We start from the raw sequence: 60948 nt of genomic DNA on the forward strand, positions 1-60948 counted from the left end.
ATATTTGAAAGACCTATACTGGTGTTCCTCTTTAATCCTTTTCTGCCTTTTCTTAATCACTCTTTTTTTTTATTGGTCTTTCTAAAGACCAGCTTTAATTTTTATTGATTTTCTCTATTGTTTCTCTGATTCCAACTTATTTCTGATCTTACATTACTTTCTTCTATCTGCTTTGGGTTTTATTTTCTCATTTTTTCTAGGAGTAGGTCTTTTTTTTTTATGTTTTTATTTTTTTATTTTTGAGACAGAGAGAGGCAAAGCATGAGCAGGGGAGGGGCAGAGAGTGAGGTAGACACAGAATCCGAAGTAGGCTCCAGGCTCTGCACTGTCAGCACAGAGCCCGACGCGGGGCTCGAACCCACGGACTGTGAGATCATGACCTGAGCCGAAGCCGGATGCCCAACCGACTGAGCCACCCAGGCGCCCCTAGGAGTAGATCTTAAATCACTGATTTGAGACCTTTCCCCTTCTCTAATATAAATATTTAATGCTAAAGATTTCCCTCTGAAAACTGCTTCAGTTGCAACCTAAGCATTTTGATACACTGTACTTTTGTTTTCACTTAAGTGAAAATATTTTTAAATATTCCATGTAATTTTTAATTATAGTTTGTATTGTTGATTTTTATTTTGAAGATTTTCCAGGTGTCTATTATTCATTACTAGTTTAGTTTCATTGTAGTCAAAGAACAAATTTAGTATGATTTTAATTCTTATAAATACTAAGTTTGTCCTATGGACCAGAATAGAATCTGTCTTGGTAAATATCCTATGTGCACTCCAGAAGAACATGTACTCTGCTCTTACTGCATGAATTACTCTATGCATATCATCTAGGTCAAAGCGGTTGATTGTATTCTCAACTCTTCTATATCCTTACTAATACTGGAATACTGAAATATCCTATTATAATTATTGGATTTATTTCTCCTTTCTAGTTTTGTTGGGTTTTTTCCTTCATTTATTATGAAGCTCTCTAAGAACATAAACATTGAGGATTGTAAGCAAAAAATTAATAACATTTCGAAGACCTGAACAACATGGTTCACCAACTTGTCTTAGTTGACATTTATAAAATGAAGCTGCCCACTATTTGCACTTCTCATCAAAAAAATAAGTATAAGGAGACATATACAAAAATATTCATTGCATCACTGATTATAATAGGAAAAATAAGAACTAATTTTCCCAGAAGTAGAGAAACCAGATACACAAACTAATTTACTCATATGAGATAACTGTTTCTTGTCCGGAGGAGATAAATATTATAGTTGGAACTATGCTAATGGCAAAGGCGTAAGAGATTGTGGTTTTTACATAGTGGGGATATAGGCTATTTTTGTATAACTGAGTGTTGGACATGATGATAGGTAGAAGTAGGATAAATATTGCAGTGAGTATAAATGAGGTAAATAAGTTTATTACTTTTATTTGGAGTTGCACCAATTTTTTGGTTCCACACTATAAAGTAGCTGAAATGAATAAATCATATCTTCATGTATTGGTCAAATCTGAGAAACAAAATGTTGAATGTATGAAGAAAGTTGCAAAAGGATACATACATTATGATGAAGTTCAGCTTCACAAAGTCTATCAAATGAATTGTTTCTTAACAAAAAGGAAGCACACAATATAATCATGCATACCAAAAATATATTTGATAAAATTCAAAGGGCTCTTTTAATAAAATTACTATGTAAAAGAGGAATGTAAAATAGTTAATACAATGTGAAAAATATGTATTTCAAACCCTAGAGCAGCCAACTAAAAAAAAGCAAACAGAGATATATAACTAATTAAACATAGATAATAGTGGAAGTAAGTTGTATTCATAGTGAATACTGAATTAATCCAAGAGAAGATAGAAGGGGAAAAAGTAACAAAGAAGAAATAAGTGAAAAGTTAGTAAAATGGTAGCTTTTAAATCCTGCCATATAAAAAAATACATTATGTATAAATGGTTTAAAAACCAATTAAAAGACATAGATTGAAGGACTGAAGGAAAATTATTAAGATCAAACTATATTTTGTCCACCAGAAATTAACTTTAACTATAAAAACAGAATTTACAAGTAAAAGGACAGTACAAGATATTCCAGGAAATGCTAATCAAAAGAAATGAATCACTTTTAGAAGACAAATTAGACCTTCTATAAATGAACACTAACAGGTGTAAAAGAGATATTACATTATGCTAATAAGGATAATTCATCAAGAGGATATAACAATCTTTAATGTGTACGTACCAAAGAACAGACCTTCAAAAAAATTATAAACAGAAAAAAGCATAAAGCAAAAAAAGAATAGAAAAATTCACAACTACAGTTGGAAACTTCAACAGTTCTAATATGAATAAAGATAGGAAATAAAACATCAGTTAAGGATACAGGATACCTAACCTAGTTGATATTTATAACATATTCTACCCAACAACAACAGAATACATAGTCTCTTTAAGCACACATGGAACATTGACCAAGATAAAACATATTCTAGCCAATACATTTTTTAAAATTTAAATCATCAAAGTGGGTTTTCTGGTCACAAAAAATGAAGCTATAAATCCACAATAGTAAGATATCTGGAAAAAATCCAAATACGTGGAAATTAAAAATATATTTCCACATAACCAGGGGCCAAATAGGAAATCACAAGAAAATATGATTCAGAAAATATGCTGAATTAGGGGCACCTGGGTGGCTCAGTCAGTTGAACATCCATTCAGTTCAGGTCATGATCTCATGGTTCATGAGTTTGAGCCCCATGTCTGGCTCTGTGCTGAAAAAAAAATTTTTTTAATATTTTTTAACGTTTATTTTTGAGAGAGACAGAGCGTGAGCAGGGGAGGGGCAGAGAGAGAGGGAGACACAGAATCCAAAGCAGGCTCCAGGCTCCGAGCTGTCAGCACACAGCCAGAGTTGTGACTTGAACTCAGCCAACTGTGAGATCATGACCTGAGTTGAAGTCAGATGCTTAACCAACTGAACGACCCAGGCGCTCCTAAAAAAATTTTTAATGAAAATATGAATTAAATGAAATAAAAACACAATGGAACAGAATGTGTGGGGCATAGACAAAGCAGGGCTTAGAAGATAATACATAGCTCATATAAAAAAAGAAGAAGTTTCAAATCAATTACCCGAATATTTACACTAAAAACTAGAAAAATAAAAAAGCAGAAGAAAATAAGAAATCAATAAATTTGAAAAACAGACAACAATGGAGAAAATCCAAGAAACTGAGAGCCAATTGTTTGAAAAGATCAATAAAGTTGAAAATCACCCAAATAAAAACAAATACAAATTATCAATATTGGGAAATTATAGCTGCATTCATCAAAATGAATGAACTTCTGTAATATATTATCCAATGAAAAAAGTCATTTATATAAAAACTGAAAAATGAAAATTTAAATTGCATAAATTTGAGTCAGATACAAATGTAGACAAGCATTGGAATATTAATGACGAAAATCAGAAATATAGTTACATTAACAGGAAGAGAATGATGTATTAGGATGGGGCTTTGTTTCTCAAGGCAGGAGGTTTTTTTCTTTATTGTTATTAGTGAAAACAAAAAAACTACCAACCTGTTTTCTAAATATTTAAACAATAAATCTGATTTTTAAAGTCATGAAATTCCTTAATAAGAACTAGCAACATTCAAACTGTCAAAATACATTCATAATTAAGCAAAGACTAAGAGAACTTTTTTTTTCCTTCTCCAGACATAAGCTTCTGCTACAAATAGTCTGACAAAACAGCCCAGACCTTACAAGATGCTTCCTTTTCTTACAGAGAGAGATACTACATAGTAACAATACACCACTGAAATAAACCATAAATATTGAAACCTCTAAGCTGGATGAGAGATTCAGTGCTGGCAATATTCTTTACTTAGAATCTCTTCTTAAAGGGGTATATTTTTATTTTCCCCCAACTCAACCTACCCACTCAATAAGAAAAACAGGGAGATCAAATGTTTGAATGATAAAGACTGAACTTTAAGTTTTATATTAGCCATAAAACTATAAATCAAAAAAGAAACATTCAAATGTTCAGTATGGCTTGCTTTTTATAAGTATTTGTTTTTCAAAAGAATCTGAGATGTAAGCTCAGCATGTTCATTTCCCCACAACTACGAAAATGTATCCTAGTAAAGAGGCTGATCCTAAGCTTGACAAAAAAAATTCTAGGTAAATTTTTTTATCAAAAGACACTTTTTCAGCAAAGAATACAAAGAGAAGTTTATGCAGAACTGCCCTTAATCTTCTGAGAAGTGACATCAGCAACTAGAAAAAAGTCGAAGCAAAGAGCAAAACTGGTAAGATATGAAAACTTTTGTGAACAAACGTTCTGGTATTTGAAGGAATAAACATGACAGTATGAAAAGAGTAAATGTAATTTAAATCAATGCCAATTTAATGGGGCCATTTTTTCTCTGAAAGTGTATTGGTTATCCCAAGAAAGATGTAAGCAATGACATGTGCTAACAATCCAATAGTGTGGTCTATGTGAAACACTCCATGACATGATAGCATCTATGTGTGAATAGGGACATGAACAAGTAATAATATCATCGGACAGAGGATTCCTCTAGCCATGTTGCTACTACTTCTATTTCATCAAGGGTATGAAATCTTTCAAATCACAAACATAGACACTATAGCAGCCAAAAGGATAATCCAACATTTTGGCTACGATGGGCAGTTTAAAGAGTAGTTTCCTGAACAATGCATGTCTGGGGGGATTTTATGGGCAGGGAAGAAACCGAAGGGAGTTTACCAATGATTCATGTATACATCAACTGAGAACCTCTACCAGAATACCTCTAATTATGTTAATAATCTTCATTACCACATTTAATTTCGTAGGCCACAGTCCCATAAAATTCAAGTCCATTTACTTAATACAAAGTTTAGAAATGTCTTGAGCAATGAAGCCAGTAGGCTTCACTTCATTTACAACTTGTATTTTCAAATAACTTATGTTAAGGAAAATATCTGCAGAACTTGTGCCCTGTAGTTTCCTTTCAGCAGTCTCATGATCATTTATGAAAATAATCTCCAACCTTCATCATGAGATGGAGGAAAACCCTAATGGGCTGTGCCTGGCCAGGATGGGAAGATGACCAGCAGGACAGAGGGGGACACTGATATTTCGCATTGGTGTGCCTCTGGCCAAAGTCCAGAAGGAAAAGAGACACATGCTGCAGCAATCACTAGTGTTGACACAGGCATGAAACATCATTTATAAGAAACAAGCTCAAAAACGAATCATGCAAAAAGTCCCTCAAAGACTACCTAAACATCAGGCAAAGGAATAACTGAAACTAAGAGTAAAATAAAGACTTTTATGATTTCACTATAGAGCAATCAACTATTTTCTTACTAATTTCAAGACTACATGTTCTTTCTTGGTGAAAACATAAATCCATACGGCATAGTGGGTTTGATGAATTACCAGAACCAAGATCTAATCCCATACATGAAGTTATAAACATAATTTTAAAAGGGAACAACACTAATTTAGCCATTTATTTTTGTCATTTGTCATCTTAACTGGCTGCTTTTTCTCACCATGACAACATCAGGACTTTGACAAACTGGACTGATAATATCTTGAGCTCTCATCTATTATTTGGTGTGGGAGCATTGTTTTAAAAGAATATAGGCTATCTTAAAATAAGGCATACTTAAAATAAGTAAGCTCACTTATAACCTAGCAAAAGTGCTGTGGCCCAGCAGTTTACCGAAGCACCTGAACATAACTAAGAGTCTCCACCAATAAGGCAAAATTCCAAATATGGATGAAGTTACCAGAAAATTATCAGAAAAGCTGTTTTTCTTTTACTGCACATTTAGTTGACTAATCAGCTCTGTATCTCCATATGAAACCAGAGGATTTATAATAAAAAAGCTGGTAACACTTTTAAACCCTTGATGAAGAATATCTAGCTTTACCCCACACACAACCAAAAATACTCAAGAAATAGGACTATTTAAATTGTGGCCCCTGCATAGCTCCATCTTCCTCAGCAATGTCCTGCTCCAAAGATGAAGACTGCATTTCCCTGATTGATTATAAAGATTCCATAACCGTATGATTCCCCCAGTACAGTCTACAAATTAATCACTGTGTAAACAGCTAGACCTCTTCCCTTCCCTATGAAGAGGCAGGCATACAGAGGGCAGTTTTTCATGTATCTTTATAGCTGCCAAATCTTAAGACATGGGTGTAACGGTATTTCCACTGCACTCTGAAAGCTAATTTTAGGTGTGTATATGTGTGCAATTATTTCTCATCACGCATAGACACAAAAATGGAAAAACTAAACTCAATCTACTATATGGGGGGGGGGACTGCTCTGCAGATCCATGGCACAAATTTCTACAGGTTTCTGGGCACACATGGTGCACAGCTATTGACTAAATCTGGCCCTTGGGGCCCAAGATGAAAGAAAACACAATTAGAGATGAAATAAGCAGGTGTTTTCCTTTGTTTGTTTGCTTTTGTTATTTGAGTGGGAAGAGCAAGGTAACTTCCTATAAGGCAAAGTACACAGAAGAATTTCAAACTCTCCATCTAATTGCTTTGTCTCTTAATGACAAAGTGACTTTCTGGAAATAAATTCACCTCCAAGCCCATGGAGTACAAGGATTAAAAAAACAATGTCTTTGTTGGTCTGAGCTAAAATTAAAATACATTTGTGACACTAAATCCTACTCTGTCCTATTCCTTAAATATTAAGGGGGCATCAATGCAGAACTTACTCTAGCCCACCTTTTATTACAGATAACTAATTTTCTCGTCTCCCCAATCAGAAACAAACATCTTGAGGTCAGGAATGATATTCATTTGCGTCCCAAACACAGATCTTGCATAAATATTTATGGAATGATTTGCATCCAGCAGACACACCAAAATATCTGCAGAATGAATCAATTCAGAGTCCCGGAGGAAAATGATATGGGGACAAGATCTTTTATAGAGTCAGGATATTTGAGACAAGTGTAGTGTATTTACACAAGTAACAAATCTCGCTGGCTAGTAGTAATTTAGGAAAGGAAACAAGGTGGACATTTAAAATAAAATCCTCATGTTTCCAAACTAGAAAGGTAACACGAGGATTTTTTTTATCTTCCTCCAAATTATCCCAAATATATTGCTGTTATAGTATATAGTTTTGAAAACCCTGGGGGTCCTAATAAACACATAAAATAAAGTTGTACTATGTGTTTTTGTGTCTGTGTGTATATCATCTATATGTACAGTGGGCTGATAGCTTAAAGGCTGTCAGTGTGATGCTGAGAAAGTTTTAGGCAGAAAATGTGAAAAAAAAAATAATCCTATGCCTGAGTTCTTAGGAGGCAGCCAGTGATTGAGCACATGCAAATATAGGCATAAAAATATTTTAAATAAATTTTCTCTCCTACATATACAAAATGTATATGTATATATACATACATATATTTGTGTGTGTAAAGAGCATTGAAATGGTCATTAGAAAAACAATTAGACATCTTTACTTTTTTATTTTTTTATGTCTATTTTTGAGAGAGAGAGAGAGAGAGCATGAACGGGGGAGGGACAGAGAGAGAGAGAGGGAGGGAGGCACAGAATCCAAAGCAGGCTCCAGGCTCTGAGCTGTCAGAACAAAGACAGATGCGGGGCTTGAACTCGTTTATGAGATTATAACCTGAGCCGGAAGTCTGACGCTTAACGGACTGAGCCACCCGGGCACCCCTCCCTTACTCTTTATTTTTAATAATGACATAAAACCCTCAACATACCATTGCCCCTGCAATATTTTTAGTATTTAGGGCCTCTATAGTCTTGTAGCTAGAGACAGACCCTCTTTAACCAGCAAGGTAGTAGTCCAAGGAGGAGAGTCCCAAGGAAAAATAATTTTAGGGACAAAATTAGGAACAATCTAATTCCTACCATACCTCCATACCCAAGATTCTTCTTTCAAGTTTTTTTTAAGTTTATTTTTTTAGTATTTTTTGAGAGCATGCACATTCACAAGCAAGTAGGGGAAGGGCAGAGACAGAGAGAGGGAGACAGAGGATCTGAAGCAGGCTCCTCACTGACAGCAGAGAGTCTGTCTGAAGGGGGGGGGGGGGGCTGGAACTCACAAACCATGAGATCTTGAGCTGAAGTTGGATGCTTAATCGACTGAGGCACCCTTAAGTTTGAGAGAGAGACAGAGCCCGTGAGCACTGGAAGGGTACAGAGAGAGCAAGAGAGAATCCCAAGCAGGCTCCACACTGTCAGCACAGAGCCTGATTCAGGGATCCATCTCATGGGCCATGAAATCATGACCTGAGCCCAAATCAAGGGTCAGACACTTAATTGACTAAGCCACCCAGGTGCCCCTCAAGTTTTAAGTTCTGGAATTTGTTTTACTAAAAATGGAGTCACTGCCTTTAAAAAGCCCTATTAGGTAAAAATCATGAAAAACATTTGGGTATTTATACACACACACACACACACACACCTTGCATGCGCATACATATATATATATGTATGTGTGTGTGTGTGTATATATATACTGTTTATTTTTGAGAGAGCACGAGCAGGGGAGGGGCAAAGAGAGAGGGGGACAGAGGACCCAAAACAGGCTCTGCACTGACAGCAGCGAGCCCTACGTGGGGCTCGAACTCACAAACTGTGAGATCATGGCCTGAGCCAAAGTCGGATGCTCAACCAACTGAGCCACCCAGGTTCCCTGGGTTTTATATTTTTTAAGAGAAGTTTGTACAGTATTTCCCCAAGTTAGGAAAAATTATGAAATATTTCTATACGACAATAGACCTTTAGATCTCCATAGAAAAAATTATACTTTTATAAGCCCTGCTTTAACATAGGTTTAAAGATTTTTGTGTTGGGGCGCCTGGGTGGCTCAGTCGGTTAAGCATCCGACTTCGGCTCAGGTCATGATCTCGCGGTCCGTGAGTTCGAGCCCCGCGTCGGGCTCTGTGCTGACAGCTCAGAGCCTGGAGCCTGTTTCAGATTCTGTGACTCCCTCTCTCTGACCCTTCCCCGTTCATGCTCTGTCTCCCTCTGTCTCAAAAATAAATAAACGTTAAAAAAAAAAAAAAGATTTTTGTGAATTTATGAACACAAATATTCTAAGTCCACAAAATAAAAATTTCACACATTTAAAGTTTATCTAAAATTTATTTTTAAAAAATACCCATTTCTCCCCATGTCTCTCAAGTTGACTGCTATTCTACACCTCTGATCCTAAAATTTCCTGACACATCATCTTCTGAATTACAAAGCTCAAAATTAAAGAACACCTAACATTTGTATTACCAGCACCTTAACTTCAGAGTGTGACTGTCAATAGTCTTATATTTTCTGAGTACAGAAAAATTATTCTTAGTCACTCAGTCTACCAGAAAGTGACCAGAATTCATCTAAGACACGACGCACTTATATCTAACCCTAGAGAGCATCTCACTTCTAGAGTAAGGGAAGGAAAAGGCAGCCACGGTTATCTTAGAAAAGTTAGTTTACTAGTTTTCAAATTAAAAGATGACTGCCATAAAGTCTTATCTTGGTGTAAATTTCAGAATTATTTAATTAAGTAGCTTCAATAGATTGGTGGCTTAGGTAAACTAAGTGGAATCAGATCTCCCTGTTGTTGTGCTGCATCTGTGGTATCCTTCCCCATCGGGTAATTGGAGGTTTGCTATTAAAGGTGCAAAGCTCTTGATCCAACTCAGAATGCTAACTACAGCCACTGTGTCCTGAAGACAATTTTGGAAACACCCAAGGCAGAAAGCAGCAGCCTATGATGTTCATGCATCAGGTGCTGACATCACTGAGACGTGGGACATTGTTCTGATTTACTTCAACAAATCTTCGGAGTTTTAAGTGATTTCAAGAGACTTTAATCTCTTGCTATAATTAGTGCTTTCCACAGACTTGGCATATTATCTAACCATTATATCTCCAGCCTTAACAAATCTCACTGCCCTTTTACTTATTTGATAAAGGGCCTCCTTGTTTCCAGAGTTGGTGATTTCCACCCCTAATGTATATGCTGGTAACATTAAAAAACATATAAAATCCCCACTTTAAGCTTAAAATATGCAGAAGTTCTTTGTTCTCAGAATTCTGCACTCTCAGCAGTTCTCGAATCTTCTCAATATTAAGGGAACAGTACACAAGTAAGGAAAGTCAAAAGTTATTTCTATTTTATATTCTCGTTTTCACACTAGCTAAAAACACCACAGTTTCTGGAGAAATTATCCATATCCATATGAGATCTGGAAGACATTTTCAAGTTGGTTTCTATCTTCTGATGGCTACTGTCTTTTCCCAAAACAATTTCTTAGAAGACTAATGGATTTAAATGCTGAATACAAGAGAACAAAAGATACATATCCAACCAGCTGCCTAAACCTTTTAGTTTTCACAGCTGCCATCAGAGAAAGAAGGGAAAATATGTAGACATAATGTATAAATAACATAATTGACTAAATTTTGTTAGCAGTAATAAAGGTCTAAAAAGGGATACGGTTACACTATTTCCTAGGATATATCTAGACTTATCAGTAGATTGCTATAAACACATATAAACAGGTCAGCACTGAATTCCATATATATTTTTTTTATTTATGTTATATATATATGTTATATATATTTTATTTATATATATATATATATATATATATATATATATATATATATAAACACATACACACATACATACAGTATTTTACTCCATGCCTTTATTCATGCTGTTGTTTTTACTTTGAATGCTCTTTCTTTTTAACTCTGAAAATTCTACTAAGTCCCTAAGGTCATTTCAAATGCCACTCATCAGTGAGACCATATCCCCAAATACCAAGGCCAAATAAATTATTTCCTCATCAATGTTCCAAAAGCATTTGATACATTTCATTACAATTTATAATTAAATCTGCCACTTACACATCCCCCCACCACTGTCACCAGGGTCATAAAATATAGCATTACATAAAGCAGATACTCATTTATAGCAAACTCAATTCTCAATAAGCCTGTAAGATCTCCTACACAGGAACAACCAGCGGTCAAATGGAGGAGCAAAATTCAATACGCCTTTTTAACAGAGAATTACACAGCCATTAAAAATATGCTTACCAAAATTTGGTATATAATGATATAACGTTAGGTGAAAATAAGAACACTAAATAGCACAGAATTTTGATTTCAGTTTATGTATAAAGTATATATTTTGAATTTAAAAAAAATAAAAGAAAATACACCAAAGTATTAACCATTAAGATCACAAAATGATCAAATATATTTAACTCCTCTCTGAAAATGAAATGACTAAATGCAAAAAGACCATGCCCCCGCTTCATTCTTGAAGTAGGAGGGGAATACATCCACACGCCAGAAATTTCTGTAAAACATCCTGTAAGATAGACCAGAATGAGAAAAAGGCAAATTCTAAATTATGATATATGAAGTAAATTCCTAACTTGGAGGTAAATAGATAGCACTGCTACCCCGAGCAGAATCTCCACTATCCATTCTAAATCCTGGGGTGGCAGCGACTGCAGGGGAGAGTGGACTATGAAGTAGTGAGTAGGGAGCAAATCCTGCCAGCAGCTCCAAAGGCAGGCACCTATTCCCACAGATAGAAGGGTGGTCCTTGACACTCACACCCAGCCTACCCTTAGAAGAGTCAAGACTAAGGCAAGAGAAGCTTCCAGGGCACAAAATTTAAGGAAACACCCATTCTCAGGGTCTGCCCACCAGGCTGCTCGCTTGCCTCACACTGGTCTCTAAGTGTCTAACCAGTTGGGCCACATTAAAAAATAAAACACTGAAAAGATGCCCATCAGCATAATGGGTGAGATTACTGCCAAGAGGCTACTGCCTACTCTTTTTCTCTACACCTTTAAAAGTCGTTAGATCTCTACTAGATAAAATTTAAATAATTCTACTCTTTCTCACAGAAATTACTTAACTTCCAACATTGAACAAATATACACTTCTCCCACTCCAAACACAACCATCAATAACAGAATGAACAACAGTAACTTAAAAAAAAAAAAAAGAGGCAGCCATATGAGAGAATTTTGTAATGTAAAAGAAAATGACCAATCTAAAGGAATTTAAACAAATCCATTTTTATGAAGATTTAGAGCAAAAATCATATTATTAAATCTTAATTCAGTATTCTCAGGCAAATTTTCAAACACTGCATCTATAAAAAATAGAGACAGATGTTAAAACACACTATAAATTTACAAAAAGTATGAATACTAGCACCAGAATAAACAAATATGGATTAAAAATCCCAGAAATAACCCTAAGTATATCAAGCAATAATTGGTTTTACACGGACATTAAAAATTTCCGTATACCAACTTTAAAATCTCACTTTAAACAAAGTTCAAAGGTAATCAAATGTAAACAAAGCTAAAGGGGAAGAAACTAGAAAAATAAATTTTTAATATGATAAAGTAAATATTCTTGCAACATAAAGAGTTCCTAGGGACATCTGGGTGGCTCAGTTGGTTAAGCATTCAGTTCAGGTCATGATTTCATGGTGAGAGCAAGCCCCGCACTGGGCTCTGCACTGACAACATGGAGCCTGCTTGGTATTCTCTCTGCCCCTCCCCTGCTCATGCTCACTCTCTCCCAAAATGAATAAACTTTAAAACAAATTGTTTAAAAAGCTCCTAAAAAACAGAAGGCAAACATTCCAACAGAAAAAATATAGAATTCAACTCAACAAATATATATTAAGCCCACTGTATTCACTTGCTGGGGCTGCCATAATAAAGTACAGCACACGAGGTGCATAAACAACAGAAATTTATTTTCTCACAATTCTGGAGGCTAGATGTTCAAAACCAAGGTTTTGGCAGCACTGATTTCTTCTGAGGCCTCTCTAATTGACTTGTTGATGGCTGTCTTCTCCCAATTTCTTCACATAGACTTCCCTCTGTTTATGTCTGTGTCCAAATTTCCTCTTCTAAGGACACTAGATTAGAGCCCACCCTAATGACCTTGTTTTAACTTAATTACTAAAGAACCTCTCTCCAAATACAGTCCCATTCTGATGTACTCAGAACTTCAGCACAGGAACAGGGGGAGGAAGAAGTGGGGAGAAGGCGGAGGGAAGACAGCCTGTAAGAAGTATCTACTATTTGCCATGCAACTTTCTAGGTACATCAATGTACAAAACAGACCACAATCCTTGCCCTATGGAGCTGACTTCTACAGAGATGTCCATGAGAGATGGACAATAAGCAGTAAACGTAATGAGTTATATATTAGAAGGTGATAAGCACTATGGAAAAAAACTAAAAGCAGTTTATAGAGGATCAAGGGTGCAAGGCGAGGTGTTGCAATTTTAAAACAGGATAGTTAAGGTAGGACTCATTGAGTAGGTAACATTTTAACAAAAATAGGCAAAAGAAATGAATGGTAAATCAGACATACTTAGAAATTTTAATTTCTCAATAAACATAGGAAAAATGTTCAACTGCAATAAAGCATCATTTATCATTTAGTGAAGTCAGACAAAAACATGTTAAAAATAAACCAAAAATTGGCCATGGTGTGGGATAAAAGGTTAACAGGAATATAAATGGGTATAATCAAAAAAGAGTAAAAAAATTAAAAGAAGAAAAAATATAAAAAAGTTCCCTACATTATATCATAACCAAAGGTGAATTTCAGACAGATCAAAGATCTAAATATTAAGGCAAAAATAAAAATATAAAGTGTGTAAATTATTATAGAAGGAAACATTAATAAACACCTACATCAATTAATGATAAAGACTTTTTAAATAAAACTGAAAAAGCACAAATCGTACTACTGAGAAACGATGAAGAATTAGACCCTCTTCAACAAAGAACACCATCGACAGTATTAACTGACTGGGAGAAGAGAATTTTAACACTGAAAACCAATAATGGATTAATATCTAGAATATTTGGGAAATAGTTATACACCAAGATCAGGAAGGGAATAAAAAAAGGAAAACTTATAGATGGCCAAAGAATAACAATTATATGAAAAGCCAGAAAGGCTAACAAATGAAGATATGCTTAAACTCTCTAGTTACCAGAGAAATGCAAATTCTAATAATGAGCTACCAATCTATACAATTAAATTTACAAAAAATTCAAAGGAGGCAAACACCAAGCGTTTGGTTGACAACACTATTCAAAGGACAGACCTCATGTACTGCTGGTAGTCATTACCCCAAAACAATCTAGCAGTATCTATTTATGCTACAACCCAACAATTGTTGATTGATCTGATGATGCATCACAGATAAATCCTTGTTCCCAGAGTTCCATGAAGAAAGAAATACATGGTCATTCCCTGCGGTGCACTTTAGACAGAGAAATGAAGGTGAGTATCCACTAGCAGGAGAATGGAGTAACATGCAGATGTGTAAAAAAATATATTACCCAATAGTAAAAACTAGATGTTCTTCAATTAACTATGACGTATTATATGACACACACAGCAGCATGGATTGGTCCCAAAGGTACTGTCATGAGTGAAAAAAGAATCTAAAGTACAGTATTATTTTTGTACTATGTTTGAAATATGTAATGTTTGTAATGTGTTTAAAAACACACACACCCAAAATGTCACTAGAAATATACAAAAATACATGCATTTGAGGACATATGTCAAACATATTAGGATGTGTACCTATCAGGAGAAAGGAATGGAAGTAGCAATAAAAAAAAAAATCAAGGGGGGAAAAAAAGCATGAAATCAAAGAGAAAGGCAAGGATCAATGAAATAAGTTATGAGTTGAGAAATAATATAAACTCTATTATTTTTGCCCAATGGCCACAAAAGAGGGAAAATGAAAACTATTCCCATACAAATTTCTGAAATTAATCTTAAGTTTCAAATTTTTGGAAAGATGAATAAAATTTTAAATTAAACCTGGAAGCATAACTAGGTGAAAATAAGCATAAAAATCTTCCATAAAACGTGAGTTAAGATTTATACTGACAGTCATTAAAACAAAAAAGAAAACACACAAGTCTATAATACTTAACAGAAGATAGTATGGTTGCAGAAACAGGGGAAAAAATTCAGAAGTGGACCAAAGACTGTTAAATTTCAAGGTGTGGAAGAGTAATCTTCCTTGTGTCAAAAACTGAACAGTTTACCTATTCTCTCGGAGCCATACTCCTCCACTGCATCCACTGACTTGGAGAAACAGCCATGATACAGATGAGTTCCAGATCAATTTAAATGAATAGTTTGATTTATATTTATAACCATTTCAATAATGAAGAAGGAACCCCAGATTTCATCCAAACCCAGTGATTTTTAAGTGGTTGTCGTTAAAACAGTTCCATTTGGCCGGTTTGAATATTTATGCCTTTACAATTCCAGACAGCCTAAAGAAAGAGTGGCAGCCAGAAGCTGAGACTATCCGTTTTGGCTACTGAATACTTGATACTTGTCCAGTATGGAACCCTCCAGACTTCTTCCACCCCACTTCCCAGTACTCTAGGCATCCTTTATTTACAGGTGGTTTGCAGCTAATTATATTGGTAGAGCTCCCACTACCCTGAAAAACAAAACAAAACAAAACCCCTGCTGCTCTCAACTGGTTACATTAAATGAAGTTGAAGTGTCAGAAAATTCTTGGTATGATATACAGGAAAGAATCCAAAAACTTGGGAAAATAGTAATGCCAGAGTTCATTCATTATGAATGATCTACTCACCCACGCTCCTACATCCCCCAAGAGAATCCAGAAGATACTCAGTTGAGGAATTTAGAAATATATCGGTTGAGGAAAATACCAGTATCATTGAAAAGAGTCAGTATCTGTTCTCTGTTGAGCAAGGCTGCTGGTGATAATGCCCACAAGTAACACAGGTGCTATGATGTCAACAGGAATGATGAGATCTCAGGATGGTGTAAGGGTAGGAGCTTCATTTAACCACTCCAAGGAAAGAGAACATTGTTATTGTTACAGTGGCAGTCAGAAGTTTGAGTAGTAGTGACCTCTGGTATCAGATAATTAATGAGAGGACTAAGATGAATGAGTAGACTGCTAAGATTATACATGATTTATAGAACTCAAAAACCTGAGTCTGGTGAGCATAACCGACATGAGCCACCAAAATAGAGCAATAGCCCTCCATAAAATACTTCTGAGTTACTCCACACACCCCAAGCCACTTAAATGAAGGGGTTACTACATTCCATACATTTCCCCAAGGGAACAGGAGGCACTAGGCATAGGGATATACCTAGATCTTCAGAGGACTGTTGCATGGTAGCTTTGAGTTAATGTTAAACCCTATGAATTCAGAAAGCCACTGTGGTCAACTAATCAAAGATAAATCAAAGTCAGACATAAGCCAGTCTTACAGATAGATCAGTGTAACAATGGATTCATCCTATGATCATTTCCCCAGGTCCTTAATATAGACAGTTGAAACAGATATACTAGGAAATAGAAGAATCCTTACACTAGCTCTCTTATGAAGTAAAAAACTCTTTTATAGCGGGAAGGACAAAGTGGACACCTCGAGTACCATCTACCTAAGTAGTACATTTATAGAAACACCAGATAGCTCTGGAGAATTAGAAAGATTAGCACCACCACCAAATTCTTCAAAGTAGCTCAAGTAAGGATTTCTAACACATCCCTACTTACCCCCCACAACAGGCCTTAAAGAAGGAAAGTTTAATCAAGTGATTTTTCCAATTGAAGTTGCTGGTCCAGTTGTGGCCATTAAAGTAGTCAACCCAACTCCTATCACCTGGCATGCAGCTACTTTTCTGGCAAATTCTTTTTCTACCATCCAACAGACACAGTAGTCAAGGCAGCTTGTGCTCACTTAACAGTGACAGCAGCAACTTTCACGGTTTTGTTTCAGGGCAGGCCAACTCTCAGGTTCTGCAAAACAAAGTAATCTATAGGAACCTTGATTTTTCCCAGCTCCACAGAGTAAGGCTTTAGTGTATACTAACACACTGATGGATTCTAGAAAGCAGGAAGCATCAGATGAAATATTCATCTTGATAAGATACATGTGGCAAAGAACCTGAGAAAAATTCCATGAAAATATAGAGGTCTGAAACATCAGTGACAATTGTGGACTCCAGTGATCTGAGGCAGGTCAGGCTACTCCCTAACAAAGCAAAAGGCAAATATCCATACATTTCGTCTCCACTTCCAAAAAGCAAGTATACTGACTGCTTGGAGGGTTTCTTTGGATTCCAGAGGCAACAGGCATGGTACACTGCATTGCCACCTCCCTCTTAACCCACCCCTATGGCTAAGTTCCCAGCGACCAGCTGACTGAGGAAGATCAGATTGCTGCAGCATTATTACTCAAGTAGCCTTGCAGAGAACAATGGAGATGTAAAACGTTGTGAAGAATTTAAGATGTCCACATGCCTGATCAAAATCTTTGAAATAAGATATTTGAGGATTAGAAATGGAAAGTGTAGGAAAAGGCACATCAACAGAAGGAGCATATAGTATTTTTGACCAATCAGAAAAGGACAGTAAGAGAAAACTTACTCTGCAGAAAACTTCAGATTTTGGGTTTACATGAGTGGCAGTGGCAGGAGTGGCCATTTATCACTGATTATAAGGTTCTGTTCCTGATGCAAAACTAGCATCAGTAGGAAACAACGTTCAACAACTTAATCTAGGGTTACATGGAAACAAGGGCAACAGTGGACATTTTCTCATTGGGCAAATCAGGCAATATGATTTTGGATAACTACTAGATATGTAATACCCTTTTTAATTTATGCTTTTTAATTCAGCCAGTGTGTCTGTGACTTTCAAATAAGAACACTATGATTCAGTTAGCATCCTAAAAGGACACAAATGATTTCAAGGTCTTTGAGGAGACTTTTTAAAAAGGTTTTTCTAAAGGGTTAAGGAAATCAAAAGAGAATGGTGCAGTATCCTGGGACTAGCAACAAAAAGTGTGAAGGAACAAGGACACAGAGTGGATATTGAATCCTAGAGAGAGTAGCTGTATGACAGGACAATTCAGGACAGTTGAAGCTGTGGCCTTCAGTAGAGGGACACACCCAACTTACAGCAAGATAGCAGTGAGGGAAGACAGTAAATAAACACAGGAATCTTGCTGTCTTACCACCTTCTAATCTCCTGCCAGTGCATCCCATTGGTCAAACCTAACCGAATGCCAGAGGGCAAAACAGCCTATTGGTGCAGTCTATGAAGGTCATCCTTTGGAAAATAGAGCAGGTTGGAGAATAGTGGAGAATAAATTTGGAGGGAAAAAGTGAAAATATCTAGCACACTCTAACAGATCCTCTTATTAGTCATTCAGTTCATTTTCAGGTTTATATGGCAAAAGGTATTAGGGTTAAGATACCAAAATTTACAGCATTTTTTCATAATACTACAAAGATACAACACTGCCTAGGTAAGAGAAAGAAAATGGTCTTGAAGAGTAAGCAAGAGTATTTAGGGCTGAAGAGTACTTTGTGTGGTACTCTTTCACTCTTTCTCTAAGGAATGTCCTCCCAGTTAACAGTCCCTACATCTTCATAGTTTTGTGTGCAAAAATACAAGAATTTCAAAATCAAATTAGTTTTCTAAAGTCTGTAGGTTCTCCAGCCAAAGAAACAAACTTGATTTTTTTTATGTTTATTTATTTTTGAGAGACAGAAAGACAGAGACATAGTCTCTGGGCAGAGAGAGAGGGAGACACAAAATCTGAAGCAGGCTCCAGGGCTCTGAGTTGTCAGCACAGAAACCTACGTAGGGCTGGAACCCATGAGCGGCGAGATCATGACCTGAGACAAAAGTCAGATGCTTAACTGACTGAGCCACCCAGGTGCCCCGAAGAAAAAATAAACTTTAAACCATCTTTGTTTCTTCTTTACCTCTCACATCCAATCCATCAGCAAGACTTGGTGGCTCAACCTCCAAAATATATTCTACATATACTGTTTTCTAGTATTAAGCCTCATTACAGTAAACTATCATCACTGCTCAAATAATCTTTCAAATGAGAAAAAAGGTTAAAACAATCTTCCAGCTATTCTATGAACTATTACTCTGTTGGATTTTCCTAATAACAATCACCATTATCCAAAATCATACTGTTCATTGTTTACTTATTGTCTTCTTCTTCATAAGGTGATAAGCTCCATAAGTGCTAAAAGTTGGCCACTTTATATTCTCCAGAACCTCGGATACTGCTGGACGAACAGTAGGCACTTAATAAATTTTTGATAAATGAATAAATGAATCTTAAAGCACTCTTCAATATTGAGTTTACCAAGAAAGTCACCCTATACTTTAATTAATATGTATACTGTTGTTCTGTGTGTGTTTGTGTAGGTATTTTGGAGGAGACCATGCATTCTTTGTTTTCAGGAATCCTATGAGGTTATGAATGGACTTCACTGACGTCTAAGTTGCATGTAACTTTCAAAAGAGAAATACATTTTATTAACTATTATCCATAGTAGGATATAAAAGTGACCAATTATTTACATTTTAAGAGGTTAAAATGATAATATCCTCTTTGGTTTGTCATCATGTCCAACAGGCTATATTAGTTTTGAGCATTAAAAAGCAGGAATTAAAAACAATCAAATTAGTTATCTAAAGTCTTTTGTATGCCATGGCAGGAAAGAAATGATTCTACATGTTTCTACAGAAACAACACAGAGTCAATGACAAATTCACTAGTTTACTAATTGTCCTTACATTGGTGAAGATCCTGAGAAATAAGACACAATTCCATGCTTCCGGTAACTCAAAAATCTATGTAAGATCTAAATCAATAAAGTTAAGTACAAGGCAAGTGATAATATAACAGCACAAACAAAAACATGGGAGCACCAAAGAGGGCACTGTGTCACCTTTGTTAAGGCAGGCTTTAAAAGCTAAACTTGAGTTGAGCCAGGGTCAGGTTATAAAGGACTCCACCATGCTGAAGAGTTGGGATTTTAGCTCGCACTGAATGCAGTCTTTGACAGACATGGGCAGGTCACCTTTGTTTTAGGCACATTAGATTGACAAGATTATAAAAGGCTAATGGGACACAAGAGAAAACAAAAATCAGTTACGAGGTGATTTCTTTCACTCCCTGCAAAGGGCAAACTAGAGCAGAGTTCATCAACCTCTGTGAGGTGACTGTGAAACACAAAGCAAAACTTTCCTCTAAAGTTCAGGTCAAATAGCACATAGGCCATGAAATGTTTTTCTTCTCCTAGCATTACCATAAAAAGGCTTCAAGTTTTTGGGGGCACCTGCGTGGCTCAGTTGGTTAAACATCCAACTTTGGCTCAGGTAATGATCTCAAGGTTCATGAGTTTAAGCCTCACGTTGGATTCTCTGCTGTCAGCGCAGAGCCCACTTGGTATCTCCTCCCTCTCTCTCTCTCTCTCTCTCTATCTCTCTCTCTCTCACTCTCAAAAATAAACATTTAAAAAAAGACTACATTTTTTGGAGTGTTTTTGGGGGGCACTTCCAGAAGCCAGCTAAATGAAATCCAGTGAGAAAACCAGAAAAATTATTTTAAATTTCCCTTCTGGGGTATTTCTTCTTTCAGGTATGAGGAAACCACGTTTGCTAAGAATTACCAGGAAAACCTTTTCATTGCTCTACGTATTTCAAATGTGTCATGTGTACTTTCCAAATTAAATGGCACTACATAAAAATGGTATGAAAAATTCAAAAAAAAAAAAAGAAAGAAAGAAAGAAAGAAAGAAAGAAAGAAAGAAAGAAAGAAAGAAAGAAAGAAAAAGTGACAGAACCATCCGACTCCTCCACTCCTTTAGGAAAGAACAAACAATCCAACCTGCCCAGTTAGACAACTCCTCAAAACATCTTGCTGCTCACAAATTTCTGGAAGCCTCCTCCATTTGTGACTTTCATAGCCTCTCCACAATTCTGTACCAGGAAAACACACTTTAGTTATACTGACTTTATCATGAGTTACTTTCCCTTTTAAACTTTTCCCTGACTGGCCATTTTTCCCAGTAATATTAATCCCTTGACTCCTGAAGTTTTATCACTTGGCATTACTCACACATTTTGACTTTCTTCAAGAGCCTGTTCTTCCAACCTGACCACAGAACTAGCCAAGTACCCTGATCTTTGTATGGATCTTGAATGAGATTTAAATGAATCATAATCTAGGATTCCTTTTTCACTACAACTTGCTAGCCACACCAAACCTTCCTGAATACTGGGAAGAATATATCTAAAGAATAAAAATCATCAGAAACATACAAGAGAGAAGGAAAAAAATTAAAGCATTTGGTTTAAGCGATTTTTATTTTTATGATTGTTTTTGGATAGTCAGCTCATCATAAAAAGTTAGTACTGGGTCTCCACCTGGTGGCCAAAATTTCTATTTTTAAATTCTAAAGGACCTCATTATTTTTTGGTCTATCTTCTTGACAGTGAATTACAGAAGATAAAAGACACGATTAATTATCCTAAAAAGAATGGACAAACTCATGTAATTAATAATTCAGAAGATTATAAATTTGATAATATACAATTTAAAGGTATACTTATAAAATAAAGCCCAACAACTCAAGAATTGAGCCAAATCTCATGCAAGAAAAACAAAAACATAAGTATGTTCTGAATTGAGCACAGAATTGAGAAATTCTGTCACAGAAATTGCACTTATTATTCAGCAAATATTTATGGGGCACATATGTCGACAATTCCCCCCAAGTATAGGGACTATAGTGAAGATTAGCAAATTTCTTCCCTTCAAAGAGCTTATGTTCTACTGTGGAGAGAGAAACATTAACACATATACACCATAAGATCAGTCTGCCATCAATGTTATGACATAAAATAGAGTAAGACGATAGGGAGTTATGGAAGGGAGGATATGTTCTTTTATAGAGAAAGGTCAGGATTGGCTTCTATCAGGCAATATTGGAATAAGGGACTTGAATGAAATGAAAACTGTATACATTCCTAAGGAAAAGTATTTTAGGCCAAGGAATAGTATGCACAAAGGGTCTATGGTAGAAACATGCTTCAAGATCATTAAGTGAACAGCGTGGCCGGAGAACAGTGAGTGATGAGAAAGGCTGAAGAAGGAAAGATAGGAGAGACAGCAATTCACCAGATCTTGCACAGTCTTAGAGGCCACTCAAAGACTTTGAATTTTATTCCAAATTCGGAAGAAAGCCACTGGAGATTTTGGACCTAATCATATTGGGTTTTAATAGGCTCACTCCACCAGCTTTGTAAGACAGACTGGGTATACAGGGGAGAGGGAAAAAGAGGCAACAGGGAGACCAGTTACAAGTCTGCTGCAATAGTCCCAGTCAGACATGCAGCAGCTCTGGCTCTGGCGGTAGCAGTGCACAGAGTACAAGAGGGATGCGTTTCAGAGGCAGAACAACAGGGAGGTTTGTGAAGGAGGAGAAGAAGAGCAATCAAGGATAACATCAAAGTTTTTTTCTCATGACAAGTAGGTGAGCAGATGTCAATTACTAAGGTGAAGAACACTGGGGAACATCAGCTTTGGGAAGAAAAATAAGAATTTTAGGCATGCTAAGTGTGAATTGACTATTAGGCATCCAGTTTAAAATTTCAAATATGTGGTAGGATATATGGGTCTACAATGCAAGGGAAATACAAAAATGGAGATACAAACCCCAAGCAAGTGTTTTTTAACTTGTGTTGTTAATCAACGGGAAACCACGAATGGCTCACTCACTATAATCTACCAGAATGAGTTGAACACATGTCAAATTGATGGCAGAATAATTCAGGACATGTGGGTAAATTTTACTATTGATTAGTTTCAAAGCACCTCATACGTGTTGACCATTATATAATGTCAGGCAATATAATGTGGAAAGAAAAGTTTCAGTCACTACACAGAAGCTTTCAGTTCCGGTAAGCTGACAAGATAAATAAAAATTAAAAAAAAAAAAAAAAAAAAAAAAACATGAAACAAGCAATAAGAATGAGCAAGATAGCAGGGAAAGAAAATCCACGACGATAAGCATGAATCACATGAAGTGACAAAGGCCAGAAGGACAATGGTAGTTACATGACCAGAAGGCTAATTAGAAAACAAAACTTGTCACTTTTTTAAAAAGCTAATTACATCTAAGAATTCCATTTCACATTTAGGAAAAGTATTTCAAATAGTAAGTCACATGAACATCCCAATTCTGTAATACAGTCAAGTAAAAACATCCCAGATAAGTGAATTTTTAAGTCATATGAGATTCATATTTCTGGACTTGACTACATTTGTTGTTCTGGCTAGCTGCTTTCATACTCATAATGTAAACTTTTATGTATAGATAATATTACCAGTAAATTCATGATAAAAAGGTTATACTCTAAACACTGAAAATCTCAGCACACTGTGCGGATTTCTCCTTTGGAGATAAAGTAGATCAAGTTTTCTGACAAAGAATGACCAACATTGTGGCTAATAAAATTCCTGCTGCATGGTATACATTTAAGTCAACACATATTTTTGCTCGAAATATTTGTTGAATGTTCACTATACACTGAGCCCTATATTAAGTATTAAAATTTGAGGTGACACTTTTCAAGTATTAGAGATTGATATGATAGTCTCTATCCTTAATAAACATAATTAGGTATACTAATAAATTATATTGCATTCTTAGCACTATCTAGAGTGGGGTAGGGTAGGACCTCAATTAATAAATGTTTGCTGAATGAACAGTTAATTGAGTCTCTTTCTTTGGTTTAGGGTGATATTCAGAATGTAAAAGAGGAGCCATTTTTATAATCAGGTAGATAATATCCAGCATGGAATTAGGGAACCTTCCCATAATGAGTTTAGTCTGGAGAACAAAGATATAGCAAGCAGATGGTCCTTTTTTTTTTCCTTGCATTTCTGATCCAAGCAGTCCAGAGATATTTACAGGAAAGCTTACTGGTGCAAAGTCTCCAAATAAAACTTTTCTTGTTTCTTCTGTGCCCGCCCCAAAGGTGCAACTTAGTTCAGATTCCCAACAAAAATCTCTTAAGTGGGATATAATGAACAAATTGCAAACATTTTTGATGACTTTGAGCGATCCCTGAAAATATCCATCACTACACTCTATAAAAAAGAGGAAACCCAGAGCACATTTATAGTAAGCAAAAATCAGGAGGTCAACAACAGGAGCTACCACAGATACAGAGAAAAGGAACCCTTCTTCATTTTGAGAGTGTAAACTGATGCAACCATTGGGAAAGCAATCTGATAATGTTTTCTGAAACTAAGTATGCCCACACTCCTACAACCCCATTCATGGTCAAATACACTATAGAATGTTAACTTTAAGTTAGGACTAAAATAGAACTGTATGATGAAAATCCCAAAGCATAAACAGAAAGTAAAATACATGTTACATAAAATGAATCCTTTTTGTACTATGTAGTTCACTACCAAGCAGAAGATATTTACAGTGTCCCAAAATGACAAAGAAGTAATATCCATGCCTGCACTAATCCAGTACAGGAGCCACTATTTGCATGTGGCTATTTAAATTTAAACTAATTAAAATTTAAAAGTCAACTCCACAATCCAGTAGTTACTATGGCTCAATAGTTTACATATAGCTAGTGATCCTTGTAGTGGAAATACCAGAATAACATTTCCAACATCACAGAAAGTTCTATTGGATATTTCTGATCCAGAGTATACAAGAAACTCCTGCAAATCAGTAGGGGGTAGGGGGAAGCCCAACAGTAAACTAGGAAAAGGACATGTAGGTTAACAAGAATTTTTTTTAATGCTCAAAAGTAGTAATAACACAACTAAAACCTAAAATACTGTATCATTATTATACCATTAATACTAAAAAAAATCAAAGTTGGGCAATGTCAAGTATTGATGAGAATGTGAAGGTACAGGAACAATCATGTAGAAGCGTACACTAGGGAAGCCATTCTGGAAAGCAATCTAACACTTCTCAAATATATGTATTCCTTCTCAGAAATCCTATTCATGACATATATTAAAAATTATCACCAAGATCCATCACTGGAACATGTAGGATTCATTAAAGAACTGTGGAAAAGGAAGAGAAAAAAGGACATATGAGGGAAGGGAGGCAGAGGGATAGAGATAGAGTCAGGAAGAGAGATGGATACAGGTATCCATCATCCAAAATGATGACATTTGTCATCAGTGACAAAACTGAATGGCTTGGTTTTAACATCTGACGAAAGAATTGATGATCAAAAGTCACTGCTAGAAACTATCCAGAACACACAAAGAAGTTAAAACCATAGACGGTGGTTTTTAAAAGAAAACGGGTCTAGAATGAGAATATCTAATTTGTATCTAAATGAATTTCCTAAAGGAAGAGAGAATGGAGAAGAAATACTGGAAGAGAATATGGTGAGAATTTTTCAGACTTACAAATGACACCAATTTACAGATTCAAGAACACCAATGAATCTAGAAAATAACTGCAATGCAAATTAAGAAGTATTAGTATCCAAGGGTCACTGGGGTGGCTCAGTCAGTTAAGCATCTGACTCTTGATTCTGGCTCAGGTCTTGATCACACAGGTTCATGAGATTGAGCCCCGCACTGGCCTGCACACTGACAGTAAGGAACCTTCCTGGGATTCTCTCTCTCTCCCTCTCTTTCTCTGCCCCTCCTCCCCTCACACTCTCTCAAAATAAATGAGTAAGCTTTAAAAAAAAATGTATTAGTATCTAAAATCAATACAAAAAAGACAACAACCCAACTAGAAGGTGGGGGGCAGTGGGGGGAATAAAGGAACAGGGATTTTATTAAGGCAGTAGCATAAATAGGCAATAAGCCAAAGGTGTAACTAATTTATTATCTAAGAAATGCCCACTAAAACAACAGTGGGAACACAGCCATGGTGAGAAGATGGAGAGTTGGGCCTTTGTGGCCACCGTATCAGAAGAACTGGGGTGGTGAACATGACCTGCTGGTCAAGTGATTGGTTACTTAAAATGGGACCGAACAATTAAGTAAATATACTGAGAATTAGTGGAGGCCGGTATCTCATTACAATTATGAAAAAGGGGAAGGTATAATTAGAGTTCAGTAAATACTTGTGACTTTCAATATTTAGAGAAGATATATGTAGAAGTGGATATGAATGTATATGTAGACATATACATGTTAATACAAATATAACTACCAACTGAAAGGGGTAGAAACAAGACCGACAGTATAAATCAACACACAAAAGTCCAGATCTCAGTTTATAATTATTATTCACTAAAAGATAGCAGGACTCCTTGAAATGGCTGATTCTAAGGTTAAGGTACTCTATGGTAAGGAAGGGTTCAAAGTATTATGGGTACATATTAAAATAGAGCAATCAGTTCAAAGGAGTTCACACTGGCCATTCCTGTGACAATTTAGGGATCAAAATGCATAATGATAGTAATGAATTATAACTTTTAAAATAAAATAGAAATCCATGAGTCATTACTGATATGAGTACAGGAATAAGTTAATAATAAATCTGTGTATCTAGAAGGAATGATGGAATTAGAAAATCATTTGGCAACCATTATAGTCATATTTGATTAAACAAGAATTAAGGATTACAAAACTAGTAGGTGAATGATGAATAAGAGGCTATTTATACAACCTTATAAAATAATTACAACTACTCATTAATCAAACATAAAAATTACAGATAAATCTGGGAGACACTACCCTAGGAAAATGATATTAGGAAAATGATATAAGTTGACATCATCAGTAAGGGGACAAACTAATATTGTGTGCTTCCTCACAGAAGTACAGAAGAACAGAGCATCATTCCTATGGAATTCATGCCATGCCAAAATGCATACCAGAAATCTAATCACAAGAAAACATCAAACCCAAATTCAGAGTCATTCTACAAAAAACTGGCCTGTGTTCTTCAAAACTCTCAAAGTCATGAATGTCAAGAAAATTGAGAAAGTGCTCCAGAATGAAGAAGACTAAGAAACATGACTACCAAGGGTGACATATGACTTAGATTTAATCCAAGATCAAAAAGAGAGCAATTATAAAGAACACCATTAGAATAATTGGCAAATTGTGAATGTAGGTCCATGGATTGGATTGTAGGGATTACATGTCCATTTCCTGATTTTATGCAGTGTCCTTGTTTACAGGAAATATACACTGAAGCATTAAAATTAACCATTTGAGAATAGGTTGCATATCTAAGTATATTTATATACATCCATATGCTATATACATACACACAAATCCATATATGTATGTACACATATACATACATACATGTACAAACTCAGAAATATAGGGCAAGTATGGTAAATTGAGAAATCTGGGTGAAGATTTAAAAGGAAAAATTTGTAGAAGTATTTAATTTTAAAATTTCAAAATAAATTATGAAATTCATTTTACATCCAAATTAGTAAACATTAAATACCTATCAATATTAAGTGTTGGTGAGCATATTAAGAAATACCAATTTTCATAAACTGCTAGTATAATTTTAAAAATCTGTAAAATATCTGGCAGTAACTAATAAAATTGAACATTGCCACACAGTATGGCTTGGCAGCTACAGTCCTAGGAATAAACTCTAAGACACTCTTGCATATGTGCAGAGACCTATACAAAAATATCTTATGGCATCATTTGTAGAACACCAAAACTAGAAAAAAAAAACAATGTCCAAACAGAAAAATTGTGGTATATCCATATAGTAGGGTATCATACAGCAATTAGAATGAATGAGCTCTTCGGCAAATGGTGCTGGGAGAACTGGACAGCAACATGCAGAAGAATGAAACTGGACCACTTTCTTACAACATAAACAAAAATGAACTCAAAATGGATGAAAGACCTAAATGTGAGACAGGAAAGTATCAAAACCCTAGAGGAGAAAACAGGCAACAACCTCTTTGACCTCAGCCACAGCAACTTCTTACTCAACCTGTCTCCAAAGGCAAGGGAAGTAAAGGCAAAAATGAACTACTGGGACCCCTCAAGATAAAGAGCTTCTGAACAGCAAAGGAAACAATCAACAAAATTAACAGGCGACTGACGGAATGAGGAAAGATATTTGAAAATAACATATTAAAGAGTTAGTATCCAAAATCTATAAAGAACTTACTAAACTCAACATCCAAAAACAAATAATCCAGTGAAGAAATGGACAAAAGACATGAATAGACACTTTTCCAAAGAAGACATCCAGATGGCTAACAGACACATGAAAAGATGCTCAACACCACTCATCAGGGAAATACAAATTAAAACCACAATGAGATACCACCTCACACCTGTCAGAATGGCTAAAATTAACAACTCAGGAAACAACAGATGTTGGCGAAGATGTGGAGAAAGAGGATCTCTTTTGCACTGCTGGTGGGAATGCAAACTGGTGTAGCCACTCTAGAAAACAGTATGGAGGTTCCTCAAAAAATTAAAAATAGAACTACCCTACAACTCAGCAATTGCACGACTAAGTATTCATCCAAGGGATACAGGTGTGCTATTTCGAAGGGGCACATGCACCCCTATGTTTCTAGCAGCACTATCGACAACAGCCAAAGTATAGAAAGAGTCCAAATGTCCATCGATGAATGAATGGATAAAGAAGATGTGGCATACATGTATGTGTGTGTGTGTGTGTGTATACAAGCATATATGTGTGTGTGTGTATATATGTATGTGTGTATATATGTATACACACACATATACGTACAATGGAGTATTAGCAATCAAGAATGAAATCTTGCCATTTTCAACTATATGGATGGAACTAGAGGGTATTATGCTAGGCGAAATTAGAAAAAATAAGTATCATATGACTTCACTCATGAGGAGTTTAAGATACAAAACAGATGAACATAAGGGAACAGAAGCAAAAATAATATAAAAACAAGGAGGGGGACAAAACACAAGAGACTCTTAAATACAGAAAACAAACTGAGGGTTGCTGAAGAGGTTGTGCATGGGGGGATGGGCTATGAGTAAGGGGAATTAGGGAGGACACTTGTTGGAAAGAGCACTGGGTGTTATACATAGGAGATGAATCACTGGAATCTACTCCTGAAATCATTATTGCACTATATGCTAACTAACTTGGTTGTAAATAAATAACTTTTAAAGATAAATAAATAAACAAGTGCTTAAGAACAAAACAATGGGATTATGTCAAAGGAATACAAGAGGCAAGTGAAAGAGGGTTCAACAGCCAAAGCCGGAACAATTAGAATAAAGTACACAGCACTGGAATATAACCTAAAGTATGAAGTAAATATCCATGAGCCCACACTTATAAAAAGGAATGATGAAATATTTAAATGGGGGAGAAAAGACAAATATCTTCTACAGAAAAAAACCTTAAAAATTATAACACTTAATATATGAATACACCTAGAAATGTCTATTTAAAGATGTACAAGATTCTTTTGAAAATTATAAAATATTTTTAGAAGATTTTAAAGAAGCTAAGTTTAAGAACATACCATATTCACAGACTTGAAAATTCAATATTATGAAGCTGTAATTCTTCTCTAAATGATCTAGAGATTGAATGAAATTTCAATAAAAATCACAACAGTGTACTTTTATAGAAAATTAAAAAGCTAGGGGCGTCTGGGTGGCTCAGTTGGGTGAGCATCCCACTTTGGCTTGGGTCATGATCTCCAGGTTCCTGGGTATGGGCCCCACATGGGGTTTTGTGCTGACAGCTCAGAGCCTGGAGCCTGCTTCAGGTTCTGTGTCTCCCTCTCTGCCCTACACCTGTTCATGCTCTGTCTCTGCCTCTCAAAAATGAATAAACGTTAAAAAAAATTTTATTTTAAAAAAGAAAAGATTAAAAAGCTATCATTAAAATGTTTATGGAAATGCAAAAGCCAACAAGGGCTAAGGCAATCTTTAAAAAGCTAGTGAATACAGGCAGCTTTCAAGATTTAGTGTAAGGTTACAGTAATTAAATACAGTAGGGTCCTTAACTTTATGGTATTGTCAATGAAAGAAACACAAAGTCCAGAAACACATCCAGGATAGTAAACACTTGATTTATGTTCAAGATTTATCAGTTCAACAGAGCATGTACAGCCTTTTTCAATAAATGCTATGAAGTCAAATGAATTTCTATATGTAAAAAGTGAATATTGACCACTTTCCCATAACTAACATCAAAAATTTTAAGTGAATTGTAAATTGAACTCAATAAAATTCTTCTAGGAAACTGTTTCATTAATTTAGGGTATTTTAAGATTTCTTCAACAGGACACAAAAAGCACTAAATATAAAGGAAAATAAATGTAGAATTAAGAGCTTGCAATAATCATAAAATATGTACACCCATAAGAAGTTAAAAAAGAAAAGGATGACCAAAAGTGGAAGACAAAGGGCATGATTCAAAATATATAAAGAATTCCTATAAATCAATAAGAAAATGTCTGCCTAATAAGAAAGTGGCCCAGAAAGAACAATGAACAATTCTTAATTTAGTGACCACTGGGCATATGAAAAGTTGTTCTACTTTATCAGAAATGGAAACCAAAACTACAGTCAGATACCTGTAACCACCCATAAAGACAATGCTAAGTGTTGGTGAAGATGTGAAATGGAATTCTTACTCACTAGTAGAAGAATAAACTGGTACAATGACTTTGGAAAACTTCTGAGACAATAATTACTGACCTACTGAAGCTAGAAATCTACATGTTCTATGAGCCATCAGTTTCTCTCTGAAATATATATCCAACTGAAATATATGCACAAAAGCATCAAGAGTAATGTTCAAGAATGTTCATAGCCATATTCCATGTAGCCATTCACCGAAAAAGAAATCCAAATATCCATCAACATTGGAATAATTACATATTCATACAATGGAATACCACACAGCAAGAACTGCTGCACACCACAATGTAGATAACACTCACCAATGAAATTTTAAGAAGACATTGAATATGAAAAATACACATTGTATTAATTTATATTAAGGTCAATGAGCAAAAAAACTGAACTGTAATGTTTAGGGATCCAGTTTAGGAGGCAAAAATAGGAACAAAATCAGGAAGGCAATGATCACAGATATCATGACAAGGATATCGAGGATAATGCAGTTTTAATAATTACAAAGAGACAAGAGGGGCACCTGAGTAACTTGTCTAAGCATCTGACTCCTGGTTTGGGCTCAGGTCATGATGTCCTAGTTTGTGGGATCTAGTCCCGCTTTGGGCTCTGCAATGACAGCACAGAGCCTGCTTGAGACTGTCTCTCTGTCCAGCTCTCTCTGCCCCTCCCCCACAAGAGCCAACACATGCATGTGTGCTCTCTCTCAAAATAAACTTTAAAAAAAAAAATACAAATTATTCTCAGTGACTGGCTGGTGATTACACGGGTCTGTTTACTTTGGGATAATCCTTTAATACTGTACTTTGCTGTGTATATGTTATCTTTCAATTTTGAAAAGTTTAATAACTCCAGATGGATTAAGATTTAAACTTAAAACTCAGACAATAAAAACTTTGCAAAGTGAAAAAAAGGCAGGGAAGGAACTTGGAATATACAATCCATGTGTGAGAGAGACTTTAATTACATGCCTAGGAAATTCAGTGCCTAAAACAGATACACCTGTTTAATTGTATGAAGTGTTAAAACTTTGTTGGCTTGTGTACAAAATATTTGTAAACCGAGGTGATAAACAAGGGGTTAACATCTTACAATATACAAAGTGCAAGCATTAAAGTCAGAAAACTCAGAAAAATTCAGGATCAACACACATGTAAAGTTGTTCAAATTCTCTAGTAATCAGGAAATTAAATAATCATTTGACCTTCTTATACAGGCAGAAATGTTTAAAATGCTATAAAATGTATTAATGGTAATGTAGGGAAAAAGGTATTCTCATACACAGTTTTTAAAAGCAATATAGTAACATCTATTCAAACACGTATTCGATTAAAAATGTTATTTCACCCAGCAATCTCACTACTAAAAAGCTATCTCAGAGAAACAAAGTTACCCCTATATAATGATACACATCCACAGATATGTATCACAGTCATGTTCAAGGTGGCAAAAAAATGTCTATCAAAAGAGAAGTTGCTGAAAACAAAATTAAAATACATCTGTACTTTTTAAAATCACGCACACATTTAACAGAACTGCATTACTTCTTAGGTTTTTGATGTGCTAAGAAAAGTAACATGCAGAAAATTACGCGTGATCTTTTTTCTAAAACATAACAAAAGCACATACATTGTGTTTGTTTACATAATTATATTCATTCATTCACTGAATTATATGCACATGAAGAAAACCTAGACTTATGACCTACCTTAGGGCAGGAGTCAGAAATTCTATGGATGGAAAAATAAGGGGAACCCAAGCAAATGAAAATAAAGTGCAGGAAAAAAAAAACATACCTAAGAATGAATAACATGGTCATATTTATTCATTTATATTAAATTTATATATATATATATATATATATACATATATATGTGAGGCTTCTGTAGAATACAATGTTTCTTCAAAAAAATCTATCGTCTGTTTAGGCAGCTGAAATATATTTTTCCTTTAAAAGAAAAGTCTTAAGTATTGAGAAAATAATCCTAAAAGAGGAGTAGAAATAAAGCTAAAAGGAATTTAAACCACAGAAATGAATGCCACTAGATGGCAGTAAAACCCTCAAATTATAGAAACATTTTTATCTGCTAGAAAAACTTGCTTTTATCTTCATCTCATAAAAGTGTTCAAGTTATGTATATATAGATCACGAATAAAGTCCCCTAAAATATAGACTTTAACCCTTATTAATAAAAGAGGTTAACATTAATATATAATTACCTATATCCTAGGTCATCTATAAGTCATTTTCATTTTTTAAAACTCATGAATAATGCCCTCTAAAAAGTTGACAAAATATTTAATATGTATTCATCTCAAATCTATGTGTAAAATATTGAGGCAAACTGAAGGAATCATATTTATTGAGTTTTAAATCAAGTAGAACACAATGCAAACTAAATGGAACGTTTACAAATAAACTAGTACAGTGGCACATCTACTCTCTGGAATTCAGATAGCCAAAGGACTTAGCATCCCAAAACCAAATAAATGAATAAGCAAGCCATTAGGCAATAAAATGTGTCAGACTTTTTCACTGAAATTCACTTTACTCATTACCAGGCCTCTTTACTCTTACTATACACCAAGAACGCTGATGATTCTTTATAACATGGTTTATAAGTTATCCAGTTGTTCCAGTTACTACCTCGAGGCTTAGTGTATAAAACACAACTATTCTATTAAGTTTATGGGTCCTGAAGCTTAGGAATTTGGATATGAACATGATGAAGCTGGCTTGTCTCTGTACAATACCCATGGCTTCAGCAAGGAAAACTCAAATGGCTGGGCTCTGGAACTGTTGACAGGAGCCCCTACACATTGCCTCCCCACATGGCTTGGGTTTCCTCACAACCTGGATGTGGTATTTGGATTTCTTGCATGATGGTCCAAGACACCAGGTACAAGTGTTCCAGAAAATAAGGTGAAATCTACGTTACCGTTTGTGAACTACCTTTTTAAGATCACACAGCATCACTTCTACTCTATGCTTTGGTCACAGCACTCATAAGCCTGCACAGATCCAAGGGAAGGATAATTATATTCCCCTTCTTGATGGGAACAGCTAAGTCAAAGTAGATGAAAGCTTAGAAAATATTACCGAGACAACCTTTGGATAATAAAGTGTGACGCAGTTTGCCCTCTGGCCCCAGTTCATATCATTCCCATATGTAGAATATACTACACCCTCCCCCAAGACCTCCAAAGTCTCAATCCATTATGGCATCAGAACAGTCTCAGACCTCATCATCTAAATCAGGTCCAAGTGTAGATTAGGCTCCCAGAAGTAGTTCCCCAAGGACAATCCTCTTGATCTGAAGACCTATGAAACAAAGTGGCATGTTAGCCCACACACATCCAACATACCACTGTGGGGCAAGCATAGAACAACTTCTATAGCACACTCATTCAAAACTAAGAATCAGAACACATGCAGTAATTGCTTGGAAATCTCTTGAATTTCCAAATTGCTTGGAAACTAAATCCTCAGTTCATTAGATAGATTTTCATGTTTTCCATACTATGGCAGTAGCAATTTTGCTAGATTTTCTTTAATATATATAACAAAGATTTCCAGTCTCCTTTCCTCCAGCTTTCAACATTTTCCTCAACTTCCTTAAAGCCCTCACAGACAGCCTCCTTGAGGACCTTCAGGTTTCCTTCCAGTTTCTGCCCACTCTTCAGTCCAAAAGTTATAGCAACATCTCATATCTGGTACCAAAGTCTATTCCATTTATTATTTATTTCCATGTAACAACTTATTCTGAAACCCAGTGATAAAAATAATAATATTATGTCACAGATCCTATGAGGCAGAAATTTGGAGAAAACATCGAAAAGTTGGCTTATCTGTGTTCCACAATGTCTGGGCCTTATCTAGGGAGACTCAAATGGTCCTACACTGGAACTATCAAAAAAAAAAAAAAAAAAAAAAAGGATCTAAACATAACCTGTTCATGTAGCTTCAGTTCCCTCAAAGCATGGCGGCCTCAAGGTAATTGGATTACTTACATGGCAATGCAGCATTAAGCGTAACTATTCTAGTAAACAAGTCAGAGGTACATAGCCTAATAGGACCCAACTTCACAAATCAAGCACCATCACTTCTCCATACTCTTTAAAGAGTATGGAGACAGGAGATAGTGTTGTGGCCAAATTCAGAAACTAAAATCCTCTCTGTCAGTTTATCTAGAAATGAGTGATGAAAACAAAGTACTACAGGCAATACGCACAATGACAGGAGGGAACACGAATGCTTGTAACACATGTGTTTTTTCTGTCTCTCAAAATCCTATTAAAATAACATGGAAAAAAAAACATGGGAAAAAAAGCCACTTTGGGCTCCTCATGCACTGAACAAAGAAGAAGAGTTGTATATATTGACTGAGGCGCCTGATCCAGCTTCTACTAGAGAACTAGGGCAGAAATTAAACAAGAGATGAGAAGACTATGCCCAGAATCCAAATGATTGCCTGTATTACCTCCAAGTGCTTCCTTATTGAATGGTAGAAGTTTAGTGACAAACTAGGGAAGTCTTGTCTTGGCTGCAAAAGTAACTGCCCTATGATAAACAACTGGACACAAAACCTAGAGAACATATAAAACTGTTTGCAGGCGTTGCACAGCACCCATGGAAGGGCTACAATCCTTGAGAAAGGTAACATGCGTGATTCGTCCAAAATTATTTGAACCATGGGCAGGAAGTGAGGTCAAGCATGGAGCAGTTTTACTGAATTAAGGATGCAGAAATCAAAGGTCAAGGCTATTTATAGCAACTGGGATTTGTGTGCCACAGTTAGAGCCACAGAGGATGAAACCCAGAAGCTTGCATGGTAATTCTCCAGGTCCTCAGCGAACTCCTAGTCCACAAAGCTACAGGGCAAGACTCCATAGTTAGTGTAGCTATGTTAAGAGGTTGAAAGCTGAGAAGAGATTCTGGAGGCAACAGAGTGCTTGGGAGATTTCGCAGTTTGGGCCAAGCCAGAATAGAAGCACCCTGGAAAAACAACCCAGGCATTCAGCGGAGACCCCAGAAAAGTTATGCCATAGAAGATACAAAAAGCATGAAAACAAAATTAAATAGATGTGCCCTTAAACTAGATCTTGATAAAATCCAAGTGATCCATTAGCAATTTAACCACCTACCAGAACAAAAATTTTAAATCTTAAGAGGATAACATAATCCAAAACTACAATATACATACACAGTGTCTTCCATGTAATTAAAAAACAGGGGAAAAAAGAGGAAAAAGCGACATATAACCAAGAGAAATTATTAAAGTAGACATTAGTGATAAAAACTCTCAAACTTGGACTAGAAAATATCTTCCTCAACCTGATTAAAGGTTAAAACACCTATCACAAATATCATAATAGTGTAAGACAGAAGGCCTTTCTCCTAACATGGATGAGACATGGATGCCTGCTTTCACCACTTTTCAACGTTATACTGGAGTACTCTCTGCCAAGAAAAAAAAAGGGGGAAAGGATCCAAATGGAAAGGGAAAACTTAAATTTTACTTGCATCCAACATTCTATATGCAGAAAATCCAAAGAACTATACTCATACACATATAAATTAGAATAAACAAGTACAGAAAGGTTACAGAATACAAGGTCAAAATCCAAATCAATTGTATTCCAGTAAACAATGAACAATTAGAGAATTAAATCAACAATATATTTCATGCAACAAAGGAAGAAAATATCTAGAAATAAAGAGTAAGAGTTTCAAGACTTGTGCACTAAAACTTACAAACATTGTAGATGGAAATTAAAGATAAACACACAGATATTCCCTGTTCATGGATTGGAAGATTCAATATTGTTAAGATAGCAAGTCTCCCCTAAAGAATCTATAGATTGAATCAACTGCTGTAAAATCTAGCTTTTTTGTATTTTTTAGAAATAAAAAATGATCCTTACATTCATGTGGAAATGTAATAGACCCAAAACAGCCAAAGCAATATGGAAAAAAAGAGAGAGAGAGAGAGAACTTACCCTTTGATTTCAAAAATATTCCAAAGCTAGAGTAATCACAACAGTGAAGTACAGGCAAGAGACTAGTCCCATAGATCAACGGAAGAGAATTAAGAGTCCATAAATAAATCATTTTGGGTCAAGTGATTTTGCCAAAGGTTCCACAACAACTCAGTGAACACAGAATAGCCTTTTAAAATAAATGGTGATGCCAAGAAGCATAAAATACCTAGGGATAAATCTAAACAAAGATGTAAAAGATCTGTATGCTGAAAACTATAGAAAGCTTATGAAGGAAATTGAAGAAGATATAAAGAAATGGAAAGACAGTCCGTGCTCATGGATTGGAAGAATAAATATTGTCAAAATGTCAATACTACCCAAAGCTATCTACACATTCAATGCAATCCCTATCAAAATTGTACCAGCATTCTTCTCGAAGCTAGAACAAGCAATCCTAAAATTCATATGGAACCACAAAAGGCCCTGAATAGCCAACGTAATTTTGAAGAAGACCAAAGCAGGAGGCATCACAATCCCAGGCTTTAGTCTCTACTACAAAGCTGTAATCATCAAGACAGCATGGTATTGGCACAAAAACAGACACACAGACCAATGGAATAGAATAGAAACCCCAGAACTAGACCCACAAATGTATGGCCAACTGATCTTTGACAAAGCAGGAAAGAACATCCAATGGAAAAAAGACAGTCTCTTTAACAAATGGTGCTGGGAGAACTGGACAGCAACATGCAGAAGATTGAAACTGGACCACTTTCTCACACCATTCACAAAAATAAACTTAAAATGGATAAAGGACCTGAATGTGAGACAGGAAACCATCAAAACCCTAGAGGAGAAAGCAGGAAAAGACCTTGCTGACCTCAGCCGTAGCAATTTCTTACGTGACACATCCCCAAAGGCAAGGGAATTAAAAGCAAAAATGAACTACTGGGACCTTATGAAGATAAAAAGCTTCTGCACAGCAAAGGAAACAACCAACAAAACTAAAAGGCAATCAACGGAATGGGAAAAGATATTTGCAAATGACATATCGGACAAAGGGCTAGTATCCAAAATCTATAAAGAGCTCACCAAACTCCACACCCGAAAAACAAATAACCCAGTGAAGAAATGGGCAGAAAACATGAATAGACACTTCTCTAAAGAAGACATCCGGATGGCCAACAGGCACATGAAAAGATGCTCAACGTCACTCCTCATCAGGGAAATACAAATCAAAACCACACTCAGATATCACCTCACGCCAGTCAGAATGGCCAAAATGAACAAATCAAGAGACTACAGATGCTGGAGAGGATGCAGAGAAATGGGAACCCTCTTGCACTGTTGGTGGGAATGCAAATTGGTGCAGCCACTCTGAAAAACAGTGTGGAGGTTCCTCAGAAAATTAAAAATAGACCTACCCTACGACCCAGCAATAGCACTACTAGGAATTTACCCAAGGGATACAGGAGTACTGATGCATAGGGGCACTTGTACCCCAATGTTTATAGCAGCACTCTCAACAATAGCCAAATTATGGAAAGAGCCTAAATGTCCATCAACTGATGAATGGATAAAGAAATTGTGGTTTATATACACAATGGAGTACTACGTGGCAATGAGAAAGAATGAAATATGGTCCTTTGTAGCAATGTGGATGGAACTGAAGAGTGTGATGCTAAGTGAAATAAGCCATACAGAGAAAGACAGATACCGTATGTTTTCACTCTTATGTGGATCCTGAGAAACTTAACAGAAACCCATGGGGGAAGGCAAGGAAAAAAAAAAAGAGGTTAGAGTAATAGAGAGCCAAAGCATAAGAGACTCTTAAAAACTGAGAACAAACGGAGGGTTGATGGGGGGTGGGAGGGACGGGAGGGTGGGTGATGGGTATTGAGGAGGGCACCTTTTGGGATGAGCATTGGGTGTTGTATGGAAACCAATTTGACAATAAATTTCATATATTGAAAAAATAAATAAAAATAAAATAAATGGTGATGTAAAAATTGGAAATCCACCTGCAAAAAAATAAAGTTATATCCCACCTCATACCACATACAAAAATTAACTCAAAATAGATCAGAGACCTAAATATAAGTTAAGATTTTAAAACTCTTAGGAGAAACTTTTATAAATATTCACCATCTTGGATTAGATAATGACTTCCTATGTATGACACCAAAAGCAAATGCAAAAGCAACAAAAATATGGATACACACTGGACTCCATCAAAATTAAATAATTTGTGATTCAAAAGGAGATCAAAGTGAGAAGACAACCCAAAGTGGGGGAAAATATTTGTAAACCATATACAGGATAAGGGACCTGTATCCAGAAACAAACTCTTACTACTCAACAATAAAGAGACAAAAAAAATATTAATGGTAACAATTTTTGAAAACTTTTATTTAAGGAAGATATACAAATGGCTAAGAAGCACATGGAAAGATACTCAATATCATTAGTGAAATGCAAACTAAAACCAAAAGATACATTTTCACATCCACTAGGATGGCAAGAATGAAAATGACAGATGAAGAACCAAGAGATGGTTCTTTGAAAATATAAGCAAAATTGATAAATCTTTAGCCAGACTCATCAAGAAAAAAGAGAACTCAAATGAAATGATAAATGGAGAAATAACAAACTACACCACATAAATAAAAGGTAAGACTATTATGCCAACAAATTGGACAACCTAGAAGAAATGGATAGATTTCTAGAACCATAACCTTCCAAAATTGAATCAGGAAGCAACAGTAAATTTGAACAGACCAGTTACTAGCAATGAAATAGAATCAGTAGTCAAAAAATCTCCCAACAAACAAAATCCAGGACCAGACAGCTTCACAGGTGAATTCTACTAAACATTTACATGATTTAAAGGATTTAAATTTGAAGAAGAATCAATACCCATTCCTCTCAAATATTCCAAAAAACAGAAGAGGAAGAAAGCTTTTAAATTCATTCTAGCAGGGCAACATTACCCTGATACCAAACCAAACACTACAAAAAAAGAAAACTACAGGTCAATATCTGTGATAAACATAAAAAATTCCTCAACAAAATATTAGCAAACCAAATATAATACATTAAACAAAATCATTCACATCAAGTGCAATTTATTCCAGATATGCAAAGGTAGCTCAATATTCATAAATATATTCAAAATGATATACCACATTAAGAAGAGAAAATATCTCAACAGATTCAGAAAAAACATTTGATAAAGTACAACATCCATTCATGATAAAAAATGTTCAACAAAGTCGATGTAGAATGAACACACCTCAACGTAATAAAGGCCATATATGAAACATGCACAGCTAACATCATACTCAATGGTGAAAACTGGGACCCTTTCCTCTAAGATCATGAACAAGACAAGGATGGTCACTCTCACCATTTTTATTTGACATAGAAGTCTGTGCACAGCATTTAGACAAGAAAAAGCATCCAAATTGGTAACGAAGAAGTAAAACTTTACTATTTGCAGATTATATTAAAATGTGTATAAGAAACCGCTAAAGACTCCAGAAAAAAAAAAAAAAAAAAAAAACTACTAGAACTGTTAAATGAATTCAGTAAAGTCACAGGATACAAAATATATAGAAATCTACTTAATTACTATACACTAATAATGAAATAGCACAGGGAAATTAAGAAAACAATCCCACTTACAATTGTACCAAAAATAATACCTAGGAACAAAACTTAACCAAGGAGGTGAAAGACCTATATTCCAAAAACTATAAAATGTTGATGGAAGAAATTGAAGACACAAATAAATGGAAAGATGTTCCATGCTCATGGACTAGAAGAGCCAACATGGTTAAAATGTTCATACTACCTAAAGCAGTCTATGGATTTACTGCAATCCCTATCAAGATAATCAACATTTTTTACATAACTAGAATAAATAATCCTAAAATTTGTATGGAACCACAAAAGACCCCAAAGAGCCAAAGCAGTCTTCAGAAAGAACAAAGCTGGAGTATTATAATCCTAGATTTCAATGTATGCTACAAAGCTATAGTAATTAAAACAGTATGGTATTGGCACAAAAACAGACACACAGATCAATGAAACAGAATAGAGGGCCCAGAAACAAACCCACACTTATATGTTCAATGAATCTACAATGCAGAAGGCAAGAATATATAATGGGGAAAAGATAGTCTCTTCAACAAACGGTGCTGGGAAAACTGGAGAGCTACATGAAAAATAATAAAACTGGGTCATTTTCTTACACCATACAGAAAAATAAACTCAAAATGGATTAAGGACCCAAATGTGAAACTTTGAAACCATAAAACCCCTTGAAGAAAACATAGGCAGTAATTTCTTTGATATCAGCCATAGAAATATTTTTCTAGATAGGTCACCTTGGGCAAGGGCAACAAAAGCAAAATTAAACTACTAGGACTACCCCAAAATAAAAAGCTTTTGCACAGCAAAGGAAACCATCACAAAGCAGACCACCGCCTATTTACTGAATGGGAGAAAATATTTATAAATGACATATCTGATAGGGGCTAATATCCAAAATATATAAAGGACTTCTATAACTCAACACCAAAAAACAAACAATCAAATTACAAATGAGTGGAGGACTTGAATAGAATTTTTCTAAAGACAACATACAGATGGCCAACACACGAAAAGATGATCAACATCACTAATCAGCTGGGAAAAGCAAATTAAAATCACAATGAGATATTACCTCACATCTGGCAGCCAACATCAAAAACAGAATAAATAACAAGTGTAAACAAGGACGTGGAGAAAAAGGAACCCTCATGCACTGTTGAAGGGTATGTAAATTGGTTCCACTACTAGGGAAAATAGTATGTAGGTTTCTTACATTAAAAACAGAATTACCATATGATCCAATAATTTCAGTACCAGGTATTTACCCAAAGAAAATAAAAACGCTAATTTGAAAAAGATACATGCACTCCTATGTTTATTTCAGCATGATTTATAATAGCCAAGAAATGGAAGCAACCCAAGAGTCCATCCATAGATGAATGGATGAAGAAAATCTGGTACATGTATTTGCAATGGAATATCAGTCACTCAAGAAAAAAAAAAGGCAAGGCAGCAATCTTCCCAGGTACACAAATGGACCTAGAGGCTATAATGCTAAGTGAAATAGGTCAGAGATTAAGCCAAAATGAATTAAAAAAAAAAAAAAAAAGACCTTAAGTGGAGAGAAACAGTGGTTGCCAGTGGGGGGTGGGTGGATTTTAAAGAAAGACACAACATATTGACAAGGATATAAGGATACAGAGAATCAGCAAAACCTCCATATAGTCAACAGGAATATAAAAATGGTACACTCACTTTGAAAAACAGTTTGGATTTTTTAAACATTAAACATGACTTTACCAAAAGACCCAGTAATTCCACTCTTAGGTATATATCCAAGAGAAATGAACACATTCACATAAAGGTTTGTACATATATATTTTTAGCAGCATTAATCCTAACAGTCAAAACTTAGAAATATGTATATTTATTCAATGAAATACTATTAAGCAATAAGAAAGGATGAACTACTGATACACACTATGATATGGATGTAGCTCAAAAACATTTTACTCAGTGAAAGAAGCCAAACACAAGAGACCAAATATCACGATTCCATTTATATAAAAAGTCCAGAAAAGAGAAGTGTTAAGGACAGAAATTAACGTTTGCCTGAAACAGGGAGTCGGGGTAGAAAAGGATATGGGAATTAACAGTAAATGTATGTAGGAATATTGAATAAGATGTTATAAAAGTTTTTAATGGGGATAGTTGCACAACTTGTGACAAATACCAAACACTGAATTGTACATCTGAAAAGAGCTTATCAAAAAAAGAAAGAAAAGAGCTTATCATAGGATATGAAAATATGCCTAAAGTTAAAGATATTCAGAGGAAAACAAAAGCTGAGAAAATCAGTTATTGGATCCAAATTAATATAAATAAAGGGGCATTAAAAAATAACCTAAAAAATGGACACACTTCAAAATATATGGGCTGCACCTGACGAACACTTAAAAAGTTGTTTCTGGGGGTGCCTGGGTGGCCCAATTAGTTAAGTGTCCGATGCTTGGTTCTGCCTCAGGCCTGCATCAGGCTCTGTGTTAACAGTACAGAGCCTGCTTGGGATTCTCTCTCTCCCTCTATCTCCACCCCTTCCCCACTCTTCCTCCTCTCTCTCACTCTCTCTCTCTCAACATATAAACTTTAAAGCAGTTTCTGGCATTAAGCACTTCTATTACAAAAGACAAAGATCTAAAATAATAGCTATTTCAAGAAGCTAGAAAAAGCAAATCAAACACAGTAAAAGTCAAAGCAGAAATGAAACAGAAAATGGAAGAACCATGGGGAAAAAATGAAATTTCTTTCAAAGGAGAAATATAATCCTACATAAAAATTTTCAGATGATAGAGGAGACCTTTCCCAACTCATTCTGTTCCCGATACCAAATCCAGAGAAGACATAACAAAGTGGGGAAAAAAGAACCATAGACCAATATTCCTTATAAACAAAACTCCTTTAATAACACTAGCACCAAATCTAGCAAGACATTAAAAAGATTGCATAACATGCCTACATGAGACATCACAAAAATGCAAGGGTGTTTTAACATTCAAAAATCATATTTCGGTCTTCCCAGGAAGGTTTCCTATGACCAGCTGACAGAGGATATTTTAACAATCAAGTATGATCCATAAATTGGTCAACACAGTATGCCATTGCAAGCCAGCATGCACTACTGCCTGACTACATGCCCATTCAGGGACATCCCTGAAGGAACAATGCTAAGAAACAACTTTCCCTTTGGGCACACCCTACATCCTTTCTGAATGGAAATGGAAGAAACCTAAGGTAACCACATATAGACTGCCACACAGTGGTAACTGGTTAAGTTGGTTGGCTGGGGCTCAGAAGGTACAAGTATGGAAGACAAAGATAAGGAAACCTGCAGAAGAGGCATTTGGATGAGCCAGTGGTAATGACCATGTGAATCTTGGCATATCAATCTTGGTGATTCATCTCAATGCTTATCATAGGCATCCTCCACAGGAGTAACACTCAACCAGATGAAGAGAATTACCCATCCAGAGGGTTTCATCCTACCTCTATTCTCTACCTCTAGTGTACAATGACCCAACAATTCCAGCAATGAAACCCAGACACATCCAACAGAAATGCACATACGTGTTCATGAAATGACACGCAGTTATTTCCCTTATTATTTGCAATAGTTGAAAACTAAAAAAATTGTCAAGAGTAGAATGAATAAATTTATACCCTACAATACAAATTATTTATTCAGAAATGGAAACGAGGGGCGCCTGGGTGGCTCAGTCGGTTAAGCGGCCGACTTCAGCTCAGGTCACGATCTCGCGGTCCGTGAGTTCAAGCCCCGCGTCAGGCTCTGTGCTGACAGCTCGGAGCCTGGAGCCTGTTTCAGATTCTTTGTCTCCCTCTCTCTGACCCTCCCCCGTTCATGCTCTGTCTCTCTCTGTCTCAAAAATAAATAAACATTGAAAAAAACAATTCTTTAAAAAAAGAAATGAAAACAAATGGGGCGCCTGTGTGGCTCAATTGGTTAAGTGTCTGACTCAGTTTCAGCTCAGATCATGATCTCATGGTTCATAAGTTCAAGCCCACATAGGGCTCTGTACTGACAGCACAGAGCCTGATTGGGATTCTCTCTCTCCACCCCTCCCCTTTTTGCTTGTGTTATAAATACATAAATACATAATTTTAAATTAAAATAAATGAACCATAACTACACACACACACACAAAAAGGATAAATCTCGTACTTAAAAATTGTGCAAAAAGAAACAAAAACATACTACTGGAGTGCCTGGGTGGCTCAGTTAAGTGTCTAACTCTTGGTTTTGGCTCAGGTAAAAACTTAAAAAAAAAAGCATACTATCAGTTCCATATATAACCATTAAAAGAAAAAAGCGTTATTTCTTGGTTGTTGGCAAAATTAGGTGGTAAAACTACTTTAAAGACACAAAAAGAAAGGAACATAGTGCCACAAAAGTCAGGGTAGTAGTTCCTTTGGAGAGAAGGGCATAAATACTTGAGAGGACAGGAAAAGAGCTTCTGGAGTCCTGGTAATGATCCATTTTTGCACAGTGTAGCAGTTACACAGGTGTTTTATCAGAAAGCCTGTAGCTATATATCTTGGTTTTGTACACTTTTAGGTCTACACTTAAAAATAACAAGGTTTAGGGGTGCCTAAGGTGGCTCAGTCAGTTAAGCATCCAACTTGGGCTCGGGTCATGATTTCACGGTTTGTTAGTTTGAGCCCGGTGTCAGGCTCTGAGCTGTCAGCACAGAGGCTCAAAGCCTGGAGCCTGCTTCAGATTCTGTGCCTCACTCTCTCTCTGCCCTCTCCCGCTCATACTATGTCTAACATAAACATTAAAAACATTTTTTAAGAAAATAACAAGGTTTAGGGGTGCCTAGGTGGCTCAGTCAGTTAGGTGTCCAACTTTGGCTCAGGTCATGATCTTACAGTCCATGAATTCAAGCCCCATATCCGGTTCTACGCTGACAGCTCAGAGCCTGGTGCCTGCTTCAGATTCTGTCTCCCTCTTTCTCTACCACTCCCCCACTTGCACTCTGTCTCCTGCTCTCTCTCAAAACTAAACATTAAAAAAACTTTTTTTTAAATAACAAAGGTTTAAAAATGCTAATAGCTAGTAATAGCTATTATCATGACCAATAGCTAATAATGACATGCATAGAATGATCTAGACTAAGGATGCCATTCTCCCCACCCTAGCGATCTCCTTTTTCATTTATTTTTTGGTTCTTGAGGTTTGAGATTTTATTCCCTTTAATTTTGAAATCCCTAAACTAGATATCAGAATTTCATTACATTTCTCTGTTCTTCTCTAAACAGTCTCAAGGAATAGCTTATTGAATTCATAAGCTATACATAAGCTTCATAATGTAATTTTTAAGAAGCTTTACTGAAATATTCAGGGGTCATAAAATTCACCTTGTTCAAGTGTACAGATCAATAAGTTTTAGTATATTCAAAGAATTGTGTAACCACTGTCACCATTTAACTTCTGAACATTTTCAGAGCCCCAAAGAGAAACTCCACACTCATGAGTAGTCACTTTCTATATTCCCAACTCCCCTCAGGCCTTGGCGATCAAAACAAAATAGGGTGATTGTACTGAGTCAGTTGTGCGTGGCTGTACCATGTGGCCTCTAATTTCCTTCCTTGTAGGTCTAAGTTCCCTAGCATATCTTTGAAGAATCAGGCTCACAGGTCATTTTTTAAAATTGTTTTAGTGTATATTTATTTCTGAGAGAGAGCACAAGCAAAGGAGGAGCAGAGAGAGGAGGAGACACAGAATCTGAAGCAGGTTCCAGGCTCTGAGCTGTCAGCACAGAGCCTGACGTGGGGCTCAAACCCAGGAACTGTGAGATCATGACCAGAGCTGAAGTTGGATGCTTAACCTACTGAGCCACCCAAGCGCCCCATCACAGGTCATATTTTTAAAGTCTTTTTCCAACTGGTCCCCCAATCCCAGGAAGTAAAGTGCACGGTCTTCTGTGGTCCTAAAGCACCTTATTATATACCTTTATTACATACCATGTACCATTCTTTGTTATAATTATTAATGTGCTTCCACCACTATAATGTAAGTATCTTAAAAACCAGAATTTGACTCATTTTTGTATCTCCTATATCTAACACAGTTTGATGAATGAGTGTACCATATAGAAGACTGTAACAAGATTATAAAAGATAAGGTTTTAGTACTAAGGAGAAGATTTTCAGAGATTATCAATATGTTCAAGGACACAGAGACAAATGTATTATGAAATAGCATTATAACATTAGTCAATAACTGATCACTTTGTGATTAATGAAAAATTATGAGAAAACTAAGAAAATACATTAAAACCATTACATAGAGTTCACACTAAGATGTTAATGCATCATCAAAGGAGAACTTCTGTAAGAATCTTAAATACTCTTAGTATGGCTATCATGATATAACCTAAGAAAAATTCTAGAAGTCAAATGTAGAAAATAAATATAATGCGGGAGACTCTTAAAAAGTTGAGAAATATATCCAAATTATAGGCCAAATAAAAAGATTTATAATTTTTAAAACTCCAGCATTCCTTCAAAAGTGAAAAAAAATGAAAAATTAAAAACTGTTTTGAGAATTAGAAATACCTTTAAAGAGAAAAAAAATTGTGCCGAGTGTCTGAGTAAGGACTAATTTTGGTTAAAGGAAATGTTAAAGTGAATTCAATTTTTCATCACTATATGCACAAGGTATGATTCTGTTAATGCTATATTGCCCTTTTAAAACATACTCATTGAGATTTTAGCAAACTATATTTATAATGTTTTACTGTGAAAAAGTAACTCAAAATACTCAATATACAAAACTAATTTCCCTTGAGTGTACACATCTAGAACAAAAGAAGTTTTTAAGCAATAGCAGAGTTAAATACACATATAAAAGTCAGAAAAAGTTATAGGGGTGTCCGGGTGGCTCAGCTGTTAAGTGTCCAACTCTTGATTTCAGCTTAGGTCATGATGTCACATAAAGAGTTCGAGCTCCAAACCGGGCTTCGCACTGACAGCATGGAACCTGCTTGAGATTCTCTCTGTCCCCCCACCTCTTCCTGCCCCTCCGCCACGCTCAAAAGAAATAAACTTAAAAAAAATAAAAGGGGGCATCCGGGTGGCTCAGCAGGTTGAGCGTCCCACTTCAGCTCAGGTCACAATCTCGTGGTCTGTGAGTTTGAGCCCCACATCAGGCTCTGTGCTGACAGCTTGGAGCCTGGAGGCGCTTCAGATTCTTTGTCTCCGTCTCTCTCTGCCCCTTCCCCACTCATGCTCTCTCTCACTCTCAAAAATGAATAAATGTTTGAAAAAAAATTGAATACACACACACATTTGAATAATGCATACGTGAACATTTTTTAAAAACCAAATCAATTATCATTTCTAAAGAATACTTTTTCTATTCTTATAAAATTTTACATGAGTTCAAAAAATAACATTTTTTAATTTATAGGAGTAAAGCAAAATTACAAATGAATTTAGGGGTGCAGTCAGTTAAACATCTGACTGGATCTCAGCTCAGGTCATGATCTCATGGTTCATGGAATCGAGCCCCACACAGGGCTCTATGCTGATATCATGGAGCCTGCTTGGGATCCTCTCTTTCCCTCTTTCTCTATCCCTTCCCTGCTTGAGCATGCACAAGTGCTCTCTCTCAAAATAAACTTAAAAAAATTATCAAGTATGTTTCTGAGAAAAATTTTTAAAAAATAAATTTAAAAAGTAAAGCTTAGCAATCCTCAACTTTGAAATATTTTAATCTAAAAATGTAAATGTGCTACTACTTCCCAAATTTTGAATCAATAGTCTATTGCCAACATTCATAAAATAACAGCTTCTACTAACTTAAATTCATACAAGTGTTTTAGAGTAGGAAAAAGCATTATTTTAATATTGACTTATCTGTAAAATCTAATAAAACTTAATCCTAAGAAAATATAAATTTTAAGATGAATACACTATTTGTTTTTGCTTGAAAGTACTCTGAATAACTATATTACTATACATCCTCCATGTTGTAATTTTACAGTATAACAAACTAGCTAATGTAGAACAAAAATAATAATGTAGCTCCATAAAAAAGAGGAAAATCGTTTTAAATTAAGCTCTTTTTATCTTAAAAGGAAACAATTTTAATCCTTTCTTCAGTTACTTTCTAGATTGGGCTTCTGTCTAATAAAAAATCAGTTAGGAATTAACTGAAACGTAGTCTTGTAAAAACATTTTCTACAGTATTTAATAACATAAATGTTATAAATAAATTTGTGAAGTTTGTCTATTTCTAAACATAAAATACTGTACCTCAAGACACATAAATGAAATTAACAGAACTCTGAAAAACTGAAGAGGTATGAGGCCCTTCATGATAAAACTGGTACCAAAAAACACCCATTAATACTACTTTATCTTACTTTATTCATTTCTTTTGTTTACTTATCCAAATCATTAACTTTGCCATGTTTTATGGTAACAAAACAACAAAAGCAACCCAGTATTAAATAGTCACAGAAGTTGTATAAAGTGAATTCATTTTCTAATAGAAGTACTTTTCCAAATTGCACAAAATAATCTGTGAGATCTGGTGAGGTTTGGAGGAAAATGACACAAAAGTATTCAAAGAAATTCGATTACAAAGAGTAAATATTAAATTCTCTGCTCTAAAATAATCACAAGCCACAGATTAATTTGGAGCGTAAAAATATGAAGCCTCCCTGCACTGAATAAACTTTCAAGATACCCAACTTAAACTCCTATATATTCATAAACAACAGCATTTCTGGAAATTACTTCCTAACCTCAAAAAAATGACAGTATTAATACATTCAATATACATGTACAATGATAAACTTGATTCTCCATACCTAGCTTAGGAAATTTCTAAATTTCCCCAAATATTCTCTAAATCACCAAATCTCTAGTTCTTCAAAACTATTTGGTGGACACTGACTCAAGTACATTTGCATGATTTTATGGTTCTATCCTGGCATCAAAACAATACTCTAAATTTGCTCAATAAATGTTTACTTGAAAAATAAATTCTAATTCACAGTTAAATACACTGACAAAATATCTACCCCCCCAACCAAACAGCAGTGTTCTTGAATGGCACAAATATCTACAACTAATGAACAACCAAAAGTGTAAAACCAAATTTAAAAAAAGGTATGACTGCAGAATAAAATGAAAGAAAATTCCCACTGTATGATCTAAAGAAAGGGAAGAACAGGATTAACTCTGACTTCTCTTCCATATCCTATTAATAAGTGCCAGTCCTAAAAGCACCCATATTTTCCTGGGAATGCAGTCCTATAGCCTTAACTCTCTATGTATTTTCCATGATTTCAATGATGTCCCTACAAAGCAGCAACTGAAACAAAGGTTTCAGTCAGGAAAGACACTTGAAAAATACAGATAATGGTAAAATATTATCTAATGACTGTGGAAACACAAGCAAAGAATGGTTTGTCAAATGTTTAAAATACTTTAGGAGTGAACCACATTTCCTAAGCAATCTTCTACAAACAAATCATCACAATTCCTGGTCACATAGAATTTCTGTAGCATTCTAATCATTGTCTCCTAGGGAAATAATTTGAACAATCTAGATGCCTTGAAGATACCTTTAATATTAGAAACTGTCATATGCTTACCACTTTTATTATATATTTGGAGCATCTAGAACAAAATAGTAATTATTCGGTATCCTATGTATTATTTGTTGCCAAACTGATACATAGAGGATCTGAGCTTTCATCTCCCTTCACTGAAACACAAGCAAAAACAGTAATAATTAATATGCTGTAATATAATTTTCCAACCATTATGGGTCTAATTCATAGTCAAGATTTTATTTTGAAAATACCTTCTATGAACAGAATTTTAGTTAATTTCTAAAAGTCACAATTGAAAAAGGTAAAGGAGGAGTGAAGTATGGCATAATCAGATTACACACATACTATAATATATACATATAATTGTACATAACAACTGAAAATATCTTTTCTTAAACAATCACTAATATATACCCATTTTGGAAAAAATACATATAGCCTGTTCTAATCTTTATTTAGAACTATAATTATCTCAATCATAAATCCTATCTTCCAAATAGAAATTTAACTGTTAATCTAACCATTGTACTATAAATATAGATATATAGATATAGATATATAGATACACACACTGCCCTACATATTTCAGTTTCTTGCAGAGCAACATCAGAAATTTTTCAAATTGCAATTTCACAAAAGATTTACAAAACAAATACATTAGAGCTTTATTGGGATGGCTGATATTTCTAAAATTTCTGAGCACTTACTCTGTACCAGATACTAGTGAAAAGGTTTTACACATTTTAACTTATTCAGTCCTCACAAGAAGCCAAATGCATAGTTATTATTTCCATATTCCAGATGAAAAAACAGAGGCACGGCCATGTTAAAAAGCTTACCTACAGTTTCACAGTTAAGAAGGGATGAAGCAGGAATTCAAACTCAAGGAGCAAGGGGCCTCACTGGCCTTACTTTTAAATACCATGCTACATCCGATGCAAGTGATTCATAAGTGTGTATCACCTACAAGTCTCGTATTTTCAAACTTCAGTCTAACATTTTACATGCCTGTCAGCCATTCCCCTTGGATGTCTAGGTGTATTATTTCAAATGTAAAATGTCAGACAAAATTCTCCTCTAAAGTTGGTTGCCATTCCAAATTTCTTTCAAAAATGTCCTCCAGTTAAATAAGGAAGCATAGGAAGGTAGCACAAATCAACATAACCCACTACTTCATTACCAAAGAGTGACTAGATACTTCTGTGCTTTTTGAAGGGTTGTTACATTCTTTAGTTCCCATAATTATCTATTCAAGGACTTCCAGGAAAAACAAACAAGCAACAACACAAACCTGCAAAAACATCCTGGGAAAAGACTAGTAACTTTTAAGAAAACAATCTGCAAACAAAAACAACTAGTTTGAAGATTTTAATACTGATATGTTACAGTAGGGTGAAACTAGGGGAAAGTTAAGCCAATTTTCTAAACATAAGAGGCAGAAACTTCTATAATTAAAACAATACCTGGGCAAGGCAAAATAAATGTATTATACTTTGAGGTCATTTCTAACATCGTGGCATTTTTACTATATTTACTTCAAATTAAGTTTAGCACAGAACTGCTGTAATTCACTATGTATAGTCTGGCCTCCAAATACAGGAGGAATAGATTTTAAGACTTTTCACAAAATCCAGAATTGTTTTCTCTCACAAAATAATTCAGAAAGTTATCCACAATCGTCTCTAAAACAGTGGTTCTCAACCTTCTCTGTACATTACAATCACCTAGGGGGCTTTAAAATCCTCATGGAGGCGGTAGCCTGACCAATTAAAACAATCTCAAAGTGAGACCCAGGCATCAGAATTTTTTAAAGCTTTCTCAATGTCAGTGCAAAGAATAAATTCAACAGCATGGCCATTAGAGCCACTTTTCCAGTTTCCTTAATAGGCAACAATTTCAAATATTGATAACTTCAACCAAGAACTAAAACCATTTTGCCTTAGATTCAAAGCACGTGCAGGCAATAGTAACAAACAGCAGTGGCTACTACACTACCACTGTTGGACGAGTAATCGGGGCTTAGGAATTTGGACAGTACACAAGGCAATGAAACCACTTGATGTTTTCTTATTTTTTTGTTTTACATGGATCATGGCAAGTGTATTAGAAAATTCTTAGTCCATGAAACCATGGTTCTTGTATTTGTCTCACTCAAATTTATGATTTTTCCCTAGTGAAGATTTTTTAATTTAATGTTTGGTTCTTTGTTTTCATAATAGCTACTTTTACTTAATTCACTTACTGGTTCACTCTGTACTAGGAATGCAGGAGGTAGGATAGAGATAGGGACCAAGAGTGGGTTCTTAAGGAAAAACAAAGACGGTGGAAATGAACACATGTAAAGTAACAACAGAAGGTATAGAAGTGCCAAAGTGTATGGGCTGATGGTCAAAAGCTTATAGAAAACTCTTCCTCAAATATCTAACTCCTTTCCAAAAGGCAGTATCAGTAATTAATAAAAGACTTTGGATGTGGAAACATCAGAGTTGCTAGTAAACAAGGAACTGACATTTTTCTCTTTAGAGCCATTGGCAATTTACTTAATTTCCCTGAGCATCATTCATAAAATAATGACAATAATTTGGGGGAGGGGTGCTTCTTCCCATTCCTGGGGTTTCCTTCCATGTACAAGTATTCACGGGTGAGGTATTCTCCTAACCTAATACTCTGGTTTGTTCACTCCCTTACTTACACTTGGAGTAGGGCCATGCAGGGCATACCCTTGTCCAAAGGTATAGGTCAGTTCAGTCTCTTCCTCCTCCCCTCCCTTTCTTTTTTTGGAGATACACGCCTCAACCTGTAAGTTTTACATGGGTAGACCCCCAATATGGAGAAATTCGCCTCTGTGGGTAAGTCTAAATTGTTGACTCGGTGTTGGTAAACCCCTTTCCCATTGATACAAACCCACGTCCATCAATACTGGTTTGGGGTGGGATTTTTTAACATTTTATTTTTTGAAGAGACAGAGGCAGAGCACGAGCAGAGGAGAGGCAGAGAGAGAGGGAGACACAGAATCCAAAGCAGGCTCCAGGCTCTAAGCTGTCAGCACAGAGCCTAATGTGAGGCTCAAACCCACGAATCGCGAGATCACCACCTGAAGCTTCCGACCAAAGTCGGAAGCTGAACTGACTGAGCCACCCAGGTGCCCATTGGCTGTTTTGTTTTGTTTTTAATGTGATATTTTGCTCATCAATGGTTTCTCTCCTTGTCCATCTCTAAAATGGTTTAGAATTCAGGCAAAGAAATGGGTACTAGTTATTGGACTCCATTTAAACCTTAATATCCACCTACTTCATAGAATTTGGTAAACTTTAAAAGACATAATACATCAAAAAATCTTAGCACAGTACCTAGAACATAGTAAGCACTCTACCATAACTGCTAATAACAAAATACTCAAAAATAAGAGGACCAATTTTAAAGCCTTTATCAATTAACTATAAAACACCTCAATATGAATTCAAATGAAATACTCCTTCTAAAATACATCAATAAAAACAAGATCCCTCCCCTCACTGAAAGAATGTAACCGGCTATAATACTAGAGATAATATGGAATAATAGATTTATAGTCAGAACAAACATTCATTAAAAGCAGGGAACATTTATAGCCTACGAAATCCTCAGTAACTAACCCATACAGAAAATATAATGTGCATAAGCAAAATCAGATAACATAAAATATTAAAATTTATTATAGAATCAGTTTGACATCTAAAAAATTTAACAGGAAATATGTTCAAGTCAGTTTATACTATAAATTTAACTTTATTAGCAATATGCTAAAAGTACACTCAAAAAATCTAAATAAAGATATATTTCATCTGATAAACACATAACAGAAAACTGGTTCTCCAAAATGAGCCCAGGAGCTCACTAATAGCAAGATTTATTAACTAGAGATCTATGGGCCTTTAGTTTTGTGAAACCCTTTAAACTATCTATAAAATGTCATGTATGTGTACATGCACATATGGTTAAAAATTCTCTCCACTTTCATTACATTCTCAAAGGTTACCATTCAAAACAGGAAGATATCCTCAAGTATCATTTTATAATTAAGTAATCACTCCAAGTTTATCCATTTATTGATTGTCTAGTGAGCTTCTTGCACTATGATTTTTTTCAATTTGGATAATCTTAGCATATAATAAACTTTCAAGGAATCAAAAACAATATACAAAAAAAGCTGTTTTTTTTAAATAGGTACCTACCTTTTAAGTGTTCCTCAGATATAATTTTTTCATTAACACGCAGTGCTTTTATCCTTGTTCTCAAATCCATTGTGTTATTTTCTTGTATTTCTTCAGTTGGTAGTTTTTCAAAAATGTTTTCAATGAAATTAGTGTTATTCTTCAAATCATTCAGTAGTTCCCAAAATGAAGCTGCTATACGTGTATCAAATGTGATGGTACTTCGGGGATTATGTTTTCCAATGTCAGCCTTCTTCAGAGTTAAATTTCTAGAATATAATCGCTTACTGATACTGCTTTTCCTTAAGTTCTTATAGACCTCTTTCTTTACGGTTTTCTCTTTTAGTTTTTGTTTCTCAGTGCATATACAGCTGGTATTTTCTCTTTTGTAACAATTTTGATCTAACAATGGGAAAACAGGCTTACTCTGTAATTGATACTGGATTTCAGTAGATCCAGTAGTACTAACTCCATCATTAAGATGATCTGAATCTTTAGAATATACTGCAAGACCAGATACAACCAACATATCTGCCAAACTGTTTTTCTCATGAATGATATCTACTTCCAGTTTTGTTTCAAAATTATACCTCCTCAACTGAAAAACTAAGCCTGGTTTACTTAGCTGATCTTGAAAAAAGCTTTTGGCTTCTTCACTCCAATGCTTCCCCTTAGCAGGTAAGATACCACCTAAGACACAAGGATAACTTAACCTTGGTAAATTCAGAAGTTCCACAGGAACAACTTTGAGATTTTTTGTATCTGAATAAGGTATGTAAACAGAAAATCCATAGTCGATCAACACAAGTAGTAAAGACCGATTAGAGACTTCAGAAATTTCTACTCGATTCCACTGATCTTCCAGTTCATATTTGAACAAACAACTAGCACCAGGAAATATGCACTCTTGAGGCACTGTTTGTAAGTTTTCTGGTAGATCAGAAAGCAACACAAAGAGAGATTTCATTGTGTCAAAGAAATCTTCTAACTGAACACAGAAATCTGATGGATCAGAAATAGCAGTGGCAATACCAGAATACTGCTTTCCATTTTGGAGTTGGGCCCAAGTATATGATCTTATTGTACATGACACAGGAGACTTAGATTCCATATTAAAAATCGTTTCTGAAGATCTAAGTTTGTTTTCAACACGAACTGTATTTAAATTTAAATATTCCAAAAGTAACAGGCCATCTACCAAAATGTCTACTTCCCACACAGAGTCTAAATATTTGAGGAAAAGAATATTTATTTCCAGATGAGCAAATAAACACACAATAGACTCAAATGACCGGTTTCTAAAATTTTCAAACCAAATCCATTTACAAGCCACAGCTTGTCTTGGAATATTTCTTATTTCATTACTAAGCACCTTGGTATTACCTAATGGTACTATTTCATACCTACCACGATCTACTAAAAAAACAAGCACTTTATCATCAACACACTTCTTTTCTACTTTTGATCGATACCATTTCAAGGTTTTTTTAGATTTTGCCAAGCACTCTAAGCCTTTTTTAATAGTTTCCATTGATAAAGGTTTTTTTACTACTTTAGCGATTAATACTGTTAAATCTGATAAGATTTTTTTATTTTTTGATAACTTCACATAAAATGTCCCACTTTTTGAGACATAAAATATTTCAGCCTTTTCCAGTTGGCCAGGTTTTAACTCTTCAAAAGGAATATTACCCAGCTGTTGGTAGGGTGGTTGAAGGATCATAGAACCTTCATATTCATTTGATCTTCCTTTCTTAATTTCATTATCCTCACCAGAACTCGCTTTTTGAGAGACAACCGCTGGCATCTGCAATCCTGTTTGCTGAAGTTTTGAACATGCTGTCCATTTCAGTAGTTCATTAATAACAGATGTTCCATCACAAATGATATTTACTTCCCATTTCTGCTCATGCTTTTTCAAAAATTCACATGCAACTGTTTTGTTACTTACTCGTGATGCAAAATAATCCACAGTTTTACTGTCCCATATTTCATCAGGCTCATTCCACCTGACTCCACTAAGAAAAGAATGGATTCCTAGCTGAGGAATTGTTAAGAATTCCCTCTGAAATTCATAAATTTTTGATGTGCTTATTATCGCAGTGTTACCATAGTCAATAAATTCCACTTCAAAAGAATTTCCTGGCAAATTTTTCTTAATGACTGCTCTGTAAATGGCATGGTCACCAGAGTATTCGGCAACTACAAGGTCTCCCACCACAGGCTTAACTGATTTTCTCTCTTTCACTATCTTTGTTCTTCTTTCATTTAGAGCATCTGCAAGTCTGATGATTACATTTTCATTATCAACAAGCTGAATATGGAAACTTGCTGGATTACTGACACTAGAAACATATCCTTTAACTTTGGCATTCAAGCAAATTTTGGGTTGAGGAAGATCTTTGATCTGTGGTCTAGTAAGATTATACGGGTTTTGAAAGTCTGCTTGATTTAATTCTTGGATAAAAGATGGTGATACAACCCTTACTGATTTCTGGCCCACATCATTTTCATCAAGAGTATGTGCAGATCCAGGGACAATTTTTACACCTTTATTTTTGAATCCATCACTCAAAGACTTCACTTTGTTTTTTGACACAGGTTCAATTTTAAAACAGGCCGATGGTTTCAAAAGCTTGGCATATGTACTTCTGGGATTCATTAACTGATCTGTTTTGCTTTCAGAATATGTTACTACATGAGTTTTATTTATATTATTGGGATAGCGGTTTTCTGTTTTGCCTTTCAAAGAAATAGTAAGTCTCTTATTCTCACTTATTTTATGACCCTTTTCCACACAGGGTGCTTGATCACAATGTTTTTTTCCATAAGCATGAAGCAACATTTTAATTTTCTGATTTATATGTTGATATCCATCATATAATTCTACACCAAGCTGGCCATCTGACTCCCTGGACAATATTATTGCCCTTAATCGTTTTCCCAAAAAATTATCTTTAAACCAGCTATTGATTTCTGCTGGAAAATCTACATCTCTAAGATCTGACAAAAAACACTTAATAGCTTGCATAGGTGTAAACAGCAACTCTGGAAACTGATCTGAAATAGCCTTCAATGTACTTTCTTCTACTAATTGCTTATTTCCAAAGTCCACAAAATAGACCAGAAAGTCAGTTAATGAATCTGTTGGCATTGTTAAAGCTCGATAAAAGAGACCATCCTCTACATACTTAGATATGCACAGTCTCATTTTACTAGGATCATATTTTGGACAATTTTTGAGATTACCAATCTCTGTGATTTTTGTTTCTATCATCTCCAGGTCTTTATTATTTCTACTAAGTTGGCAATAAAACCTTCTGGGACTATATATGTGAGATATGTATATTTCTTCCTCACTTCCAATTTTTATGTTAAAGGAAGAGTAACAGTAACTGTAAAGACTAACTGAAGATGGGAATGGCTTTGATAATGTAGTATACTGTGCAGAGCCATGATTCATAAGAAATTCTTTTGCACTAGTAAGTGGAGATTGCAAATCCACTAAGTTACATAAAGAGTTTTGATGTGTAAGAACTAAGGCATAAATGGTGCAAGTCAATCCTTTAGATGAAGAAATAAAATTCCCAAAGTCTCTGCATGCTTCTCTTGTCCAACTGAATGATTTACAACTAATGGGTTCAACTAAATGATTAAGACTACATCTGAAGGCTTGGCCTTCTAACATAAGAAAATGTGGGTTAATAGCACAAAGATCTTTAATTAAAACTCTTTCCTGGTAACCATAATCAACAAATACGATGTCAAATTCTTTTTGTGATACTCGAGTCAAAACAGCAGCTCTATACCACTTCCCATCTTTGGAATACTTAGCAACACAAGCAATCTGCCCAATCTGATAAGGATCTGAATGAATGCTATAGTAATTCTGAATTTGTTCCATTAGTAATTTTAGGTCTTCTAACTTACATTGAAGCTGGCATGAGAAGTCACCTGGGCCACAATAAGAAGAACACTTAACTTCAAGGACTGTTCCTGGTTTAAACATATATTCTTTATAAGGTCGTGGTGACTCAGTCCCCACAGACAAGGTGAAAGGACTTTTTAAGTCTGAGAAATTAACAGCTGGTGTTTTTACCAAAGACAAGCTACTTTCTTTTAGCTTATTTGAATGGTAAAGTTTAGGTCCTTCAAGAAAGGCAGATAGGACTTTAATATTAACTTTGTTTTTAAATTTTAAATTTAACACTGAATATTCATTTGCAGATTTGGGATAACACTCTGGTTCTACTTCCCAATATTCTGCATATCCAGCTTGTAACATAAGAGGGACAACATCAATATTTTCTGAGGCTTCAATACTCTGAATATTTACAATGTATTTGTCATCTTTTTTTGCTAGAACCTGCAGCAAAATTTCTTTGTTCAAGACAATTTTTTTAAAATAGTCAATTGCTGCCTTCACCCATAAATCTTCAATAGGAAATATATGTGCAAGTGAACAGCACATGGCTAAGGCAGGCAACTCACAAAACTCTGGAAGCAAAACTTTTACATCAAAAAATGGTATGGAATCAGTATTTCCATAATCTAAAAAATAAACATTAATCTTACAGCCATTAATTTCAGTGATGACAGCTCTGTAAAAATGTCTATCCTTGCTGTATCTAGCACAACAAAATAATCCAGGTTCTGGATTTCTTAGAATCAGTTCACTATTTTCACACAAATCATAAAATTTGTTTATATTTTTCATTATATCTTGAAGTTCATTCTGATGTTCATTAGTACGTACCCAGAAATTTGATGGGTTTAATACATATACTACAAAAGCTATATAGGCAGCCTCTATCTCCATCTCTACAGTTTTAATAGGAAAACCTACTTTCAAAGAGTTTTTATTTAGATAGTCTATTGACAATTCAGTATTTCCAACAAAACGCTCAACTGCAAAGCCATTTACATCAGCAGCACTACTCTCTTTAAACATACTAGAGATTTTTGATTCAGACACTGGACAGATTACTTGTGTGCCTACAGTCTTCAGCAGACACTTAGAATTAATTGTAGACTCCTGAGTTTGTAGTGTTACATAAAACAAATGTTCATCTTTATTGAACCAATCGATGTGTGCATATACTGTTTGTCCTAACAAGGCTTGTTTAAATACACTCAATTGAGATTTTCTGGCATCTCTATCTGGACTGTTTAAATATGTCAGAGAACATGGAAATGAAAATAATGGTACTAAAATAAAATCCTGTTTAAGTTTCTTTACATGGATCGAAGGTATAGCCTCAGTACTGCCATAATCCACGAACCAAATTTTCACCTGATTATTGGGCAAGAGCTGCTGAAGAATTCCTCTATACCACTGTCCATTTCTTCTTTTGGCAACACAAAGTAGTCCAAAGTTATCACATGTGGGACTACTTACTTGACTGATAGCATCATAATGCAAAGTCATACACGCTGTTAAATTTTCTAACTCTGGAATCCATTTAATTAGTTGACAATAAAATTTACTTGGGCTCAATGCAGAGGATACCTTTATACTTTCAATACTGCCTACTGACAAAGATGGCTGCAAATTATCCAGAACATGTTGAACATCAACTGGAGTATCATTCTTACTTAACAATTCAGGTCTTCTATGTTGTAGTAAATCGGGCATTTCTTGTGGGAATTCTTTTAACATTTCCACAATAAGACGAAATGAATCCCCATCAATAAGTCTGCCTAATTGTAACTCAAGAACCTGGGATATAATTTTTGGTACTTCTAGAAGAGTCCTTTGAAGAGGCAACACAGCTTGTACACAACCTTTCACTTGTAGTCCAACTAATGACTTAAAATAATTCAAAGCTTTAAGAGGCCATCTTTCCCCATTTGGTAGTATGTTGGCAAAAATACCAAATATTACCCGTGGTGGTAGCTCAAATAAGTTGCCACAGGCTGAAGCAACCTGTGTACTATCAACTCTTAGTTCTTCTCCGTGATCTATGAGGAGCACTGTATAGAGTTCGTTTTTCTTTTCCATGACTCTTCCTCTCTGCCATTCTCCAGATACTCTTTCTTCCACCAAACAAAATTCATCAATGTCCACATTAGCTTTTACTTTTGGAATATGCTGAATTTCCCTCTGTAATATGTGGTAGTCAAACTCACATTCAGTATTATTTCTGCCTTGAAATTTCACTAGAATGTCCTTAGGAAAACATTCTATATGTGATATTGTCAGATCCATGTCTAAAAACATTGGTAACAGAGATGTGGAATCCATTTTCTAAAAAGCAAATAATAAGTACTAATTAGCTTCTGCACAGGCAACTGTCACAACTAAATGAAATTTGCCACATAGAGACCTGAAACTAGCCTTATATAAATTTGGTATGTAGACATAAACCTTAAAATCATTATATGCCTGTATTTATCAAATTGAACATGTTGGTTAAAAAAAAAATTTCATTAGACAAGATGGAGACAAAACATAACTTCACTGCCTTCTGCTTTTAAAAAAGTCTACTGAAATAACTGAGAACATGAAAAAATAGGAAATATGTGTATATATATAATATATTATAAATATATTTATTTTCATATATTTTATATGTAATATGTAATATATATTATATAGCATACTATATATGCTATGTATATGTTATATATTTTATATATATATTATATATACATATTATACATATATATACACACATACATACAATCACTGGAAAAGACAGGAGTGCAATGTTTATTTTCTAGAAACTTAAGTTTCTACTAGATATTGGACAGATGTGGTGTAATAGAAGGAAGCCAAATAAAGTCCTCCTTCTACTCCTGTGAGAAAACTACCTTCCCTCATGCAGACTTCTTCTAACAACACAGAACTCAAAGGGGTGAATGCCACCAGCAAGGGCAGATGGTGAACCCACAGGACACATGATGTTTGCACTCCGCATTCTATCAATTAGTAACATTTGGACCCTATCAGC

General features: G+C 35.3%; 1 protein-coding gene across 1 annotated transcript; it reads right to left on the reverse strand.

The window, feature by feature from the left end:
• Positions 1–32473: 32473 nt before the first annotated feature.
• On the reverse strand, positions 32474–60239 carry TDRD15 (tudor domain containing 15). The gene is made up of 3 exons (XM_053891120.1): positions 54017–60239; positions 49842–49954; positions 32474–33904 (listed from the first exon to the last, which is right to left on the reverse strand). The coding sequence occupies exons 1-2, from the start codon at positions 60237–60239 to the stop codon at positions 49896–49898; spliced, it is 6282 nt and encodes a 2093-aa protein (XP_053747095.1). The 3' UTR covers positions 32474–33904; positions 49842–49895.
• Positions 60240–60948: the final 709 nt, after the last annotated feature.

Source organism: Panthera pardus, unplaced genomic scaffold (assembly GCF_024362965.1).
Source record: "Panthera pardus isolate Hobbes unplaced genomic scaffold, ASM2436296v1 HiC_scaffold_26, whole genome shotgun sequence".
In the NCBI taxonomy this organism is placed as follows: domain Eukaryota; kingdom Metazoa; phylum Chordata; class Mammalia; order Carnivora; family Felidae; genus Panthera; species Panthera pardus.

Bases quoted from the DNA above. Each gene is read 5' to 3' on its own strand.
- TDRD15 (XM_053891120.1), bottom strand. From the start codon at position 60,239: ATGGATTCCACATCTCTGTTACCAATGTTTTTAGACATGGATCTGACA. The intron at 49,955-54,016 runs GTAGGTACCTAT...CTTGTGTTTCAG, and splicing joins ATCTGAGGAACACTTAAAAG to TGAAGGGAGATGAAAGCTCA.